At 44.5% G+C, this 60948-nt stretch overlaps 2 protein-coding genes across 9 annotated transcripts; both read right to left on the bottom strand.

The window, feature by feature from the left end:
• Positions 1-1792: 1792 nt before the first annotated feature.
• On the bottom strand, positions 1793-44404 carry cep152 (centrosomal protein 152). Of its 4 annotated transcripts, XR_003878004.1 has the most exons (31): positions 44045-44404; positions 43719-43834; positions 34167-34276; positions 30136-30208; positions 29836-29985; positions 29074-29277; positions 28687-28843; positions 28330-28470; positions 27827-27966; positions 26083-26283; positions 25616-25763; positions 24693-24784; positions 24166-24335; positions 23551-23719; positions 23205-23351; positions 22314-22444; positions 20288-20416; positions 19454-19589; positions 16842-17027; positions 13459-13637; positions 12918-13044; positions 9942-10073; positions 8917-9618; positions 8643-8718; positions 7827-7994; positions 5817-5907; positions 5624-5706; positions 4038-4194; positions 3807-3910; positions 2378-3633; positions 1793-2210 (listed from the first exon to the last, which is right to left on the bottom strand). XR_003878004.1 is itself a non-coding variant. In XM_029751795.1 (30 exons), the coding sequence occupies exons 3-30, from the start codon at positions 34241-34243 to the stop codon at positions 2666-2668; spliced, it is 5238 nt and encodes a 1745-aa protein (XP_029607655.1). In that variant the 5' UTR covers positions 34244-34556; positions 43719-43834; positions 44045-44404; the 3' UTR covers positions 1793-2665. The 4 variants fall into 4 exon arrangements, 3 of the variants coding, with proteins under 3 accessions (XP_029607655.1, XP_029607653.1, XP_029607654.1); XM_029751795.1 differs by having other exon boundaries at positions 1793-3633; positions 34167-34556; XM_029751793.1 differs by having other exon boundaries at positions 1793-3633.
• Positions 44405-44692: 288 nt separating this feature from the next.
• Positions 44693-50006, bottom strand: LOC115192873 (COP9 signalosome complex subunit 2). 5 transcript variants are annotated; one of them, XM_029751788.1, is made up of 13 exons: positions 49689-50006; positions 49175-49288; positions 49014-49091; positions 48566-48691; positions 48329-48418; positions 48006-48128; positions 47451-47625; positions 46852-47030; positions 46586-46638; positions 46303-46400; positions 46033-46115; positions 45869-45927; positions 44693-45540 (listed from the first exon to the last, which is right to left on the bottom strand). In XM_029751788.1, the coding sequence occupies exons 1-13, from the start codon at positions 49755-49757 to the stop codon at positions 45396-45398; spliced, it is 1392 nt and encodes a 463-aa protein (XP_029607648.1). In that variant the 5' UTR covers positions 49758-50006; the 3' UTR covers positions 44693-45395. The 5 variants fall into 5 exon arrangements, with proteins under 5 accessions (XP_029607648.1, XP_029607649.1, XP_029607651.1 ...); XM_029751789.1 differs by having other exon boundaries at positions 48329-48415; XM_029751791.1 differs by having other exon boundaries at positions 48051-48128; positions 49689-50005.
• Positions 50007-60948: the final 10942 nt, after the last annotated feature.

The following is a 60948-nucleotide window of genomic DNA, read 5'->3' as shown; positions in this document are numbered from 1 at the left end:
GGACCCTCAGGATGACAAATCAGAGCAAGATTACTGAATGTAAGTACATTATTTTTACCTTCAGAGGTGCATGTATCAAACCAGTTGCCGTGATAAGTGTTTTGTTGTTGTGCACTATCCTCAAACAATAGCATGGTATTTTTTTTCTGTAATAGCTACTGTAAATTGGACACTGCAGTTAGATTTACAATAATTTAAGCTTTCTGCCCATATAAGACATGTCTATGTCCCGGAAAGTTGGCTGTTTACGACATCATTCTAGTCACATTGTCGCATATTGAGCAACAACTGTCCTGGTTTAGGGACACTGATCCCGTACAGCAGGGGTGGGCAACTCCAGTCCTCGAGGGCCTGATAGGTGTCACACTTCCCCAGCCCTAGCAAACACACCTGATTTAAACTAATTGCATTTTTAACTAAAGATCATGATTAGTTGATTATTGGAGTCAGGTGTGTTAGCTGGAGCTGGGGAAAAACTGACACCAATCAGGCTCCCGAGGACTGGAATAGCCGACCCTTGCTGTAGAGGTTAAGTCGTTTTTTGGGGGGTATTTCTTTTTTTTTTTAAATTAACTTTTACTTTAATACATACCTAAAGAAAATGTACTTTTTACTCCATATATTTTCCCGACACCCAAAAGTACATTTTGAATGCGTAGCAGGACAAGAAAATTGTCTAATTCACACACTTATCAAGAGAACATCCCTGGTCATCCCTACTGCCTCTGATCTGGCAGACTCACTAAACACACATGCTTTGTTTGTTAATTATGTCTGAGTTCTGGAATTTTGAATTTGTCTCGAAATGCGCTCGCGCGTTACCCTTTGGATAGTGACCTGAACGCACGAACAAAACGGAGGTATTTGGACATAACTATGGATTATTTGGAACAAAAACAACATTTCTTGTGGAAGTAGCAGTCCTGGGAGTGCATTCTGACGAAGATCAGCAAAGGTAATACAATTTTTCTAATAATAATTCTGAGTTTAGTGTGCCCCGAACTTGGCGGGTGTCAAAATAGCTCACCGTGATAGCTGAGCTATGTACTCAGAATATTGCAAAATATGCTTTCGCCGAAAAGCTATTTTAAAATCTGACATAGCGATTGCATAAAGGAGTTCTGTATCTATAATTGTTATGTATTTTGTCAACGTTTATGATGAGTAATTTAGTAAATTCACCGGAAGTTTTCGGTGGGAATACATTTTCTGAACATCACACGCCAATGTAAAAAGCTGTTTTTTGATATAAATATGAACTTGATTGAACAAAACATGCATGTATTGTATAACATAATGTCCTAGGAGTGTCATCTGATGATGATCATCAAAGGTTAGTGCTTCATTTAGCTGTGTTTTGGGTTTTTGTGACATATATGCTTGCTTGGAAAATGGCTGTGTGTTTATTTTTGGCTATGTACTCTAACATAATCTAATGTTTTGCATTCGCTGTAAAGCCTTTTTGAAATCCGACAATGTGGTTAGATTAACGAGAGTCTTATCTTTAAAATGGTGTAAAATAGTCATATGTTTGAAAAATTGAAATTATTGGATTTTTGAGGTTTTTGTATTTCGCGCCACGCTCTGTCATTGGATATTGGCGAGGCGTTCCGCTAGCGGAACCCCTAGATGTTTAAGGTATCTTTATATTTTTACTCAAGTATGAGAATCGAGTATTTTTTTCCCCCCACCACTGATAGTAGGCGTGGGAGGTGGAATGTCGAAGACACTAGGATGTGCAATACGCCTTTCATTGGCATTTTTTTCTGGGAAATACAGACTGCACTGTTGATGAGTTAATAGAACCCTTTTTATTATAGTCCACATCAGTAAGATCTAAACAAACAAGATAAAAAAGTTAGTATTATAAATTATTATAAACAAGTGTATTTTGTTACATGCACAGCATATCTCACAACCTTGATATAAAAATAGTTTAATTTAGAAAAATAAAAAATCCTTCAGTACAGATAAAAATCCATTAAAAAAAACAGACAGAAGAAGTGTAGCGTTTTAGAAATGTGGAAATCATTGACTAGAAAGAAACCAGGTCACACAAGGCTTGTATCCTACTACGTATTCATCTGTTCTTGAAGGCACATTCACTGCACACCACAACCTAAGATAGCTATTGGTCCTAACACACATGAACACGAGGTTTACTTGTACACGTTTGTGGCAATTTAGAATTACCTCGGCGTAACGATTACCTCGGCGTAACGATTACCTCGGCGTAACGATTACCTCGGCGTAACGATTACCTCGGCCCTCGGCGTAACGATTACCTCGGCCCTCGGCGTAACGATTACCTCGGCGTAACGATTACCTCGGCGTAACGATTACCTCGGCGTAACGATTACCTCGGCGTAACGATTACCTCTGTCATTTCCCACATCATATCATGTTGGGCGGTAGGTAGCCTAGCGGTTAAGACCATTCAAATCGCCGAGCCTACGAGGTGAAAAACCTGTCGATGTGCCCTTGAGCAAGTCACTTAACCCTAATTGCTCCTGTAAGTCACTCTGGATAAGAACGTCTGCTAAATGACTCAAATATTAATGTAAATGTAAAGCTGAACCAAAATACAAAATTCAAGACTCACTCAAATCTCTACTTGCTCTATTTATAAGAACAGTGCCATACAGAGTCTTAGGACTGTGAGCAATTATTTCTGATGAGAGAATGGACCGTCAAAACCACTGTCCTGCTGTTGACTCCGCTTCAGCTCAGAGAACAGACTCTTAGAACACAAGCTGTTCTGGAACTGGTTCTGATTCTGCCAGTCCCCCTCAGAGCCAGGGACAGGCTCTCTGTGACTTGATCTACTACTACCAGTCTTCATACTGGGGACAGACTGAGTTAAAGCTTTGGTCTGAGGCGGGACACTGGGGAAAGTCAAGGCTTTGGCGCAAGACTGAACATTGACAAAATCTTTGTAAACTGTCATGTCAGAGTTGTCAGTGGTGAGGTTACTGAAATCACCCAGGTCATCAGCTGAAGAAGGTCCACGCAAAGGGAACGGTTTCACAGTTTCCATTTTTCTGCCTGGTTGAGAGGAAACTGCGAGGACGTGGTGGCCATCTTGGGACCCATTACTGGATAAACTCCAATCGCTCGATCCTCCTTCGTCTCTAACGGGAAGCTCCTCCTGGACCAGGAAGGGTTTAGCGTTACTACGGTGACACAGGAAGTTGTCGTCGTCTGATCTCCCCGACTCCGCCCCCTGCAGGTACAGCTCCCTGCTGGTCTGGGTCCTCAGAGTAACATTAGTAAAATCACCACGGTAACAGTCGAGGGAGGTTTGACTCATTTGATGAGAGGATTTGTGAGGAGGAAGTGAGAGGAAGAGTCCTGAAGAGACATGGGTTTTCCCAAGCATGTTTGCAGGGGCTCCTTTCTCCTTTCCATTGGTCAGGAGGTTCAGGTGGGTGGGTTTACTCACAGGCCCGGTATTCCAGGTGGTTTTGGAGTCAGGGTCAGAGTACGTCTTGGCCTTGAGGATCCTCCCCTCATCACCGCTGGACATGGTGATCCCAGGGAAGTGGCTAGCTGGACGTTGGGTTTTATTAGAAGGAGAACCTGAAGCGTTGCCTGGATGGTTGTCAGTAGCGGCCTCTGTCTTTGATGACGAGCCTGTTGATACAAGAGATCATTTGGAACAATCAATCAGATTCATTTTTAAAGCACGTGTTTGTTTTTGTTTTTTAACATCAACAGTTGTCACAAACTCCCTAGAAGGACGATTCCATTTGATGATCCTGTACCCTATTTATTTTAATCTTATATTAAAATCAACACGGTCTTACCCGGTAAGCTGTGGCTCTTTCCCGTTTTCCTCTTGGTAGGGGTCTCCAACACCTTGGCCATGGCTGCCAGCTTACTCGCAGCGTGAATTATTTTCTTCTCAGCCCTGAAGGGGAAGGAAAGAAAAGGGAGGATTAAATTGAGCCTTACTATAACCCTTAATGCCAAAACAACCGCTACCTCCTGGGCACCAGTAGAGATCTGAGAGGATTGGACAGGTGTGTGCAGCATACCCTGTGGCCTGCCCCCCGTCCTCTAGAAGTTCCTGTAGACAGGTCAGATAGTAGTGTCTCATCTTCCTGGCTGTGTCCTGCCTCTCTCTCAGCACCTCGACACGGATCATCTCCGCTGCTCGCTCCTTACTCTCCTTGAGGTAACGTAGCATGTCACCTGGACAAATGAAACATCATGGTACATAAGGAGAGACCTGCAGCATGTCACCTGGAGAATGAAACATCATGGTACATAAGGAGAGACCTGCAGCATGTCACCTGGTCAAATGAAACATCATGGTACATAAGGAGAGACCTGCAGCATGTCACCTGGACAAATGAAACATCATGGTACATAAGGAGAGACCTGCAGCATGTCACCTGGACAAGGAGAGACCTGCAGCATGTCACCTGGACAAATGAAACATCATCGTACATAAGGAGAGACCTGCAGCATGTCACCTGGACAACGAGAGACCTGCAGTATGTCACCTGGACAAATGAAACATCATGGTACATAAGGAGAAACCTGCACTATGTCACCTGGACAAATGAAACATCATCGTACATAAGGAGAGACCTGCAGCATGTCACCTGGACAAATGAAACATCATGGTACATAAGGAGAGACCTGCAGCATGTCACCTGGACAAGGAGAGACCTGCAGTATGTCACCTGGAGAATGAAACATCATGGTACATAAGGAGAGACCTGCAGCATGTCACCTGGTCAAATGAAACATCATGGTACATAAGGAGAAACCTGCACTATGTCACCTGGACAAATGAAACATCATGGTACATAAGGAGAGACCTGCAGCATGTCACCTGGAGAATGAAACATCATGGTACATAAGGAGAGACCTGCAGCATGTCACCTGGTCAAATGAAACATCATGGTACATAAGGAGAAACCTGCACTATGTCACCTGGACAAATGAAACATCATGGTACATAAGGAGAGACCTGAAGCATGTCACCTGGAGAATGAAACATCATGGTACATAAGGAGAGACCTGCAGCATGTCACCTGGACAAGGAGAGACCTGCAGTATGTCACCTGGAGAATGAAACATCATGGTACATAAGGAGAGACCTGCAGCATGTCACCTGGACAAGGAGAGACCTGCAGTATGTCACCTGGAGAATGAAACATCATGGTACATAAGGAGAGACCTGCAGCATGTCACCTGGTCAAATGAAACATCATGGTACATAAGGAGAAACCTGCACTATGTCACCTGGACAAATGAAACATCATGGTACATAAGGAGAGACCTGCAGCATGTCACCTGGTCAAATGAAACATCATGGTACATAAGGAGAGACCTGCAGCATGTCACCTGGTCAAATGAAACATCATGGTACATAAGGAGAGACCTGCAGCATGTCACCTGGACAACGAGAGACCTGCAGCATGTCACCTGGTCAAATGAAACATCATGGTACATAAGGAGAGACCTGCAGTATGTCACCTGGAGAATGAAACATCATGGTACATAAGGAGAGACCTGCAGCATGTCCATCGTCTAAGAACATTCACACTTGAACTGGGGTGGGTTTCGTTACAGCCTTTTGTAGCTAAAGTAGTACGTTTATTTCACTCACCTCTGATTTTCTCAACAGCCTTCATGTACTGCTCCCTCATCTCTTCAAGGCCAGCATGGAGACTCTGCTCCATGTCTGAACCCCTGCAGTGGATATTTATTCATTTAGAACATTCCTTTGGTTACCAGTGACTTCGCACCCGACTAGAGATATTCAATATGGATGAGTCAAAAAATATATATTGTTTACGTACCCAGAGGATTCTTTGGCTGCAGAGCTTTTCAATTCTTCAAGTTTCTGCAGGTTGTCCTCTTTCTCTTTCCGTAGGGCCACCTCATGCTCATCTACAAATAGAGGGAGGGAGGTGGGTGGGGGGGGCAAGGAAGTACACGGAATTAGACTCACACTCAGGCAATCGATGATCAATTTATCACTTGATGCAATCCTTTTTGTGAGCCTCAACACTAGAATCGCCAAAACGGTCAATTTGACAGTTTTCAATAAAAACCTTGAACCCATCCGTCCCTGGCCTTTTCTAAATATGTAGAATAGCCGGGTCTCGACGAGTACAAATAGCCGCCAGTCTAATAAATCCATTTAATAATATACACAATCACGTAGTAATCCATTTAATATACACAATCACATAGTAATCCATTTAATATACACAATAACATAGTAATTCATTTAATATACACAATCACATAGTAATCCATTTAATATACACAATCACGTAGTAATCCATTTAATATACACAATCACATAGTAATTCATTTAATATACACAATCACGTAGAAATCCATTTAATATACACAATCACGTAGTAATCCATTAATATACACAATCACATAGTAATCCATTTAATATACACAATCACATAGTAAACCATTAATATACACAATCACGTAGAAATCCATTAATATTTTGTTTAGGAAGGTCATAAAAAACATTAACACAATACAATTTATTTCAAAAGAACCAAATAGCATGTTTTGGTTGTATTCATCTGTGCTAAATATCAGAGGCTATGGCTGCTCCATGCTAATGAACTTACTGATTTAGCAGTCATCACAGGCTTATATACCCCTGCCCTACCACAGTAAACGTGTGTGTGTGTGTGTGTGTGTGTGTGTGTGTGTGTGTGTGTGTGTGTGTGTATATGGAATATAACAGAAGAAAATAGAAAGGATATTTTTGGCTATTGCCGATTGTCGCCAGTACAGACTCCGTTATTTTAACAACGAGATATTTGACAGAGACCATCCAAGCAATTTGTAGAGTAGTTTGGTAATTATTATTTTTTTAAATGGGTTCATTAGAAACCTTGGAATCGGCTCTTTCAGATAGGGTATATCAATCCGAATGTCTGGCCTGCATGGACCTCTGTAGGACGATATGGAAGAAGTGCTGTTTACTTAACGCCGTTCCCATCTTTGTTCATCAGTCTCTTCATTCTCGATTTGATTATATTGTCTCCCATCACACCAGTGTCAATTTAATGTTGTCGTTAGACCACAATTAATATTAGTATTATTAGTTTCAATATAGTTTAGTACGAGCATCTGTCATCTTACAGCCCGAAAATACACTACCGTCTTATTTTAATAGTTAGTCTACGCGCTTCTGGATCAAATTTGGAAGTCGCTCTGGATAAGAGCGTCTGCTAAATGACGTAAATGTAAATCAATACATTTTCTGACTGATTAGAATACACATTTAGTTTCCAGGTGTTTCTTAGGACCTATTTTAACATAATCAATGTATTCATTTAGCAACTTATGGAATATCAATGGAAATATCAAAAATGGTCAGAATGACCGTCGCGGCCATTCTAGTAGTTTACCCCCTAGCTGCTACCAGCTGGGCACGTCTAACCTATTCTTTCAGATCTGAATGATGTAAGCAATATGGTCATATTTCTCCTTTTCTCTTCGACAGGCTCGGTGAAAGATTTTCCAAATAGTGTACACCTATCGAGTCCCGTTAGATCTGTAGACGCCTCCTAAGTACCCAAGGCAGCGTTTCCCAAACGTGGCCCTGAGGCCCTCTAGGGGTGCACCTTTCGGTTTTTACCCATAAGCCCTACAGAGCTGATTCAAATATTCAAAAGTTGATAATAAGTTGATCATTTGAATCAGCTGTGTAGCGCTAGGGCAAAAACAAAATGTACACCCCTTTTAGTCCCCAAGTCCAGGATGAAGAACCACTGGCCTAAGGAATAGGAGCCAAGGGTTGATTTGGGATTCAACAGGGAGTTTGTTACCTTTGAGGCACTGCACTGAGGCCTTGTGGTCCTTGACGGTCATCTGTAGCTGTCTGCAGGCCTTCTCTAGATGCCTCTGGAGGTCCCGACTCTTCTTCTGCAGCTCGGACACGGTCTCAGCACACTGCTTCCCACAACCACCCTCTTCCGTCTTCTGAGCAGTGGAGCCTGAATAAGTGGAACAACAACATATTAAATCAGACTTTTAAAAAAAAATTCTCTCTCACTCAAATTGGGAGTTCAATTCAGCATGGAATCATATACACACTGTACGGTGGGTTTCTGTGGATAACAGCGGGTTTCTGTGGATAACAGTGGGTTTCTGTGGATAGCAGCGGGTTTCTGTGGATAGCAGCGGGTTTCTGTGGATAACAGCGGGTTTCTGTGGATAACAGCGGGTTTCTGTGGATAACAGCGGGTTTCTGTGGATAACAGCGGGTTTCTGTGGATAGCAGCGGGTTTCTGTGGATAACAGCGGGTTTCTGTGGATAACAGCGGGTTTCTGTGGATAGCAGCGGGTTTCTGTGGATAGCAGCGGGTTTCTGTGGATAGCAGCGGGTTTCTGTGGATAACAGTGGGTTTCTGTGGATAACAGTGGGTTTCTGTGGATAACAGCGGGTTTCTGTGGATAACAGTGGGTTTCTGTGGATAACAGCGGGTTTCTGTGGATAACAGCGGGTTTCTGTGGATAACAGTGGGTTTCTGTGGATAACAGTGGGTTTCTGTGGATAACAGTGGGTTTCTGTGGATAACAGTGTCTGCCACATTCCATTCACAGTACATCAGTGAATAGAAAAGACTTGAGAAGAAACATACTATGAATCTGGTTGAGTTCTTTCTCCTGACGCTCCTGAGTTTCCTTCAGCGCCCGGCCAAGCCTCTCCTCATTGATCTGGAGAACAACATGAAACGAGTATTAGTCAGACCGGGTCAGAGAGTCACCTCGAGATTAAACTATCAATGTCTTACACAATGCAGAACCCCTGCTTCCGTGTCACGGCTCTCAAGTCTAACGATACTAGTTATCACACTGTCGGTAGAATGTGAGAGAGAGAAGGAGAGAGAGAAGGAGAAAGAGAGAGACAGCCACCTTCTTCCACTCCTTCTTGGCCTGGGCTACAGCTTTAAGGAGGAGGTCTTTACAGGTAGACATGAGGAGTTCCCTGACGCTCCCGCTGGCTCTCCTCCTCCCCTCCACCTCTCCTCCGTTCTCCTTCTCTTTGTGGGCTCCTCCTCTGAGGAGCACAGACTGCACCTCCTTCAGCCCAGCCTTAAGCTCCTGGAGCACCTCCTCCCGTTCCTCTGCTCTGCCCTGCCTCCTCTCCTCCTTGCCCCTCCTATCCTCCTGCCTCTTCCAGTCCTCCTCTCGGTCCCTCAGAGCCTGTTGCAGCTCAGCCTCCTTCTGCAAAAGGAGCTCTTTCCTCTGGCGCTCCGCCTCCCCATTCGCCTCCTTCCGCACATCCTTCTGCGCCTGTTTCAGCTGCTCCTCCTGGAAGGCCTGCAGGGAGGAGATCTCCTGCTGTTTCTCTCTGTTCCAGGAGGCTCTGGCTGCAAGTAGCTCGGCTTTCAGCAGGGCAGCCTTCTCCTCTCTCTCATGGTCTAGCTGGCTTTGCAGATCATCCACCTGGCTCTGCAGATGTGCCACCTCCTCCACCTCGGTCTTCAGGTCCTCCTCCAGCTGCCTCCAACGCCGCACCTCCTCTTGGAGCTCCTCAACTCTCTGGTCTCCTCCCTGCTCCTCCTCTTCCGAACTCCTCAGCCTCTCCTCTGCTTCCCTCAGGGCTAGGGACACCTGACACAATCAGAGAGAAACTTGAACTACAAGATGCTTTGGAGTGAAGCAGAAGAAGTGCTACGTTTTGTTACCATCTGACTACTGGGATTAAGTTAGTTAAAAGGACCATTTCACCGCTAATCTTTCAATTCATTCATTGTTTAGATGTTAAATACTGTATAACTTAGCGACAAAGATGAGATGTATTTTATCCAGGGATGATGTTAAATACTGTATAACTTAGCGACAAAGATGAATATTATCCCCAATATAAGCAACATTCAAACTGAGTCAGACAAGAACACAGTAAAACACAGTGAAACAGTGACAGTCAATTGTACCCGTTGTTGAACATGTTGCTCCTGTACTTTCTCCCAGTTCTCTCGTTCTCTCTGGAGCGCTGCCTTGTACTCCGGCAGGGAGGGGAGGTCCTGGAGCCAGAGGCTGTAGGCTCTGCTTACTGCCCCTTCAACCTGTAGGAGACAATCAGAGAGACATTCACAAAGCGTCTTAGAGTAGAGGAGTGCTGATTTAGGATCAGTTTTGCCTTTTAGATCAGAATGAATAAGGGAGCTGGTCCTAGATCAGTACTCCTACTGTAGACACATTCATAAAGTGTCTTAGAGTAAAAGAGTGCTGATCTAGGATCAGTTTAGCATTTTAGATCAGAATGAATAAGATGACATGGACAGGAGGGAGCTGATCCTAGATCAGTACTCCTACTGTAGACACATTCACAAAGCGTCTTAGAGTAGAGGAGTGCTGATCCTAGATCAGTACTCCTACTGTAGACACATTCATAAAGTGTCTTAGAGTAAAAGAGTGCTGATCCTAGATCAGGGGGTGTTTTCACTAGGATCCAAAAAGGAAGCAAACAGGGAGGGAAAATACACTACATGAACAAAAGTATGTGGACACCTGCTCGTCGAACATATCATTCCAGAATCGTGGGCATTAATATGGAGTTGGTCCCCCCCTCTTTGCTGCTGTAACAGTCTCCACTCTTCTGGGAAGGCTTTCCACTAGATGTTGGAACATTGCTGAGGGGACTTGCGTCCATTCAGCCACAAGAGCATTAGTGAGGTCGGGCCATGATGTTGGGCGAGTAGGCCTGGCTCGCATTCAGCGTTCCAATTCATCCCAAAGGTGTTCGATGGGGTTGAGGTCAGGGCTCTGTGCAGGCCAGTCAAGTTCTTCCACATTGATCGACAAACCATTTCTGTATGGACCTCACTTTGTCCATGGGGCCATTGTCATGCTGAAACAGGAAAGGGCCTTCCCTAAACTGTTGCCGCAAAGTTGGAAGCACAGAATCGTCTAGAATGTCATTGTATGCTGTAGCGTTAAGATTTCTCTTCACTTGAACTAAAGGGCCTAGCCCTAACCATGAAAAACTGCCCCCAACACTCTGCTTAAAATCATTAGGAGCTATAAGTAGTCAGTTAACTAACTGGTAAGTCAAGTCATATAGGGAGGGATTTCATTGCCACCTTCTGGATCAGAAGTAATGTTGCCAACACCGGGCTTAAATTTATTAGGAGCTATAAGGAATAAGTTAACTCATCATTCTTCATTTTAGAATAAGGCTGTAACGTAACAAAATGGAGGAAAAAGTCAAGCGGTCTGAATACTTTCCGAATGCACTGTTTTTACTGTGTAAGTCTATGGAAGGGGGTGAGAACCATGAGCCTCCTAGGTTTTGTATTGAAGTCAATGTACCCAGAGGAGGACGGAAGCTAGCTGTCCTCCCAGACCATTATTCCTCCTCCATCAAACTTTTCAGTTGGCACTATGCATTCAGGCAAGTAGCGCACTCCTGGCTTCCGCCAAACACAGATTGGTCCGTCAGACTGCCAGATGGTGAAGCGTGATTCATCACTCCAGAGAACACGTTTCCACTGCTCCAGAGTCCAATGGTGACGAACAGTTCTTGTGCTGACGTTGCTTCCAGAGGCAGTTTAGAACTCAGTAGTGTGTTGCAACCGAGGACAGATAATTTTTACGCGCTGAGCCGTTGTTGCTCTTAGACGTTAACCACTTCACAATAACAGCACTTACAGTTGACCGGGGCAGATCTAGCAGGGCAGACATTTGACGAACTGACTTGTTGGAAAGGTTGCATCCTATGACAGTGCCACGTTGAATGTCACTGAGCTCTTCAGTAAGGCCATTCTACTGCCAATGTTTGTCTATGGAGGATTGCATGGCTGTGTGCTTGATTTTACACATCTGTCAGCAACGGGTGTGGCTGAAATAGCCGAATCCACTAATTTGAAGGGGTGTCCACATACTTTTGTATCTATAGCGTACCTGAATGTGTCCGATAGAAACTTGTTTTCAGTTTGAAGTTAAACGGTTTCCATAGCAAAAGGTTTTGGACTAATGATTACGCTGTAGCACTACTTCCCTGAGACACTATGAATATGGAGCCAACTCTGTTATAGTCAGTTAGGGCCAATGTCCCTCCCTGTCCCGACCTGAGCTCCAATGTTACAGAGTAGATCCCTACCTGTCCCGACCTGGGCTCCAATGTTACAGAGTAGATCCCTACCCCCTGTCCCGACCTGGGCTCCAATGTTACAGAGTAGATCCCTCCCCCCTGTCCCGACCTGGGCTCCAATGTTACAGAGTAGATCCCTACCCCCTGTCCCGACCTGGGCTCCAATGTTACAGAGTAGATCCCTACCCCCTGTCCCGACCTGGGCTCCAATGTTACAGAGTAGATCCCTACCTGTCCCGACCTGGGCTCCAATGTTACAGAGTAGATCCCTACCCCCTGTCCCGACCTGGGCTCCAATGTTACAGAGTAGATCCCTCCCTGTCCTGACCTGGGCGCCAATGTTACAGAGTAGATCCCTCCCCCCTGTCCCGACCTGGGCTCCAATGTTACAGAGTAGATCCCTCCCCCCTGTCCCGACCTGGGCTCCAATGTTACAGAGTAGATCCCTCCCCCCTGTCCCGACCTGGGCTCCAATGTTACAGAGTAGATCCCTCCCCCCTCCCCCGACCTGGGCTCCAATGTTACAGAGTAGATCCCTCCTACCTGTCCCGACCTGGGCTCCAATGTTACAGAGTAGATCCCTCCCTGTCCCAGGCTTCAACCAGGGATCATTCTACAACACCTCATACTCAAGAAGCACCATCAATACTACTGACCCAGAAAAGCCACATCACAGGCATTTGATTTCACATTAACACACCTCACAAGTGGATAGGTCTGGCATGCAAAACCATGGCGATGTGATCCCCTGTATAACTAAATGATGAATACATATGATTCAGATACAAGACTTGATTGAATGGTCTTTCCCTCTGACCTGTTTAGACATGTCCTCCAGGTGTTTCTCCTGTAGTTCTTTCTGGACTCGTTTCCCAGCATCCTCCACTGCTCTGCGTCGTGTCGTGTCTGCCTCTCGCTGCAGCTGGAGCCTCTGTTCCCGGAGCCTGTGGTAGTAGTAGTGGTAGTAGTGGTGGTAGCGGTAGTAGTAATGGTAGTAGTGGTAATAGTAGTAGTGGTAGCGGTAGTAGTAGTGGTAGTAGTGGTAATAGTAGTAGTGGTAGTAGTGGTGGTAATAGTAGTAGTAGTAGTGGTAGTAGTGGTGGTAATAGTAGTAGTAGTAGTGGTAGTAGTGGTAATAGTAGTAGTGGTAGCAGTAGTAGTAGTAGTGGTAGTAGTAGTAGTAGTAGTAGTGTTTATTGGTTGTTCACAGTCATATACAGCCTATGCTTCTCATTGGAGCCAAGGGTTTAAGTCAAGCAAGTCAATCATACTGATTTGTAGACAATTTACAACCATAGATTGTCATGAAGAAATTAAATCCTACAATAAATCACAACAGTATAGAATGTGTAAAATACCTAGTGTCCAGCTCCTCCATAGTGCAGCCTGGAGCAGCCTTGGTCCTCTCAGGACTGGATGTCTGACAGACCTTCTCCTCATCAGTTAGGTCCGTCTGAGACTCCTGGGTATCTGTGGGTCTCTGTCTTCTGGTGTCTGCTACGGCTGCCTCCAGCCTCTGAGTCCAGGACCTGTCCATCTTCACAGGACAGAGGGGGAAACCATAGAGATATATTATCCAGGATGTGATCGGGACAATGAGTATGTTTACATGAACACTAATAATTCGTTATAAAACTGATTACGGCAGAAGGCAGAGTATGCCATTAGTCACGTAAACAGCTTACTCAGCTTATCTGCGTAAAGGTCATAATTGGAAGTAAACATACACTGATCAAAAATACCTGGTTTTCTGAGCAATCTTTCAAATTCTTAGGATATGTAAACCGTTTACTAGGTGTTCGAGCGGATTATTTCATCGGCGCATGTGTTCACATCAGCAGTACAAGCCTCCCGCTTACGTACAAGTGAAGTGAGTTCGGGAAAAATCTGAAAGTATCTTAGAAATAGTTCACATACAAAACTTTATACGTCCGAACTCAGAATCAAATCCGCTTCCCAAAAAAAAATAACATGGTCGCTGTGCTAGAACGGTTATTTAGATCGCCGATTTTCTACATTTATCAATGTCCCATAATGTAGCTTGATTTCAGATGTGTCCATGTAAACAGGATTATTAGGTTAAAAATCGTTTTTCTTGAAATGCATGTAAATATTTCAAATCAAACTATTATATTAATCTGACTATTCACAATAACTGTATTATTGTGTGCATGTAACCATACTAAATAATAGATCATCAAGAAAAGTAGCATAATGTATTGGTTTAGGAGGGGAAGGTCAAATGCAGGAATAAAACATAACCCTGATTATCACAGATCTGCACCTCTAGTCCACCATTAAATCTGTACTATGAAATATAGTATGTCAATCTGTATATATTTTAATAAATCTTAAATTACAGGTTAGTCTTATTCTAAAATGGATTAAATTATTCCCCCCCCCCACTTAATTTACACATAATACCCCATAATGAAAAAGCAAAAACAGGTTTAGAAATGTTTGCTAATTTATTACAAATAAAAACCGGAAATTTCACATTTACATAAGTATTCATACCCTTTGCTCAGTACTTTGTTGAAGCACCTTTGGCAGCGATTACAGCCTTGAGTCTTCTTGGGTATGATGCTACAAGCTTGGCACACCTGTATTTGGGGAGTTTCTCCCATTCTTCTCTGCAGAAGAATGGTATTTATGTTTTTTATTTTTAATACATTTGCAAAAATTACTAAAATTACTAAAAACCTGTTTTCGCTTTGTCACAGGGTTTGTCATGTGTATATTAATGAGGATTTTTATTTTATCAATTTTAGAATAAAGCTGTAACGTAACAAAATGTGGAAAAGGTCAAGAAGTCTGAATACTTCGCGAAAGCATTGTGTGTGTGTGTCACACACACACACACACACACACACACACACACACACATACATACATACATATATACATATATATATATATATATATACACACACACAACACAAATATAAACAACATGTAAAGGTGTTGGTCCCATGTTTCATGAGCTGAAATAAAAGATCCCAGAAATGTTCCATACGCACAGAAATCTTATTTCTATCAAATGTTTTGTGCACAAATTTGTTTACATCCCTGTTAGTAAACAATTCTCCTTTGTCAAGATAATCCATCCACCTGACAGGTGTGGCATATCAATAAACTGATTAAACAGCATGATCATTACACAGGTGCACCTTGTGCTGGGGGCAATAAAAGGCCACTCTAAAATGTGCAGTTTTGTCACACAACACAATGTCTCAAGTTGAAGGAGCGGGCAATTGACCTGCTGACTGCAGGAATGTCCACCAGAGAAGGTTGCCAGATAATTGAATGTTAATTTCTCTACCATAAGCCGCCTCCAATGTCATTTTAGAGAATTTGGTAGTACATCCAACTGGCCTCACAACCGTAGACCACGTGTATCCATGCCAGCCCAGGACCTCTACATCCGAGATCGTCTGAAACCAGCCACCCGGACAGCTAAGGGGAGTATTTCTGTCTGTAATAAAGACCTTTTCTGGGGGGAGCCCAACCACGCCCAACCATGGCTAAGCCCCTGCCCAGTCATGTGAAATCCATAGATTAGGGCAAATTACTTTATTTCAATTGACTGATTTCCTTATATGAACTGTAACTCAGTAAAACCGTTGAAATTGTTGCATGTTGCGTTTATATTTTTGTTCAGTACACACACACACACACACACTTCACAGCACTGTTGTTGAGAGCTCGCAAGTCAGCATTTCATTTTACCTTTTACACCCCGCTGGGTCAGCGTTTCCAAACCCAGAGGTGCTACCTCACGATACCTCTGGGAACGGTTCGCGAAGCAGACTCGACAGACAAGACCGAGGTTTAGGGTTTGGCAAGTCAACGGGAGAAGTCAAATATTATTCTTTAGGTTGTACATTTTAAAGGCACGCCCTACAGATTAAAGAAAGGCCCGCCCTACAGATTAAAGAAAGGCCCGCCCTACAGATTAAAGAAAGGCCCGCCCTACAGATTAAAGAAAGGCCCGCCCTACAGATTAAAGAAAGGCCCGCCCTACAGATTAAAGAAAGGCCCGCCCTACAGATTAAAGAAAGGCCCGCCCTACAGATTAAAGAAAGGCCCGCCCTACAGATTAAAGAAAGGCCCGCCCTACAGATTAAAAGGCACGCCCTACAGATTAAAAGGCACGCCCTACAGATTAAAAGGCACGCCCTACAGATTAAAAGGCACGCCCTACAGATTAAAAGGCACGCCCTACAGATTAAAAGGCACGCCCTACAGATTAAAAGGCACGCCCTACAGATTAAAAGGCACGCCCTACAGATTAAAAGGCATGCCCTACAGATTAAAAGGCACGCCCTACAGATTAAAAGGCACGCCCTACAGATTAAAAGGCACGCCCTACAGATTAAAAGGCACGCCCTACAGATTAAAAGGCATGCCCTATAGATTGGAACCAATGTCTAAATAGCTGAACCTGTTATTACTCCAACCTCGTGAAAGTGGCAAGCCGACACGTTTTCGCGACATGACCGCCAGACCAGATGACGTGTTTCTGCACATGAGTTTAGCTAGCTAACGTCGCCTAGAAAAGGTGATTGGGGATTTATATTGGAGAAGCAGTTTCTGCCCATCTTCATACTGTACTGTCTTTGGCTGTATCCTATGCATATGACAAATAAACTTTGATTTAATTTTTTGGTCCATGGGGCGGCAGTACTGATCCATTCATAAAGCACGACGAGCTACAGATGGAACACAAGACAACTCCTACCTCCTCCTTCTCCTCCCTCCATATAGCCTTGGCCTTGGTCAGCTGGGTTTGGACCTCTTGTCTGAGCTCCTTGTCCTTCTCTTCGGACCACTGGACTCTGAGCTTGGTGACATTCTCCTGATGCTGGCTCTCCAGGTCTGATCTCAGCTTCTCCAGAGCAGCTCTGCTCTCCTCTAGAGTTTTCAGCTGAGAAAAGGACACAAATCCAAAATACATTTTTCAATTAATTATTCGCTTGAGGTGGGAACTTTTCACAGAGATCAGAAAACAGCCCTTATTCCCCGTCTAAAAATGGGTAAAGATCCTTTGGGAACGCTCCAGCTGCAGGTCCTTGTCAATTTTGAATCAGGATTTCAAGCTGCATGTGAAGGTCCAATCAAGAAGATTGGACACTTGTATTTCATCCCTAACGATCCGGACCAGGCGGGCTTCGTAAAGGGCCGCCCGGCTTCGTACAATGTCCGTCACTGACTACATATTGACGCTGTTAAGCAGCAGCCCGGTGCAGCCTACTATTTGGATGCAGTCAGAGAAGGCTGTGTGGAGTCGGACTATCTATTATCAGTTTGGCTTCAGACCCTCAGTTATACAGTTATTACGCTGGTCCCACTGCACGAGTTCAAACGTGCCAGGGGTCCGCTTGAGTTTGAGTCTCATAGGAGTACAAAACAGGGTTGCCCTGGGGTCTCACTAGAACCTCTTGCGCAGACTGTTGGGAAACATCAGTATATACAGTACCAGTCAAAAGTCTGGACACACCTACTCATTCCAGGGTTCAAATAAGCAAAGAGAAAGGACATCATTATTTTAAGACAAATGTGCAGTCAATCCAGAATATTTCAAGAACTGAACAGTGCAGTTGCAAAAACCATCAAGCACTATGATGAAGCTGGCTCTCATGAGGACCGCCACAGGAAAGAAAGACCCAGAGTTACCTCTGCTGCATAGGATAAATTCATTAGAGTTAACTGAACCTCAGACTGCAGCCCAAATAAATGCTTCACAGAGTTCAAGTGACAGACACATCTCAACATCAACTGTTCAGAGGAGACTGCGTGAGTCAGGCCATCATGGTCAAATTGCTGCAAAGAAACCACTACTAAAGGACACCAATAAGAAGAAGAGACTTGCTTGGGCCAAGAAACAAGAACAATGGACATTAGACCGGTGGAAATCTGTCCTGAGATTTTTGGTTCCAACCGCCGTGTCTTTGTGAGACGCAGAGTAGGTGAACGGATGATTTCCGCATGTGTGGTTCCCCCCGCGAAGCATGGAGGAGGAGGTGTGATGGTGTGGGGGTGCTTTGCTGGTGACATGGTCAGTGATTTATTGAGCCACTCTTTTGTTGCCTTGGCCGTGTGTTTTGGGTCATTGTCATGCTGGAATACCCATCCACGACCCATTTTCAATGCCCTGGCTGAGGGAAGGAGGTTCTCACCCAAGATTTGACGGTACATGGCCCTGTCCATCGTCCCTTTGATGCGGTGAAGTTGTCCTGTCCCCTTAGCAGAAAAACACCCCCAAAGCATAATGTTTCTACCTCCATGTTTGACGGTGGAGATGGTGTTCTTGGGGTCATAGGCAGCATTCTTCCTCCTCCAAACACGGCGAGTTGAGTTGATGTCAAAGAGATCCATTTTGGTCTCATCTGACCACAACACTTTCACCAGTTGTCCTCTGAATCATTCAGATGTTCATTGGTAGACTTCAGACGAGCCTGTATATGTATTCTTGAGCAGGGGGACCTTGCGGGCGCTGCAGAATTTCAGTCCTTCACAGCGTAGTGTGTTACCAATTGTTTTCTTGGTGACTATGGTCCCAGCTGCCTTGAGATCATTGACAAGATCCTCCCGTGTAGTTCTGGGCTGATTCCTCACCGTTCTCATGATCATTGCATCTCCACGAGGTGAGATCTTGCATGGAGCCCCAGGCCGAGGGATATTGACAGTTCTTTTGTGTTTCTTCCATTTGCGAATAATCGCACCAAATGTTGTCACCTTCTCACCAAGCTGCTTGGCGATGGTCTTGTAGCCCATTCCAGCCTTGTGGAGGTCTACAATCTTGTCCCTGACATCCTTGGAGAGCTCTTTGGTCTTGGCCATGGTGGAGAGTTTGGAATCTGATTGATTGATTGCTTCTGTGGACAGGTGCCTTTTTTACAGGTAACAAGCTGCGGTTAGGAGCACTCCCTTTAAGAGTGTGCTCCTAATCTCAGCTCGTTACCTGTATAAAAGACACCTGGGAGCCAGAAATCTTTCTGATTGAGAGGGGGTCAAATACTTATTTCCCTCTTTAAAATGCAAATCAATGTATAAAATTTTTGACATGCGTTTTTCTGGATTTTTTTGTTGTTATTCTGTCTCTCACTGTTCAAATAAACCTACCATTAAAATTATAGACTGATCATTTCTTTGTCAGTGGGCAAACGTACACAATCAGCAGGGGATCAAATACTTTTTCCCCCCACTGTAAATCCACATGACAACAAGCAAACAAGACAACACAAACAGATCTGGGAACAGGCTATTGTTCATATAGCATCTTCATAAAATGTGTGTGTGTGTGTGTGTGTGTGTGTGTGTGTGTGTGTGTGTGTGTACTAGACTATATACCTCATTCTCCCTCTTCTTCTCCTCCTCCTCCATTCTGCCCTGCAGGTTTTCCTCCAGCCTGTCTTTGTCCTTGCAGAGTGAGATGTAACACTCCTGTACTGCCACCATCTCTCCATTCACCTCACACAGCTTGGCTCTATCCAGAGAAGAACGGATTGTCATTGTAGACGAGGTTATACAGGAGACCTCTTAAAAACTGTTACTGACTGAGATGGCAGAATATGGTATATATGTTGCCTAGCAGACACTTTTACTCAAAGCGACCTACAGGCGGGCGGCAGGCAGCGACCTACAGGCGGGCGGCAGGCAGCGGCCTACAGGCGGGCGGCAGGCAGCGGCCTACAGGCGGGCGGCAGGCAGCGGCCTACAGGCGGGCGGCAGGCAGCGGGCGGCAGGCAGCGGCCTACAGGCGGGCGGCAGGCAGCGGCCTACAGGCGGGCGGCAGGCAGCGGCCTACAGGCGGGCGGCAGGCAGCGGCCTACAGGCGGGAGGCAGGCAGCGGCCTACAGGCGGGAGGCAGGCAGCGGCCTACAGGCGGGAGGCAGGCAGCGGCCTACAGGCGGGAGGCAGGTAGCGGCCTACAGGCGGGAGGCAGGTAGCGGCCTACAGGCGGGAGGCAGGTAGCGGCCTACAGGCGGGCGGCAGGTAGCGTAGTGATTAAGAACGAGAAGGTCGCTGGTGTTCGAATCCCCAAGCTGACTAGGTCAGAAATGTGTCGATGTGCCCTTAAGCAAGGCACTTAACCTCAATTGCTCCTGTAAGTCGTATGTGATCACAGCAGGAATTATTGACCCCAGGGCCAAGCCGTCGCCGGAGCCACACAGGAGCTCTTACTGTAGCTGTTGTATCTGCAGCTGGTGGTCTGCCGTGATGTCATCGATCTGAGCTGTGTGTTCCAGGGTGAGTTCTGAACGAACGCGGTTCACTACGTCGTCTCTGAACTGCTGCTGGGTCCGCTCATACCTGGACCACACACACACACACACACACACACACACACACACACACACACACACACACACACACACACACACACACAGTAGTAGTCCAATGAGTCATTACACACCTGCACAGTCACTCATTTTCCCATATGATGACTAGTATCCATTAGGATATTATGTGTTACACAGTACACCAGCTATATAGAGATACAACTATTCTCTGTGTTATACAGTACACCAGCTACAGTTGGGGAAAAAAGTATTTGATCCCCTGCTAATTTTGTACGTTTGCCCACTTAAAGAAATGATCAGTCTATAATTTTAATGGTAGGTTTATTTGAACAGTGAGAGACAGAATAACAACAAAAAAATCCAGAAAAACGCATGTCAAAAATGTTATAAAATGATTTGCATTTTAAATGAGGGAAATAAGTATTTGACCCCTCTGCAAAACATGACTTAGTACTTGGTGGCAAAACCCTTGTTGGCAATCACAGAGGTCAGGCGTTTCTTGTAGTTGGCCACCAGGTTTGCACACATCTCAGGAGGGATTTTGTCCCACTCCTCTTTGCAGATCTTCTCCAAGTCATTAAGGTTTCGAGGCTGACGTTTGGCAACTCGAACCTTCAGCTCCCTTCACAGATTTTCTATGGGATTAAGGTCTGGAGACTGGCTAGGCCACTCCAGGACCTTAATGTGCTTCTTCTTGAGCCACTCCTTTGTTGCCTTGGCCGTGTGTTTTGAGTCATTGTCATGCTGGAATACCCATCCACGACCCATTTTCAATGCCCTGGCTGAGGGAAGGAGGTTCTCACCCAAGATTTGACGATACATGGCCCCGTCCATCGTCCCTTTGATGCGGTGAAGTTGTCCTGTCCCCTTAGCAGAAAAACACCCCCAAAGCATAATGTTTCTACCTCCATGTTTGACAGTGGAGATGGTGTTCTTGGGGTCATAGGCAGCATTCTTCCTCCTCCAAACACGGTGAGTTGAGTTGATGCCAAAGAGCTCCATTTTGGTCTCATCTGACCACAACACTTTCACCAGTTGTCCTCTGAATCATTCAGATGTTCATTGGCAAACTTCAGACGGGCATGTATATGTATTCTTGAGCAGGGGGACCTTGTGGGCGCTGCAGGATTTCAGTACTTCACGGCGTAGTGTGTTACCAATTGTTTTCTTGGTGACTATGTCCCAGCTGCCTTGAGATCATTGACAAGATCCTCCCGTGTAGTTCTGGGCTGATTCCTCACCGTTCTCATGATCATTGCAACCCCACGAGGTGAGATCTTGCATGGAGCCCCAGGCCGAGGGATATTGACAGTTCTTTTGTGTTTCTTCCATTTTCGAATAATCGCACCAAATGTTGTCACCTTCTCATCAAGCTGCTTGGCGATGGTCTTGTAGCCCATTCCAGCCTTGTGGAGGTCTACAATCTTGTCCCTGACATCCTTGGAGAGCTCTTTGGTCTTGGCCATGGTGGAGAGTTTGGAATCTGATTGATTGATTGCGTCTGTGGACAGGTGTCTTTTTTTACAGGTAACAAGCTGCGGTTAGGAGCACTCCCTTTAAGAGTGTGCTCCTAATCTCAGCTCGTTACCTGTATAAAAGACACCTGGGAGCCAGAAATCTTTCTGATTGAGAGGGGTCAAATACTTATTTCCCTCATTAAAATGCAAATCAATTTTGTTGGTATTCTGTCTCTCACTGTTCAAATAAACCTACCATTAAAATTATAGACTGATCCTTTCTTCATCAGTGGGCAAACGTACAAAATCAGCAGGGGATCAAATACTTTTTTCCCCCACTGTATATAGAGATACAACTATTCTCTGTGTTACACAGTACACCAGCTATATAGAGATACAACTATTCTCTCTCTAGGGATGCCAGGACACAGACATTCACCCCAGACTAACCTCTGAGCAGCCTCCTGCTTCTCCTGGTCCAGCTCCTGAATCATCTCTCTCATCTTGGTACACAGCTCTGAGTTAGCCCCCTTCACTTTCTCCTCCCTCTGCTTCAGCTCCACGTTCTTCTTCTCCAGCGCCTGGGAGGGGGACAGACAGACAGACAGACAGACAGACAGACAGACAGACAGACAGACAGACAGACAGATAACTGTGAGAATGTAACACTGAGGTGGGTGCTGGAAAATGCTATTGATAGATCATAATAATAACACCACCATTTAGAAGACACTTTTATCCAAAGCAACTCAACTCAAATACATACATTATTTTTATACATATGGCTGGTCCCGGGAATCGAACCCACTAAATCAAACCAAATTTTATTGGTCACATACACATGGTTAGCAGATGTTAATGCGAGTGTAGCGAAATGCTTGTGCTTCTAGTTCCGACCGTGCAGTAATATCTAACAAGTAATCTAACAATTTCACAACAACTACCTAATACACACAAGTGTAAAGGAATGAATAAGAATATATACATATAAATATATGGATGAGCGATGGCCGAACAGCGTAGTCAAGATGCAGTAGATGGTATAGAGTACAGAATATACATATGAGATGAGTAATGTAGGGTATGTAAACATTATATAAAGTGACTAGTGATACATTAATAACAGCCAATGTTTTATATCCTGGCGTTGCAAAAGCCCCATGCTCTACCAACTGAGTTGTGATGTATTGGGACTTTAGTTCAAACAGAGATACCATCTTCACACGACCGTGTCAAACCAGAACTACACTTTCTGGGCTCGTCACAGATTGGTAGAGCTCAGCTTGGTGCAGCTCAATAGTGTGAAAAGTCTTCTAGTATCTTTATCAAATGATGAATAACCTCGAGGCGTTCTTGCAGGCGCTGCCTGTTCTCCTGCAGCCTGGACAGCTCTTTCTGGGAAGCTACATCTGGATGTGTGTCCACTGGTCTGGTTTCTGCTGTGTTGCTGGTCTGTTCCTGGTCTAGCTGGGTCTGGAGCTGGTCCACCTGCAGGGATGGGAAAATAGGAACTTTGACTATGGGGTATGTGGGTTTTAATTATACACTCGAGGATGAATCAGAAGAGGGAATTATTTTCATTTCACGTTTATTTAACCAGGAAAGAGCCTTGAGTTTAGAAACCTCTTTTGCAAGGGCGGCCTGAAATTCCTCAGGAAAAAAACCGAAATAAAATCCCATCACTAACCTGTCCCTGTGAGTCCCGTAGCTGGTCCTGCAGCTGACTGATCCTTTGCCTCTTCCCCTTCAGACTGGCCAGACAGCGCTGTAACTCTGCCCGGAGCTCCTTCACAGCCCCGTCCTCCTTCTCTCTGGGCAGCTTTGGGTTGGGCTCAGACACTTCCACCAGAGGAGTGCTACGGGACAGAAGGAGAACATCATACACGTGAAATTATACAATTATACACGTGCCACGTAGCAGACGCTTTAAATCCAAATACATTTACAGACAGTGCAGACGTTTGTATTATGTTTGTGGTCCTTGCGGGATTTGAACCAACGACCCTGGCGTTACACGCACCATACTCTACCAACTGAGCCATTCAGGACCACTAACAATACACCTGTAAAACATCTCTTAATAGACAAGACTGGCAGTCTGGAGCTTATAAAACTGAACAGGGTTGGGGCCTCAAATCCTTTTCAATTCAGGAAAATAAACTGACATTTTAACTTCTCATTTAGTTAACTTCCTGAATGTGACTGAAGTGAAATGGAATTGACCTCAACCCTGAAACTGAAACAAAATAGATACATGAAGTTCATGTCTAAGGGTACAACAGTCAATTGTTACATTGCGTACCTGTGAAGTCGTCCGTTCTTACAGTTTGTCTTCTTGATCCCCAGGTCTACATAGGAGTCAGACAGCTGGTTCTGCCAGATATCTCCTCCGTTCACCTCAACAGAGAGGACTCCATGTTTCACAGCAGACTCATACAGACAGATCTGCTCCTTCAGCTCAGACAACTCCTCCTGAGATGGAGAAAAAAAGGGGACATAACATATTAGAACTGCTATAATAAGGCATTATAAAGCCTTATATATAAACAGGTATTAAAGGGTTGATCTGCCCCGTCAGCTCCGGTAGAAACCAAGAGGTGAGAGACACGTGTTATAACCACTAAAGTAGGCATTATAAAGTCTCTTGAATGCTTATTACAGGTATTAAAGGTTGATCTGCTGTAGAAACCAAGGAGAGCAGTTTTACATGATACGTTTACATTATTTACTTACATTTAACTCAACAAGTGAAATAGAAACAAGTAAAGTGTTTGCGTGATACACATTTTCTTTATATTCTACATTTCTGGATATAAACCACAGGAATACCTGCAAGGCTTTGTTCATGTTGTCACTCATGGTCTTGGCTGACTGAGTCTGTTGTAGTTTCATTTGCAGCTGGCCCATCTCCTGGACTGAACCTGAACGACAAACAGGTGATGGATAGAGGGGGCTTGGACAAACAACAGGTGATGGACAGAGGGGGCTTGGACAAACAGGTGATGGACAGAGGGGGCTTGGACAAACAGGTGATGGACAGAGGGGGCTTGGACAAACAGGTGATGGACAAACAACAGGTGATGGACAGAGGGGGCTTGGACAAACAGGTGATGGACAGAGGGGGCGTGGACAAACAACAGGTGATGGACAGAGGGGGCGTGGACAAACAACAGGTGATGGACAGAGGGGGCTTGGACAAACAACAGGTGATGGACAGAGGGGGCTTGGACAAACAACAGGTGATGGACAGAGGGGGCGTGGACAAACAACAGGTGATGGACAGAGGGGGCGTGGACAAACAACAGGTGATGGACAGAGGGGGCGTGGACAAACAGCAGGTGATGGACAGAGGGGGCGTGGACAAACAGCAGGTGATGGACAGAGGGGGCGTGGACAAACAACAGGTGATGGACAGAGGGGGCGTGGACAAACAGCAGGTGATGGACAGAGGGGGCGTGGACAAACAGCAGGTGATGGACAGAGGGGGCGTGGACAAACAACAGGTGATGGACAGAGGGGGCGTGGACAAACAACAGGTGATGGACAGAGGGGGCTTGGACAAACAACAGGTGATGGACAGAGGAGGCTTGGACAAACAGGTGATGGACAGAGGGGGCTTGGACAAAGAGGTGATGGACAGAGGGGGCTTGGACAAACAGGTGATGACAGAGGGGGCTTGGACAAACAGGTGATGGATATCAACAAGCATTTCCCAAGGTGGTGACACAGACACGACACACACGGACACACACCAGTCTGTAGCAGTTTGGCACACTGCTGTTGGCTCTCCTGTAGGCGCTGTGTGAGAATGTTGATGACTCCTGCTCTCTCCACCTGCTCCTCCTCTCTCCGTCTCTCCTGCTGTCTTCCCTGATCACGCAGACCCTGGACCACCTCCGCCTGGATGATACCACAGCCACTGAAGTGGTTAGTCTGGGATTCACTGACCACAATGTGACAACTCTTAGGTTCACAGTCTATCGTGACCAGAGATTACCCAGGACCAACACAGCAAACTTCACCACGGATTCATTTAAAGCCTTTATAAAGCTGGTTATAATACATTCATTACATTGTCATAAGCATGTATGAACCTCTTACAATGTCTCATTAGCTCAAGATAATCAAAATAATGAAGTGTGATACCAAAGAACAAACGCTAAGTGATCACGTTTACTGGTTAATATGGAGGTCAACATCAATTCCACTGGGTCCTGACCTGTTCTTCCAGGGCCTGATTGCAGGTGTCCAGTCTCTGCTGTAACACCAAGAGCTTGGCGTCGTGCTGCTCTCTGACCACTGTTAGGTCTCTGTCGTGTTGCTCTCGGAGTCTAGACAGACTGTCTGACCGACACAGTTCTGTCATCTGCTGCTGCATGCTGTCCACCGCCGCCTCCGCCACACGCTGCCTCTTGGTGTTCTAGAGGGAGACACACACACACACACTTGTATTCCGCAGGCTTATTCTCACCTCCTCTCTCAAAGTGTGCACTGCACACTCCCCATCGTGGCTCTACAAGCGTTGGCGAAAGCGTGAGTTGAGGTAGGTTCCCAACATTGTTAAAACCATGAAAAGGAGCACATTTTGGGAGAAGGGTAGAGAATTGGGGGGCAACCATAGTGTCTATAACAGGGCTCTCCAACCCTGTTCCTGGAGAGATACCCTCCTGTAGGTTTTAACTCCAACCCTGTTCCTGGAGATATACCCTCCTGTAGGTTTTAACTCCAACCCTGTTCCTGGAGAGATACCCTCCTGTAGGTTTTAACTCCAACCCTGTTCCTGGAGAGATACCCTCCTGTAGGTTTTAACTCCAACCCTGTTCCTGGAGAGATACCCTCCTGTAGGTTTACACTCCAACCCTGTTCCTGGAGAGCTACACTCCTGGAGGTTTTAACTCCAACCCTGTTCCTGGAGAGCTACCCTCCTGTAGGTTTACACTCCTACCCTGTTCCTGGAGAGATACCCTCCTGTAGGTTCGGAGTCAAAACCTACAGGAGTGTGTCTCTACTGTAAGTGACTCTGGATAAGAGCGTCTGCTAAATGACTCTGGATAAGAGCGTCTGCTAAATGACTCAAATGTAAATAAAACACGGTAGGCCGACTCATTAGGTTCTTTCCAAATAAATGTTTATTCATATCATGTTTCTTTTGACCTGCCTAAAATGAATAAAGGATTTATTGTGATGGTGTCAGCTATATTACATGGATTTATTAGACTTTTTAAACTGTAGATGTTCCAAAGGTCTGCATCAGTGGCTTGTAGGCTGTGTGGAAGCCATGAAGCTAAATGTGTTTATGTTAACGGTCAGTTACCGTGAGACCAGGACAATAACCGGCTGACAAAATGTCATGACAACCACTGATAAGAGAATTATCTAGAGGTAAATTAATGAATAATCCATCATTAATTAGTAGTTATGTAGCATGAAAAATCAATGTACTGAATGGTTAGTCCCATAAGGTCTAGTAGAAGGCCGGGACAAAATGTGTGTGTGTTTAAGCAGGGAGGTATCTCCAAGGTTTCTCTAATCTCGGGGGGGGGAAGGAACGGGCAGCGCTGGATAGTGATTAACGGTAGTGAGAAATACAGGGAGTGAAACATACATCTAATGTTTGTGTGTGTATGTATGTGCATAAGTAAGGAGGGAACTAGAAAATAAAGGTCTTTGTTATTGGGACTTCAGAACGTTCTCATGAATAAAGCCGAATGAACCTTTTGCAGAAAGCTGAGTCCTTGCCTAATTATTTAACCCATTGTCTTACAAACCTTGGGAATTAGTCAAGGCTTATTGATTATTATCATTAAGATATAAAATTCCTTTATCAACCACAGCCCTAAATACAACTTTCTAATCCAACTGACTAGAATCTGAATACAGGTCTCCCATCCAAGTGCAGGGTGTAATGCAACCAAGGTGTAATCCATTATCGTCATGGTAACATCAACAGACATAAACCGTACCTCATGATCTTGGTCAGTAAGAGCCTGAACCTGCAGTTCCAGAGTCTTAACGCTAGTCTGCAGCAGCACCTCTCTCTCCTTGGCCTCCTCCATCCCTCTGCAGGACTCCTTCAGACTCCCAGCCAGACCCTCCTTCTCATCTGGGAGGAGAGGGGGGGGGGGGGGGGGGGGGACAGGAGAGAGAAACATCTAGGTATTCAGGTGTAACAGAGTGCATTCAGTTCTGCCATGAGACGGCCTGGAACTCACAACCTTCTGCACCATAACACACCGCTCAAAGCCAACCCCTCTTAGCCAACAGAGCAAGAGACTAGTCCGTCACTCCGTTGAGTGTCAGTTGTCTTTTACATTTCAGATCAAAGGGAAACATGTTACGGGCGAGTTTTCACTTCCACTACACATGCTGGTGACAGTTCATGAAGTGGGTCAGTAGACTGAGCTAGCTAGCTAGCGGAACGGCTAGCTAGCTAGCTAGCTAGCATCTGGTTTCAGTGTCCACACACCTCTCACGATGGCAAACTGATGCTCCAGGTATCTCATATTGCGTCTTGAATCCTCCAGTTTCTGCTCCAGGTCTTCGATCTGTCTCAGCTGGGCCTTGTTGAGGATCTGGAGCTGGGCTAGTTGCTGAGTGTCTGCAGTAGCTGGAACACACGCAACAACAATTCAAATTAAATCTCCTATCTTATCAATAAACAACTGTAACAACAACAACAGAACCAGTCAAATTTTCCATACATCCAAGTAAAATATCAGAAAAACTTTTTAAAAATATAAAAAATGTAATTCTTTGGCCAACTTTGTCAAAAGATCCTGAACATCCAACCAAGACAATGTGCCGAGTCCAGGAAGTCTCTTACTCTGTGCCGAGTCCAGGAAGTCTCTCTGCAGCTGGTCATAGTGGTCGTCGAGGTGCTGGTGGGGGACCTCTGAGTTGAACATCTTGGGCTGGATGGCAGGCTGGTAGGGGTTGTAGTTGGCCTTGTAATGGTCTCCTGATCCCCTACTGTCAAACTTCTACAGGAAGACAACATAACAACAGTGAGACAATAAATCAGTTTGATGAGCCCAGAGACTAACGAATTTCAATGCATTAACACTGGTAACAAGATTCTCATTTTGTTAAATGCCACATTTCATACAGTCACATTACTGTCCATAAAAAAAATTAAAAAAATGTTTTTATCTACTCTCATTGGAATCTTGTTGAAGTAAAAAAAATACAAATCAAATATGACCCCACTCACTTGGACATGTTTCCTGGTGCTGCTCTGCTCGTCCCCATGGTCCCCCACTACTCTCTGGTAGTCCACCCCAGGGAGAACAGCTCCACGTGGGTACAGCTCATCTCTATACCCCCCTTCCTCCGTGGAGAAGTCAGGGCCGGCTGCTGCAGACTGCTCAGTACCCACGCTGGTGTATGTGTAACTCTCACCATACTGCTGCTCCTCCTGTTTGGAGGGGACATGAAGGTGTTTTATTAACCCCGCGTGACTCCTCCTGTTTGGAGGGGACATGAAGGTGTTTTATTAACCCCGCGTGACTCCTCCTGTTTGGACATGAAGGTGTTTTTTAACTCCGCGTGACTCCTCCTGTTTGGACATGAAGGTGTTAATTAACCCCGCGTGACTCCTCCTGTTTGGACATGAAGGTGTTTTATTAACCCCATGTGACTCCTCCTGTTTGGAGATGAATGTGTTTTATTAACCCCGCGTGACTCCTCCTGTTTGGAGATGAATGTGTTTTATTAACCCCGCGTGACTCCTCCTGTTTGGAGGGGACATGAAGGTGTTTTTTTAACCCCGCGTAACTTCAGTTGCAACTAAAATATCATAAAGGGCTACATTTGAAGAGAATAGACATGTCTCTGGCTCATAATTAAAAACCTTGGGACTGGTTTCCCAGACACAGATTAAGCCTCAGAAGCTCTTCCACTTCAAAACATCCTTTTAGTTCAGGACTCGTCTTGATGATTTATTAGGGCATTTCAAGTTAAAAACGTGACGTACATGCTGGTACTCAGTCAGACCTGGCTGGTTCCAGGGCTGGGGGTGGCCCTGTTGGGGGAGACTGGCATGGTTGGCATGGCCGTTGATCTGCCCAACCACAGCAGCCTCCTCGTAGGGGTACTCTTCATGGTAGGAGCCGTGGTCATAGTCCTGCAAAGGGCAAAGACAATATTGGTTTCCCTTTAAAATATGTTGGAAATACCACGTCCCCGGATACTACACTTATCACAAGACCTCGATATGAACCCATATCACACAATCAACACTGACAAGGAATGTATTGTTTGTTGAAATGCTTACTTCTTCATGTGAGGCGGGTGTTTGGTGATCGGACCATTCAGTTTGTTGGCGATTCCACGTAGGCTGTTGTGATCTGAGAAATCAATACAAAAGCAAGTCCTACTAAGGTGTATGGAATGATCATCAATACAAACGTACAACTCATCTGATTGAACTATTTATTGTTTGAGAAAGGTAGAACATTTCAATAATTTTATTTTACAATGTCCATGAATGAACAAATGGAAATTTGTGTTCTGCATTATCCCATGTTGGCTATTAGCCTAAATGTACCAACATTCAAAAGTGTCTTGTGCCACAGGCTGGCCTACTGGGCAACGCCACCTAGCGGGCAACGCCACAGGCTGGCCTACTGGGCAACGCCACCTAGCGGGCAACGCCACAGGCTGGCCTACTGGGCAACGCCACCTAGCGGGCAACGCCACAGGCTGGCCTACTGGGCAACACCACCTAGCGGGCAACGCCACAGGCTGGCCTAGCGGGCAACGCCACCTAGCGGGCAACGCCACAGGCTGGCCTACTGGGCAACGCCACCTAGCGGGCAACGCCACAGGCTGGCCTAGCGGGCAACGCCACCTAGCGGGCAACGCCACAGGCTGGCCTACTGGGCAACGCCACCTAGCGGGCAACGCCACCTAGCGGGCAACGCCACCTAGCGGGCAACGCCACAGGCTGGCCTACTGGGCAACGCCACCTAGCGGGCAACGCCACAGGCTGGCCTACTGGGCAACGCCACCTAGCGGGCAACGCCACAGGCTGGCCTAGCGGGCAACGCCACCTAGCGGGCAACGCCACAGGCTGGCCTACTGGGCAACGCCACCTAGCGGGCAACGCCACCTAGCGGGCAACGCCACAGGCTTGCCTACTGGGCAACGCCACCTAGCGGGCAACGCCACAGGCTGGCCTAGCGGGCAACGCCACCTAGCGGGCAACGCCACAGGCTGGCCTACTGGGCAACGCCACCTAGCGGGCAATGCCACAGGCTGGCCTAGCGGGCAACGCCACCTAGCGGGCAATGCCACAGGCTGGCCTACTGGGCAACGCCACCTAGCGGGCAACGCCACCTAGCGGGCAACGCCACCTAGCGGGCAACGCCACCTAGCGGGCAACGCCACCTAGCGGGCAACGCCACCTAGCGGGCAACGCCACAGGCTGGCCTACTGGGCAACGCCACCTAGCTGGCAACGCCACAGGCTGGCCTACTGGGCAACGCCACCTAGCGGGCAATGCCACAGGCTGGCCTAGCGGGCAACGCCACCTAGCGGGCAATGCCACAGGCTGGCCTAGCGGGCAACGCCACTTAGTGGGCAATGCCACAGGCTGGCCTACTGGGCAACGCCACCTAGCGGGCAACGCCACAGGCTGGCCTACTGGGCAACGCCACCTAGCGGGCAACGCCACAGGCTGGTCTACTGGGCAACGCCACCTAGCGGGCAACGCCACAGGCTGGTCTACTGGGCAACGCCATCTAGCGGGCAACGCCACAGGCTGGTCTACATATACTGCACCATCTGTGTGAGTACAAATCCAGACCCCACCTCCACTCCCCCTCTGCTGCGGCTGCTATTCTCCCTCTGCTGCGGCTGCTATTCTCCCGCAGCTGCGGCTGCTATTCTCCCGCAGCTGCAGCTGCTATTGTCCCTCTGCTGCAGCTGCTATTGTCCCTCTGCTGCAGCTGCTATTGTCCCTCTGCTGCAGCTGCGGCTGCTATTGTCCCTCTGCTGCGGCTGCTATTGTCCCTCTGCTGCACCTGCGGCTGCCATTGTCCCTCTGCTGCAGCTGCGGCTGCCATTGTCCCTCTGCTGCAGCTGCGGCTGCTGCTATTCTCCCTCTGCTGCAGCTGCGGCTGATATTCTCCCTCTGCTGCAGCTGCGGCTGATATTCTCCCTCTGCTGCAGCTGCGGCTGATATTCTCCCTCTGCTGCAGCTGCGGCTGATATTCTCCCTCTGCTGCCATCCATTCTCCCTCTGCTGCCATCCATTCTCCCTCTGCTGCCATCCATTCTCCCTCTGCTGCCATCCATGCTCCCTCTGCTGCCATCCATTCTCCCTCTGCTGTTACTGCTGCGGCTGCAATTCTCCCTCTGCTGTTACTGATGCGGCTGCTATTCTCCCTCTGCTGTTACTGATGCGGCTGCTATTGTCCCTCTGCTGCAGCTGCTGCTGTGACTACTATTCTCCCTCTGCTGCAGCTGCAGCTACTAGCTGCAGCTACTATTCTCCCTCTGCTGCAGCTGCGGCTGCAGCTACTACTCTCCCTCTGCTGCAGCTGCGGCTGCAGCTACTACTCTCCCTCTGCTGCAGCTGCGGCTGCAGCTACTACTCTCCCTCTGCTGCAGCTGCAGCTACTACTCTCCCTCTGCTGCAGCTGCGGCTGCTATTCTCCCTCTGCTGCAGCTGCTGCAGCTGCTGCTGCTGCTGCTGCTGCTGCTGCTGCTGCTATCTATTCTCCCTCTGCTGCAGCTGCTGCTATCTATTCTCCCTCTGCTGCAGCTGCTGCTGCTGCTGCTATCTATTCTCCCTCTGCTGCAGCTGCTGCTATCTATTTTCCCTCTGCTGCTACTCTCCCTCTGCTGCAGCTACTATTCTCCCTCTGCTGCTGCTGCAGCTACTATTCTCCCTCTGCTGCTGCTGCAGCTACTATTCTCCCTCTGCTGCTGCTGCAGCTACTATTCTCCCTCTGCTGCTGCTGCAGCTACTATTCTCCCTCTGCTGCTATCTACTCTCCCTCTGCTGCAGCTACTATGCTGCAACTGCAACTACTATGCTCCCTCTGCTGCAGCTGCAACTACTATTCTCCCTCTGCTGCAACTACTATTCTCCCTCTGCTGCAACGACTATTTTCCCTCTGCTGCAAATATTATTCTCCCTCTGCTGCAGCTGCAACTACTATTCTCCCTCAGCAGCAGCTGCAGCAGAGGGAGAATCGTCGTTACAACAGCAGCAACTATTCTCCCTCTGCTGCAACTACTATTCTCCCTCTGCTGCAGCTGCTGCTGTAGCTACTATTCTCCCCCTGCTGCTATCTACTCTCCCTCTGCTGCAGCTGCAACTACTATGCTGCAGCTGCAACTACTATTCACCCTCTGCTGCTACTACTACTATTCACCCTCTGCTGCTACTACTACTATTCACCCTCTGCTGCTACTACTACTATTCACCCTCTGCTGCTACTACTACTACTACTATTCTCCCTCTGCTGCTACTACTACTACTATTCTCCCTCTGCTGCTGCTACTACTACTACTACTATTCTCCCTCTGCTGCTACTACTACTACTACTATTCTCCCTCTGCTGCTACTACTACTACTCCTACTATTCTCCCTCTGCTGCTACTACTACTACTATTCTCCCTCTGCTGCTGCTACTACTATTCTCCCTCTGCTGCTGCTACTACTACTACTACTATTCTCCCTCTGCTGCTGCTGCTGCTACTACTACTATTCTCCCTCTGCTGCTGCTACTACTACTATTCTCCCTCTGCTGCTGCTACTACTACTACTATTCTCCCTCTGCTGCTGCTACTACTACTACTACTATTCTCCCTCTGCTGCTGCTGCTGCTACTACTATTCTCCCTCTGCTGCTGCTACTACTACTATTCTCCCTCTGCTGCTGCTACTACTACTATTCTCCCTCTGCTGCTGCTACTACTACTATTCTCCCTCTGCTGCTGCTACTACTATTCTCCCTCTGCTACTACTACTACTATTCTCCCTCTACTACTACTACTACTATACTACTATTCTCCCTCTGCTGCTACTACTACCATTCTCCCTCTGCTGCTGCTACTACTATTCACCCTCTACTACTACACTACTATACTCCCTCTGCTACTACTATACTACTACTACTATTCTCCCTCTGCTGCTCTGCTGCTACTACTACTACTACTACTACACTCCCTCTGCTACTACTATACTACTACTACTCTCCCTCTGCTGCTACTACTACTACTACTACTACTACTACTACTACTATTCTCCCTCTCTATTTCATCTCTGTCTCTGGCTGAAAATAAACAACCTTACCTGTCCCGTGTGTCTGTGTTGCTGCAGGCAGAGCAGTCCAGCTCAGGAGAGGAGGAGTCTCTGCTGTCCTCCAGCATGTCATCAGGCAGGTCAGTGAGCAGCTTGTGGAGCTAGAGAAGAAGAAACAACACGTCATATCAGGCAGGTCAGTGAGCAGCTTGTGGAGCTAGAGAAGAAGAAACAACACGTCATATCAGGCAGGTCAGTGAGCAGCTTGTGGAGCTAGAGAAGAAGAAACAACACGTCATATCAGGCAGGTCAGTGAGCAGCTTGTGGAGCTAGAGAAGAAGAAACAACACGTCATATCAGGCAGGTCAGTGAGCAGCTTGTGGAGCTAGAGAAGAAGAAACAACACGTCATATCAGGCAGGTCAGTGAGCAGCTTGTGGAGCTAGAGAAGAAGAAACAAAGGGATATGATTCACTGTTCTGTAGTTACCTTGGTTACAGAGTTATACAGTGACAGTCTAGGAAAACAGTGGGTGCAACCGCTCAAATAGTTCAACGAATTCCCTCAGCCAGGAGTCTCAGGAGTTATAGAAAACCTGGAGAATGTTCACAGGACTGCTTAAAAGATAAGTATGTATTTCTAAACAAACAAATACCAATTTTTAAAGTGCATCTCTCCTTCGAAAATCCAACATGTTAAAAAGCATTTTTCCATTTTCACTGTAGTCATTTCTGATTTGACACTAACTGTAAGGTGGAGATAAACAAGCCAGCGTGGAGAAAAAGCTTAGCTCCTCCTCACCTAATGTCAAACAGAAAGACAGCAACTCTTCACTACGTCAGGCGTCATGCCCAGGCGAACAGACTCCCACGACAGGTTTCCCTGACAGCCATCAACATAAATACACGTGCTCTACACGACCCAGAGCCCTGAGTGAAGAGTAAGGCTGAAAACGCACCCTTTTCCCTTTAGTTGACTTACTTTCTGACCAGCCATGCTCAAAGTAATGCACTTACTATACAGGAAATAGGGTGCCATTTCAGTATGGAGCCTGAGTAGACTGTAGCCTGGAGTAGCCCGAGTAGACTGTAGCCTGGAGTAGACCGAGTAGACTGTAGCCTGGAGTAGACTGTAGACTGGAGTAGACTGTAGACTGGAGTAGACTGTAGCCTGGAGTAGACTGTAGCCTGGAGTAGACTGTAGCCTGGAGTAGCCCGAGTAGACTGTAGCCTGGAGTAGACTGTAGCCTGGAGTAGACTGTAGCCTGGAGTAGACTGTAGCCTGGAGTAGACTGTAGCCTGGAGTAGCCCGAGTAGACTGTAGCCTGGAGTAGCCCGAGTAGACTGTAGCCTGGAGTAGCCCGAGTAGACTGTAGCCTGGAGTAGCCCGAGTAGACTGTAGCCTGGAGTAGACTGTAGCCTGGAGTAGACTGTAGCCTGGAGTAGACTGTAGCCTGGAGTAGCCCGAGTAGACTGTAGCCTGGAGTAGCCCGAGTAGACTGTAGCCTGGAGTAGCCCGAGTAGACTGTAGCCTGGAGTAGACTGTAGCCTGGAGTAGACTGTAGTCTGGAGTAGACTGTAGTCCGAGTAGACTGTAGCCTGGAGTAGACTGTAGCCCGAGTAGACTGTAGCCTGGAGTAGACTGTAGCCTGAAGTAGACTGTAGCCTGAAGTAGACTGTAGCCTGAAGTAGACTGTAGCCTGAAGTAGACTGTAGCCTGAAGAAGCCCGAGTAGACTGTAGCCTGAAGTAGACTGTAGCCTGAAGTAGACTGTAGCCTGAAGTAGACTGTAGCCTGTAGCATAAAGTAGACTGTAGCCTGTAGCATAAAGTAGACTGTAGCATAAAGTAGACTGTAGCATAAAGTAGACTGTAGCATAAAGTAGACTGTAACCTGAGTTGACTGTAGCCTGAGTAGACTGAAGCATAAAGTAGACTGTAGCATAAAGTAGACTGTAGCATAAAGTAGACTGTAGCATAAAGTAGACTGTAACCTGAGTTGACTGTAGCCTGAGTAGACTGAAGTAGACTGTAGCCTGGAGTAGACTGTAGCCTGGAGTAGACTGTAACCTGGAGTAGACTGTAGCATGAAGAAGCCCGAGTAGACTGTAGCCTGGAGTAGACTGTAGCCTGGAGTAGACTGTAGCCTGAAGTAGACTGTAGCCTGTAGCATAAAGTAGACTGTAGCATAAAGTAGACTGTAGCATAAAGTAGACTGTAACCTGAGTTGACTGTAGCCTGAGTAGACTGAAGTAGACTGTAGCCTGAAGTAGACTGTAGCCTGAGTAGACTGTAACCTGAGTAGACTGTAGCATAAAGTAGACTGTAGCATAAAGTAGACTGTAGCATAAAGTAGACTGTAACCTGAGTTGACTGTAGCCTGAGTAGACTGAAGTAGACTGTAGCCTGAAGTAGACTGTAGCCTGAGTAGACTGTAGCCTGAGTAGCCTGAGTAGACTGTAACCTGAGTAGACTGTAGCATAAAGTAGACTGTAGCCTGAAGTAGACTGTAGCATGAAGTAGACTGTAGCCTGAAGTAGACTGAAGTAGACTGTAGCATGAAGTAGACTGTAGCCTGAGTAGCCTGAGTAGACTGTAGCCTGAGTAGACTGTAGCCTGAAGTAGACTGTAGCCTGAGTAGCCTGAGTAGACTGTAACCTGAGTAGACTGTAGCATAAAGTAGACTGTAGCATAAAGTAGACTGTAGCCTGAGTAGACTGAAGTAGACTGTAGCATGAAGTAGACTGTAGCCTGAAGTAGACTGAAGTAGACTGTAGCATGAAGTAGACTGTAGCCTGAGTAGACTGAAGTAGACTGTAGCCTGAGTAGACTGTAGCCTGAGTAGACTGTAGCCTGAGTAGACTGTAGCCTGAGTAGACTGTAACCTGAGTAGACCGTAGCATAAAGTAGACCGTAGCCTGAGTAGACCGTAGCCTGAGTAGACCGTAGCCTGAGTAGACCGTAGCAGGAAAAGGCAGAGACAGCTACTTACTTCCCATAAGGACTGTTGGATGTTCCTCACATTTTCCACTGTGTCCTCAATCATAGGACGCATATCCCCAACCAGAGCAGGACTCACTAAAATGTCCCACTCAGGGAGTTATCAACAGAAGTGAGGAAACACATCTACTTCAGCTCCTGAGCCACATCATTCCAGTCTGGTCTCGTCACACAGAGGATCATTCTTGTGCGACGATGAAACATTCGAAGGCGAAGCGGCCAGACATGTTCTAGGCTAGCCTTGTGTTCCCAGTCAGATGACTCTATTGTTGGTTCTCACACACACATCATACAGCCTGGTTAAGTGGAGCAGACAAACAGTTTTCACATGACTGACTTGTTGCGCATAACAGCCTCCTGTACGTACAGCATAGAAGCAAAAATGTAGTCAGTTCTCTGTAGAATAAATCCAGTTTTTTAACGCAATGTTAATCCAATGATAATCCAGTCCAGTCAGGGCTTCAATAATCCATCCAAGCTTGATCTAGTCTAGTAAAATGCAACTCTGCTGTTTTATAATCCATAGAGTGAGCGGTCTGGTCTAGTCAAATCTAGTTGAATGCAACTCTGCTCTAGCTTCACACTACAGAGAGTATGAGACAGACAGAGAGAGACATTATGAAGTTTCACTTTTTAACAAAAGAGAAAATACAGAGCAGAGCTAGCTTCAGTATGACAACAGGCTGCCTGCCTGGGTCAATAATATCCCAGAACAGGTAACAGGTTCAGGGTTGAACAGAGCAGATGGCTGAGAGGTGAGTAACACACTGACATCTGATTGGAGCAGGCGGTGTCTTAGAAACACAAAAACGTCAGGCTACATCCTAAGGGCTTACCTTCCTCAAGATTCCCACTGACACGCTGTACTGAAGAGATTCCCATTGACCCACTGACCAGATACACTACTGAAGAGATTCCCATTGACCCACTGTACAGATACACTACTGAAGAGATTCCCACTGACCCACTGTACAGATACACTACTGAAGAGATTCCCACTGACCCACTGTACAGATACACTACTGAAGAGATTCCCACTGACCCACTGTACAGATACACTACTGAAGAGATTCCCATTGACCCACTGTACAGATACACTACTGAAGAGATTCCCGCTGTACAGATACACTACTGAAGAGATTCCCACTGACCCACTGTACAGATACACTACTGAAGAGATTCCCACTGACACGCTGTACAGATACACTACTGAAGAGATTCCCACTGACCCACTGTACAGATACACTACTGAAGAGTGGGGCAGTGTGACCATTCAGATCACATAGATGATTTCTGCCTAAAAATACCACAATATTAGAGATGATGTCATGACACATTTGCCGGATGACAAGACCGACCCAGACCCTCTTCAGTAAATCTGAAGAACATGTCTATCTACGTTCGACAATCATAAAAAATTAAAATAAAACTTAAAAATCAGACATTTCACTGTCTATGCTCAACCTTGGCAAAGCCCATGCATTCTAAAGAGGAGTTCATTAACATCACTTCAAAGAAGCCCTGACTAACGTGGTTACTAAATATGCTGATTAAGTGCGTTGGCATAGCTACTGTTTTTCGGCGTCCACATCACTAAGGCTCTATCATGGTCCACAGCACACACACCAACACAGTCCTGAAGAGGGCACGACAACTAGAGGTCGACCGATTATGATTTTTCAACGCCGATACCGATTATTGGAGGCCCCAAAAAAAACCGGTACCGATTAAAATCGGCCAATTTTTTCTTTTTATTTGTTATAATGACAATTACAACAATACTGAATGAACACTTATTTTAACTTAATATAATACATCAATAAAATCAATTTAGCCTCAAATAAATAATGAAACATGTTCAATTTGGTTTAAATAATGCAAAAACAAAAATGTTGGAGAAGAAAGTAAATGTGCAATATGTGTCATGTGAAAAAGCTAATGTTTAAGTTCCTTGCTCAGAACATATGAAAGCTGGTTGTTCCTTTTAACATGAGTCTTCAATATTCCCAGGTAAGAAAGTTTTAAGTTGTAGTTATTATAGGACTATTTCTCTCTATACCATTTGTATTTCATATACCTTTGACTATTGGATGTTCTAATAGGTACTTTAGTATTGCCAGCCTAATCTTTGGAGTTGATAGGCTTGAAGTCATAAACAGCGCAATGCTTGAAGCATTGCGAAGAGCTGCTGGCAAAACGCACGAAAGTGCTGTTTGAATGAATGCTTACGAGCCTGCTGATGCCTACCACCGCTCAGTCAGACTGCTCTATCAAATCATAGACTTAATTATAATATGATAAAACAAACAGAAATACGAGCCTTAGGTCATTAATATGGTCGAATCCAGAAACTATCATCTCGAAAACAAAATCTTTTTTCTTTCAGTGAAATACGGAACCATTCCGTATTTTATCTAACGGGTGGCATCCCTAAGTCTAAATATTCCTGTTACATTGCACAACCTTCAATGTTATGGTCATAATTACGTAAAATTCTGGCAAATTAGTTCGCAACGAGCAAGGCGGGCCAGACTGTTGCATATACCCTGACTCTGCGTGCAATGAACGCAAGAGAAGTGACACAATTTCACCTGGTTAATATTGCCTGCTAACCTGGATTTCTTTTAGCTAAATATGCAGGTTTAAAAATATATACTTGTGTATTGATTTTAAGAAAGACATTGATGTTTATGGTTAGGTACATGTTGGAGCAATGACAGTCCTTTTTCGCGAATGCGCACCGCATCGATTATATGCAACGCAGGACAGGCTAGATAAACTAGTAATATCATCAACCATGTGTAGTTAACTAGTGATTATGATTGATTGATTGGTTTTTTATAAGATAAGTTTAATGCTTGCTAGCAACTTACCTTGACTTCTTGCTGCCCTCGCGTAACAGGAGGGCTCCTCGTGGAGTGCAATGTAAAGCAGGTGGTTAGAGTGTTGGACTAGTTAACCGTAAGGGTTGCAAGATTGAATCCCCAAGCTGACAAGGTAAAAATCTGTCGTTCTGCCCCTGAACAAGGCAGTTAACCCACCGTTCCTAGGCCGTCATTGAAACTAAGAATGTGTTCTTAACTGACTTGCCTAGTTAAATAAAGGTGTTAAATAAATAAATAAATAAATATATATATATACACACACACACACACACACACACACACACACACACACACACACACACACAGATTATTATGAAAACTTGAAATCGGCCCTAATTAAATCGGCCATTCCGATTAATCGGTCGACCTCTAACGACAACACCTCTTCCACACTCAGGATGGTGAAAAGATTTGGCATGGGCACTCAGATCCTGAAAAAAGTTCTACAGCTGCCCCATTGAAAGCATCTTGAATGGCTGCATCATCACCGCCTGGTACGGCAACTGCTTGGCATCCAACCGCAAGGCGATATAGAGGGTTGTAGAGCGTACGGCCCAGCACATCACTTGGGGCCAAGCTCCCTGCCATCCAGGACCTCTATACCAGGCGGTGTCAGAGGAAGGCCCAAAAAATTGTCAAAGACAATCCAATTCATAAAATGTTCTCTTTGCTACCGCATGGCAAGCGGTACCAATGCACCAAGTCTGGAACCAACAAGACCCTGAACAGCTTCTACACACAAGCTAGCTAAGCCAGATATAGATATAGATATAGATATATAGATATATATAGAGAGATATATATATATAGAGAGATATATATATCTCTATATCAGTACCAGTCAAAAGTTTGGACACACCTAGTCATTGAAGGGTTTTTATTTGTACTATTTTCTACATTGTAAAACAATAGTGAAGACATCAAAACTATGAAATAACACATATGGAATCACGTAGTAACCAAAAAGGAATTTAAAAAATCTAAATATATTTTAGATTTTTGATTCTTCAAAGTAGCCACCCTTTGCCTTGATGACAGCTTTGCACGCTCTTGGCATACTCTCAACCAGCTTCACCTGGAATTATTTTCCAACAGTCTTGAAGGACTTCCCACATATGCTGAGCACTTGTTGGCTGCTTTCCCTTCACTCCAACTCATCCGAAACCTTCTCAATTGGGTCAAGGTCAGGTGATTGTGGAGACCAGGTCATCTGATGCAGCACTCCATCACACTCCTTGGTCAAATAGCCCTTACACAGCCTGGAGGCATGTTGGGTCCTGTTGAAAAACCTGATAGTCCCACTAAGTGGAAACCAGATGGGATGGCGTATTGCTGCAGAATACCTGTGGTAGCCATGCTGGTTAAGTGTGCCTTGAATTCTAAATGAATCACTGACAGTGTCACCAGCAAAGCACCCCCACACCTCCTCCTCCATGCTTCACGGTGGGAAACACATGTGGAGATCATCCGTTCACCTACTCTGCCTCTCAAACACACAGCGGTTGGAACCAAAAATCTTAAATATGGACTCAAACGACAGATTTCCACCAATCTAATGTCCATAGCTTGTGTTTCATGGCCCAAGCAAGTCTCTTCTTATTATTGGTGTCCTTTAGTAGTAGTTGCTTTGCAGCAATTCGACTATGAAGGCCTTATTCACACAGTCTCCTCTGAACAGTTGATGTATCTGTTACTTGTAGAGGTCGACCGATTATGATTTTTCAACGCCGATACCGATTATTGGAGGACCCCAAAAAACGATACCGATTAAATTGGCCGACACACACACACACACACACACACACACACACACACACACACACATTTGTAATAATGACAATTACAACAATACTGAATGAACACTTATTTTAAGTTAATATAATACATCAATAAAATCAATTTAGTCTCATAAATAATGAAACATGTTCAATTTGGTTTAAATAACGCAAAAACACAGTGTTGGAGAAGTAAAAGTGCAATATGTGCCATGTAAAAAAAAAATCGAACGTTTAAGTTCCTTGCTCAGAACATGAGAACATATGAAAGCTGGTGGTTCCTTTTAACATGAGTCTTCAATATTCCCAGGTAAGAAGTTTTAGGTTGTAGTTATTATAGGAATATTTCTCCCTATACCATTTGTATTTCATATACCTTTGACTATTGGATGTTCTTATAGGCACTATAGTATTGCCGGCCTAATCTCGGGAGTTGATAGGCTTGAAGTCATAAAGAGCACTGTGCTTCAAGTATTGTGAAGAGCTGCTGGCAAATGCAGGAAAGTGCTGTTTGAATGAATGCTTACGAGCTTGCTGCTGCCTACCACCGCGCAGTCAGACTGCTCTATCAAATATCAAATCAGAGACTTAATTATAATATAATAAACACACAGAAATACGAGCCTTAGGTCATTAATATGGTCAAATCCGAAAACAAAACGTTTATTCTTTCAGTGAAATACGGAACCGTTACGTATTTTATTGAACGGGTGGCATCCCTAAGTCTAATATTGCAGTTACATTGCACAACCTTCAATGTTATGTCACAATTATGTAAAATTCTCCTCGTGGAGTGCAATGTAATCGGCATCCAAAAATGCTGATTACCGATCGTTATGAAAACTTCAAAATTGGCCCTGCCGATTAATCGGTCGACCTCTAACTACTTGAACTGTGTGGAGCATTTATTTGGGCTGCAATTCCTGACGTGCCGTTAACTCTAATGAACTTATTCTCTGCAGCAGAGGTAACTCTGGGTCTTCCTTTCCTGTGGCGGTTCTCATGAGAGCCAGTTTCATCAGAGCGCTTGATGGTTTTTGCAACTGCACTTGAAGAAACTTTCAAAGTTCTTGAAATTTTCCAGATTGAACATGATTGAACTCTTTGCTTATTTGAGCTGTTCGTGCCATAATATGAACTTGGTCTTTTACCAAATAGCGTTATCTTCTGTATACCAACCCTACCTTGTCACAACACAACTGATTGGCTCAAGCGCATTAAGTAAAGAAATTCCACAAATTAACAAGGCACGCCTGTTAATTGAAATGCAGTCCAGGTGATTACCTCATGAAGCTGGTTGAAAGTATGCCAAGAGTGTGCAAAGCTGTCGTCAAGGCAAAAGGTAGCTACTTAGAAGAATCTCAAATAAACAAATCTAAATATATTTCCTAACACTTTTTTGGTTACTACATGATTCCATATGTGTCATTTCATAGCTTTGTCTACACTATTATTCTACAATGTAGTAAAAATAGAATAAGAGTAGGTGTCCAAACTTTTGACTGGTACTGTATACAATACCATTCAAAGGTTTGGACACACCTACTCATTCCAAGGTTTCAGAGTAGTAGCAACTACACTTCGATAAATAAGAACACCATGATCAAGAACAGATAAAAAAAGGTTGACTGAATTATCTGCTTCCTACTCCAAGGATTCAATAATCTTAGCTAGACAAGGAAGCCTTGAAATGGGCCGATAATTATAAATATCACCACTATCCCCGCCCTTACGGAGTGGCAGCATATGTCTACTATCTGAGAAAAAACACTGAATTGAGGTCACAATGAAACCATTGCCAGAAAACATAGTAGCAACACTGTTTCATAGGCACATGATACATTTCTGATCCACTGGTACGTTACTACCCTAGCAACAAGCAAGTTTATCAACAAAAATAGCATAGTCTGTGTGTGTTAGAGAGAGAATGACAGAGTATTTCGTACCTCTTGCTCTCGGGCATAGTCCTCTGGGTCGTATTCCTCCTCCTCATGTTGAGTTTGCAGAGCAGCACTATCAAAGTCGATGGACATGATGATCAGTACTAATACTGGTCGAAGAGCTGAGAAAGCACAAAAGAGCGCAGATGTTCATGACGTGGCTGTGTATTTGATTGACAGTGAGAGCGGAGGGCTCATACAATCCACACACACCTCGTATCCGGAACATTGTCATTATGCCCTTAGTACGACTCAAAACAACGCCGAACTAGCTAACGTTAGTCAATTCGTTTTAAGAGTGATCAAAACAGTCCACTCACTGATCACCTTACCTTTTGATTTGAAGTACAAGTGGATATCCGATGATAAATGGTTGTCAGCGAGGACAAAAAAAAAATCAAATGTAAAACGTTACAAAACAGCAGATACACATGATGCTGGGCAATAAATGATCGGACTGGTTAGCTAACATTAGCTAGCTAACATAGCAACCATTTACCAGAAAACAAACAAAGCATCGAACGACTGGCATGACGGGCACAGTTACCTAATAACGTACTAGCCTGACAAGAGTACAGTTTTGTTAACAGTTGCCAATCAGAACAAAACGTTTGCGTATATATCATGAACAACAAAAGTTAGCTATCAATCTGGCAGGCTAATAATAGTAATGAACTTCCTGTGTTTCGACTCGCGCGCCCAAACAGCGGCATAAACTCTCCGTCGCTGATTGGTGAATTCAACAAGCGTCATCAAACGACCCCCACCAATGGCCATGCTCAAACACAGATGGGGGGGGGGGGGGGGGGGGGTTTGTTGTTGCCAACAGCCAAATCTCCAACCTGGAAGTGAAAGAAAATAGAGCTTTGGGACGATTTGTAGAGATGTTTGCTGAAGTATGATATTTACAGAAGATGAGTTTCCTCCACATGATTTGAAAAAAAATGTTAAAAAAAAAATATTTCAGAAGTGACACCATAGGAAGGTACAATTTATTGTTTATTATTCATTAATAAAACAGAAAAGCTGAAATTGTTTGACAACAGTGTCAAAACAATGTACCATATGAAACATGGACCTACATTAATGAAATACTGTATAGAGCGCTGGATATTTTACAGAAAAGGGCATGCTGATTTTGACATGGAACATGCTCAACCTTAATATTAGAAATAATTTGGTGTTTTCACATTTCCATGGAAGGCGGAGAACAGACATGTCCTTTCACTATAAGAAATGTACATAAGTGGGATTTTACAATCCTCTATCTGTACAATGGCCATTGTTTTCTAATAGAAATTATAAATCGGTTGGTTTTAGGCCGCAAGGGCCGATTTCCCAGACACAGATTACGCCTAGTCCAACTCCTAAACCCAATAAAGCATTCTCATTGAGCATGCTTCTAAATCCTGGACTAGGATTTATCTGTGCCCGGGAAACTGGCCCAAGGCCATGAAACACAAGCTGGCACCTCTGATCTCCATTTTAAATGATCAGTCACATAATAAGTGACAGTACGTTTGCCAATGGAAGCTTCGAATATCATCAATCCTATAGATGAAAATACTGAATGTAGCCTACTGCTACTGTAACCGAGATGAATTGGGTTAACTCGCTCCTTCAAGTTGAAATACCCCCAACATCGAATTGTTAACTTTTCAGTTACACTACTGACTACTCTGATTAGGCCAGTTTGCTGACGATTGCCTGGTTGAGAGTATTCAGCTGATTCGTCCATTTATCTAAAGCCATGTATCGGGCTCCGTTCCTCTTCTGGTGATCCAGCTCCAACAGTTGGTTGACTTGGTCGATGCGGCCGTTGATCGTGCTGACAGGTATAAGAAGAAAAGTTCAATAGAAGGTCAATGATGGTAAATTCACAAAACTGTGGTGCATTATTGTTTTATTTAACCTTTATTGAAACTTTATTTAACTAGGCAAGTCAGTTAAGAACAAATTGTTATTTACAATGACGGCCTACTCCGGCCAAGCCCTAACGACGCTGGGCCAATTGTGTGCCGCCCTATGGGACTCCCAATCACGGCCGGATGTGATACAGCCTGGAATCGAACCAGGGTCTGTAGTGACACCTCTAGCACTGAGATGCAGTGCCTATAGACCGCTAAGCCACAATGATGTAACAACATGCAATTTACCTGTCTAGAATGCACTGAACAAGAAGGCTTTCCACGTCGCAGACATCAATGTTCAATTCCTGAAAAGAGACAAACATTTTATAATGACCTTCAAATTTAGAGAAAATATTAGCTTTTTCAACAACAACAAAAATGCCAGAGACAGATCTTTGTAGTGATCTTACCTTGGAAATAAAAGGTATGTGTATTCTCGTGTAAGGCTTAATTAATTTGACGAGCACTTGTGTTCTTATGTTTCGTAATAACTCTGAAAGACAAAAGCAAGGAAATAAATTATTAAATAGAAGGAATTTTCAGTAACACTTTACATGCCACCAGGCATAAGGATTTTTAACTTGCTTATAAGCTTGTTACTACTTACTAATATGTTTGTGTTTTGTGATGAAGTAACATTAACCAAATACATCAGTCTGAAAATGATGTCTAGACCATACCTTCTATATGTTCCCTTATGAACGGATCATCCATTATGTTACTGTGATTGGTCTTCAGAATCTTCTCAAACTCTGTGATGTCATTGTTCTGGTAGGAACTAGAGGGGGAGTGGGGGGGAGGGGGGGGGGGCAGAATAGAGCATTGGTTTCCATTCAGTAATCAGACAGTGTTCATACAACACAATGTAGACAGTGTGTAGACAAACGGTGTGTAGACAAACAGCCAAAGCAAAACTCTTCCCAGAAAGGTTAGATTGTAATAGTGAATGAGATGCAGTCTTACCTGACCAAGTTTGTCATTGCAAGAATGTCTGGATCATTTTTATAGGGTTTAGCCTAAGAGAAACAAATGTCAGCATGAGTAAAGATACTCAAACATTATGAAAGATGCACCAATACAACGCACATCACCATGTTCACTAAAATATTAATGAATTTGCTTAATTAGCAGGTTATAATATTGTGACAGGGCCCTCCGTTTTAAATCTGGGTCTGGGAAACCATCCCTAAGAGAGAATCATCTCTTATCACTAATGAGACCTTTCATACCTCCTGGGAGTCGAAGGGGTTGATTCCAGACTTCATCAGCATGTTGGCCAACACCAGGTACTTCAGACAGGTGGTCCGTCGAGGACTTCCTGATTCATCGTAGTTCTTAAACGCCTCGAAGAAGTCTGTGTGAGCCTTTTCAAACTCCCCTTCTCTCAAATGCATTTTCCCTCCACACTCTTCAGAATACAAAACAAGAGAGATTTATTTTATTTAAACTAGGCAAGTCAGTTAAGAACAAATTCTTATTTTACAATGACGGCCTACCGCGGCCAAACCCTCCCCTAACCCGGACAACGCTGGGCCAATTGTGCGCCGCCCTATGGGACTCCCGATCACGGCCAGTTGTGATACAGCCCGGGATCGAACCAGGGTCTGTAGTGACGCCTCTGGCACTGAGATGCAGTACCTTAGACCGCTGCACCAGTCAGGAGCCTAAGTTATATAGTTAAGGTGTAGGTAGAGACGTGGTTATATAGTTAAGGTGTAGGTAGAGACGTGGTTATATAGTTAAGGTGTAGGTAGAGACGTGGTTATATAGTTAAGGTGTAGGTAGAGACGTGGTTATATAGTTAAGGTGTAGGTAGAGATGTGTCTACCTCTGATGACTCCCATGATGAGAGGGTGAGGGATGGCAGACTTGATGTGTAGAGACTGTTCATACAGGGCCTTCAGCTTCTTGTTGTTCTTCTGGGCCGTATACATCTGGATCTCCAGAGCATAGATCTCCAAGAGCTGGGTGCCTTTCTTCAGGTCATCCTCACCGTCATCCGTCTATACACCAAGACAGAACATGGGACAAATACTAATCATCCGTCTATACACCTAGACAGAACATGGGACAAATACTAATCATCCGTCTATACACCTAGACAGAACAAATACTAGAGATTCCACAGACACTTGAGGAGAAACAGGGAATTCTAGATTTCCACAATGGTTCCACAGCCATACTAGCCCGGCCCCAGATCTGTTTGTGCTGTCTTGACTCCTGTGGTCATGACAACAGCTATAGAAGTTGTCTATACAGCGCAAACAGAACTCAGACCAGGCTACAATGATACAATACAGTTCCAATCTACTGTCACTAAGAACACACAAGAATGTTTTTTCATTATGATGTTATAATGCTGAATTAGATTTGGTGGTAAAACCTCTGTGAAAACCTCTGATTGCATTGATGAGGAGTGTTTCTTCACCTGACAGGACTGGTGCAGCTGTCTCAGGATCTTCTGAAGCTTACCATACTCTTCTCTCTCTAGGTATAACTTCCCAAGCTAAACAACAGACAGGACAAACCGAGGAGGAAACCAAATCACACAAGTATCAAAGTCACTGTCTCCATATAAATGATATGCCACTTGCCACATATGTTTTTTGCATTGTATAAAATGTTAATTATGATGATATTGTGGATGGAATTAATGACATAAGAAAAATATATAACTTTACGTATTATCTTTAAAATGAATCATACCTTAGTGTTGGTTTTAAACCAAAGCCTGTCATTTTTGGCATCCTTTAATGCATCCAATGTGGTTTCATAAAACTCTTGCAGCAAGTCCATCTTAAAAAAATTTAAAAAAATGTAAAAAGTATTTGCCTTCTCTTCAAACATTCAGTTTGTTTGGACTATTTTCCAAAATTGTAAAGCTCAGATGATCACAGAATCAATATTGTTTATTGATTGATAATTTGATGTTGCAAACGATACCTGTTTAGACGTAGAGATATAATCAAGGATGGAGTTGATGGATTTCTCAGAGTAGTTTCGTGTTACTGCACTCCGAATATATGTTAAAAGCTGCTTGTACCTGTTCATCATTTCAGGGAAATTCATCTGTGTGTGTGTGTGTGTGTGTGTGTGTGTGTGTGTGTGTGTGTGTGTGTGTGTGTGTGTGTGTGTGTGTGTGTGTGTGTGGGGGGGGGGGGCAAATTAAAGAAATGTAATTCAAAATACAATTTTATGCTCCCATAATATGGCATTTCTTTACAAAATAGTATCACATTTGATCAGAGATGTCGCATAAAGTAGGCTGTTCATATTTATGAATACCTTGGCTACTCCTACAGTATGCCTGTCAGACAATAGTTGTAGGTAGCCTACATGTAATATTTCAGAGACTATTTTTGGAGACTTGTGAGTAATGTCTAATGCTTACCAGTTTGAAATTCATCTTTATCATCTGTTTCAGAGCTTTGAACCCCCATTCTCCTTTCTCGCCCTCTAGCTCCAAGACCTGGGGTTCAGAAAGAAGCATTTAATAAATGGACAGACATTGACATGGTGTGTGTGTGTGTGTGTGTGTGTGTGATAACTAACTTTCTGGAAGCTGCTGAGAGCTGCTTTGGGGTCATCCTCCTTCAGGGCCTTTGAATTGTAGTACTGATTCTCCAAATCAACATTGGGCTCAGAGTTGCTGTCCTCTGAGTATTCCTGAAATCACACAATTCATCATCAATGCAGTTTACAAGATCAACACCCACTGTTGTGTTGACATTCAGCTAGCCAGCTCATGATGATGTGTGTTGTTTTGTCATGGTGATTTGTAAAGCAAACAGCTGGATCATGTAACGGTGCAAACGGTATAGCAACCATTAGTTGCAGTATGTGAACAAATCATTGCAAACAAAGCTAGCTAACTAACTACGCAATTTAGCTGTCAATGATATGAGCACCAACAACAGCTACAGTAACGTAGCTGAGAGTAATAGGTTAGCTAGCTAAAGTTAGCGGAGTGGAGTGCAACGTGGAATGTTTACGCTGGTTATCTAGCTAGCTAGCTAGCTAAATACGCTGTATATGGTAATCAGCTACAATATCCATATATATTTACTTCGGAGGAGTTTACCAGATCATAATCCTCTTCATCATCGCACATGAAGTCATCTTCCATATCAGACATCTTGACTACGAAGCTAGCTAGCTAGCTAACTCGACAGCAAACTTGCTAATGGTACAAGCGTAGGTGCATCGCTGGAGTGACTCTTTTAAATAGGAGTGTGGAGAGAAGTAAGGAGCACTGGTGAGAGGATCATGCTAGCCTAGCTAGCTAGCGGTAGGCAGCAGAGAGTCGCAGTTTGTTCAAGCTCCAACGTTATCCGCCACCAATGCCTTTCTGCGCAACGTGAACATCAGCCTGAATCATGATTCCTATGAACTGGAACCTTTTTTTCTTCTTCTACTCTTCCGTGTTGTTACGTTTCGTTACAATGAATATGTTAACACCTGGTCTAGAAACAGTTTTTTGTTTAACTGAAAGTGTTTGAGGTTGTGGTTTTGGTAGGAAGAGCTGGTCGTAGATCAGCAGTTCAAAAATATCCAGGGACCCGCGTATAAAAGTCAGCAGATAAACACAGCAAAAAAAGAAACGTCCCTTTTTCAGGACCCTGTCTTTTAAAGATAAGTCGTAAAAATCCAAATAACTTCACAGATCTTCATTGTAAAGGGTTTAAACACTGTTTCCCATGCTTGAACCATAAACAATTAATGAACATGCACCTGTGGAACGGTCGTTAAGACACTAACAGCTTACAGATGGTAGGCAATTAAGGTCACAGTTATGAAAACTTAGGACACTAAAGAGGCCTTTCTACTGACTCTGAAAAACACCAAAACAAAGATGCCCAGAGTCTCTACTCATCTGCGTGAACGTGCCTTAGGCTGCAGATGAGGACTGCAGATGTGGCCAGGTCAATACATTGCAATGTCCATTACTGTGTGACGCCTAAGACTGCGCTACAGGGAGACAGGACGGACAGCTGATCGTCCTCACAGTGGCAGACCACGTGTAACAACACCTGCACAGGATCGGTACATCCGAACATCACACCTGCGGGACAGGTACAGGATGGCAACAACCGGAACGCACAATCCCTTAATCAGTGCTCAGACTGTCCGCAATAGGCTGAGAGAGGCTGGACTGAGGGCTTGTAGGCTTGTTTTAAGACAGGTCCTCACCAGACATCACCGGCAACAACGTCGCCTATGGGCACAAACCCACCATCGCTGGACCAGACAGGACTGGCAAAAAGTGCTCTTCACTGACGAGTCACGGTTTTGTCTCAACAGGGGTGATGGTCGGATTCGCGTTTATCGTCGAAGGAATGAGCGTTACACCGAGGCCTGTACTCTGGAGCGGGATCGATTTGGAGGTGGAGGGCCCGTCATGGTCTGGGGCAGTGTGTCACAGCATCATCGGACTGAGCTTGTTGTCATTGTAGGCAATCTCAATGCTGTGCATTACAGGGAAGACATCCTTCTCCTTCATGTGGTACCCTTCCTGCAGGCTCATCCTGACATGACCCTCCAGCAAGACAATGCCACCAGCTATACTGCTCATTCTGTGCATGAATTCCTACAAGACAGGAATGTCAGTGTTCGGCCATGGCCAGCGAAGAGTCCAGATCTCAATCCCATTGAGCTCGTCTGGGACCTGTTGGATCGGAGGGTGAGGGCTAGGGCCATTCCCCCCAGAAGTGTCTGGGAACTTGCAGGTACCTTGGTGGAAGAGTTGGGTAACATCTCACAGCAAGAACTGGCAAATCTGGTGCAATCCATGAGGAGGAAATGCACTGCAGTACTTAATGCATCTGGTGGCCACACCAGATACTGACTGTTACTTTTGATTTTGACCCCCCCCCCCCCTCATGTCTGTGGAACTTGAGTTTATGTCTCATTTGTTGAATCTTGCTATGTTCATACAAATATTTACACATGTTAAGTTTGCTGCAAATAAACTCAGTTGACAGTGAGAGGATGTTTATTTGTTTTTGCTAAGTTTAGTATTGGTGTGTTTCAATCTTTATCTTCAGTATAGTAGGCTACCCTGGCTAGATTTGGGGATTTACCACTAGTCTAAAAACAACCGGTTAGCACTGGTATTTGGTTTGAAAACAATGGCAGCGGACCCGCCAAAGACAAACATTCTGATAAGTGCAAATGAAAGGTGAGTTATGATAGTGATAATTGTCTACATAATATATTGGTCATTACAGTTGCTAAAACTATCAATGCATGTATTATACATGTATAGTAAGCAACACTAAGACAGTTTTGTACTCAACTCACTCCCTGAATTGTTCATTCATTTTCATTTTCCCGATGTATTGTATTCCTAGGTTGCAAAATCTGAAAGATGCCTTTGAGAAAAAGTATGAAAAGTTAGGTGAATCTCCTCTTTTATGCACGAGCTTGTGGAAGAGTCAATCTAATAGGTATGTAAACAAAGTTCATATGTATAGATGCTGCTATAAGCAGAAATGCATAAATACAATATAAAGACACATGATGATTGATTAATGCATTGTTGGGTTTAGAGCTGGCAAGAAAGGCATTTCACCGTGACATTAACTTGAAACTTGATGTACAGTAAAACATAAATCAATGTTATCCCTTATAAGGGCTATAAACCGTAACTGTATGTCATTCATTGTCTTCATTTCAATAAGCATTTTTCTACAGCTGGCCATGCTTTCCACCTGGCTACCCCTACCGCGGTCAACAGCACTGCACCCTCCACAGCAACTCGCCCAAGCCTTCCCCATGTCTCCTTCTCCCAAATCCAGTCAGCTGATGTTCTGAAAGAGCTGCAAAATCTGGACCCATATAAATCAGCCGGGCTAGACAATCTGGACCCTTTCTTTCGAAAATGATCTGCCGAAATTGTTGCAACCCCTATTACTAGCCTGTTCAACCTCTCTTTCGTGTCGTCTGAGATTCCCAAAGATTGGAAAGCAGCTGCGGTCATCCCCCTCTTCAAAGGGGGGACACTCTTGACCCAAACTGCTACAGACATATATCTATCCTACCCTGCCTTTCTAAGGTCTTCGAAAACCAAGTCAACAAACAGATTAACAACCATTTCGAATCCCACCCGACCATCTCCGCTATGCAATCTGGTTTCCGAGCTGGTCATGGGTGCACCTCAGCCACGCTCAAGGTCTTAAACGATATCGTAACCGCCATCGATAAGAAACAATATTGTGCAGCCGTATTCATTGACCTGGTCAAGGCTTTCGACTCTGTCAATCACCACATCCTCATCGGCAGACTCAATAGTCTTGGTTTCTCAAATGATTGCCTTGCCTGGTTCACCAACTACTTCTCTGATAGAGTTCAATGTGTAAAATCGGAGGGCCTGTCTCTATGGAGGTGCCACAGGGTTCAATTCTTGGGCCAACTCTCTTCTCTGTATACATCAATGATGTCGCTCTTGCTGCTGGTGAGTCTCTGATCCACCTCTACGCAGACGACACCATTCTGTATACTTCTGGCCCTTCTTTGGACACTGTGTTAACAACCCTCCAGACGAGATTCAATGCCATACAACTCTCCTTCCGTGGCCTCCAACTGCTCTTAAATACAAGTCAAACTAAATGCACGCTTTTCAACCGATCGCTGCCTGCACCTGCCCGCCCGTCCAGCATCACTACTCTGGACGGTTCTGACTTAGAATATGTGGACAACTACAAATACCTAGGTGTCTGGTTAGACTGTAAACTCTCCTTCCAGACTCACATCAAACATCTCCAATCCAAAGTTAAATCTAGAATTGGCTTCCTATTTCGCAACAAAGCATCCTTCACTCATGCTACCAAACATACCCTCGTAAAACTGACCATCCTACCAATCCTCGACTCCGGCGATGTCATTTAAAAAATAGCCTCCAATACCCTACTCAATAAATTAGATGCAGTCTATCACAGTGCCATCCGTTTTGTCACCAAAGCCCCATATACTACCCACCACTGCGACCTGTACGCTCTCGTTGGCTGGCCCTCGCTTCATACTCGTCGCCAAACCCACTGGCTCCAGGTCATCTACAAGACCCTGCTAGGTAAAGTCCCCCCTTATCTCAGCTCGCTGGTCACCATAGCAGCACCCACCTTTGGCACGCGCTCCAGCAGGTATATCTCACTGGTCACCCCCAAAGCCAATTCCTCCTTCGACCGCCTCTCCTTCCAGTTCTCTGCTGCCAATGACTGGAACGAACTACAAAAATCTCTGAAACTGGAAACACTTATCTCCCTCACTAGCTTTAAGCACCAGCTGTCAGAGCAGCTCACAAATTACTGCACCTGTACATAGCCCTTCTATAATTTAGCACAAACAACTACCTCTTCCCCTACTGTATTTATTTATTGATTTTGCTCCTTTGCACCCCATTATTTATATTTCTACTTTTCACTTTCTTCTACTGCAAATCTACCATTCCAGTGTTTTACTTGCTATATTTTATTTACTTCGCCACCATGGACTTTTTTTACCTTTACCTCCCTTATCTCACCTCATTTGCTCACATTGTATATAGACTTATTTTTCTACTGTATTATTGACTGTATGTTTGTTTTACTCCATGTGTAACACTGTGTTGTTGTATGTGTCAAACTGCTTTGCTTTATCTTGGCCAGGTCGTAAATGAGAACTTGTTCTCAACTTGCCTACCTGGTTAAATAAAGGACTTGTTCTCAACTTGCCTACCTGGTTAAATAAAGGACTTGTTCTCAACTTGCCTACCTGGTTAAATGAAGGACTTGTTCTCAACTTGCCTACCTGGTTAAATGAAGGACTTGTTCTCAACTTGCCTACCTGGTTAAATGAAGGTGAAATAAATCAAATCAATCATTACTGCTAGGAGAACACATTGACTACTGTGGTTATGCTCCCAATGGCTATTGAGCAGAGTATTCTGGCTGCTGTCACTGTCAATGATTCCAAGAAAATCCACCTGGCCAACACAGAGCCTAAAACACAAGTAAGAGCTGACGGTTAATCTCCACACAATCCTTCCTCCTGCTTTTTATGCCCGTGCAATTCACCTATAATCTGCATCTTCTTGAATCCGTCTTGAATTGCTGCCCTAGATGCATTGGCGACTGCATAGGATCACCAATCTAATTGTATTTACCTGGAGACAGCCCCCTCAGAATAACAACATTGTATTTTCTTTTATAGGGATTTCACACTGTCTTCAGAAGTCATTGAGAAAGACAGAGACAATTCTCAGTGGTATTTTTACTTTCTCTGTGAAGTGAAAGGGATTCAGGTGAGTCATGTAGACTCTGGTTATTACTTTCTCTGTGGAGTGAAAGGGATTCAAATCAAATCAATAAAAATTATGTATACTTTTACTTTTGATACTTACAGTTGAAGTCGGAAGTTTACATACACTTAGGTTAGTCATTAAAGCAAATGTTTCAACCACTCCACAAATTTCTTGTTAACAAACTATAGTTTTGGCAAGTCGGTTAGGACATCTACTAAGTACAAAAAAAAAAGAAAAATGTATGAAATGTATGCATTCACTACTGTAAGTCGCTCTGGATAAGAGCGTCTGCTAAATGACTAAAATGTAAATGTAAAATGCATGACACAAGTAATTTTTCCAACTGTTGTTTACAGTCAGGTTATTTCACTTATTATTCATTGTATCACAATTCCAGTGGGTCAGAAGTTTACATACACTAAGTTGACTGTGCCTTTAAACAGCTTGGAACATTCCAGAAAATGATGTCATGGCTTTAGAAGCTTCTGATAGGCTAATTGACATCATTTGAGTCAATTGGAGGCGTACCTGTGGATGTATTTCAAGGCCTACCTTCAAACTCAGTGCTTCTTTGCTTGACATGGGAAAATCAAAAGAAATCAGCCAAGACCTCAGAAAAAAAATTGTAGACCTCCACAAGTCTGGTTCATCCTTGGGAGCAATTTCCAAACACCTGAAAGTATCAAGTTCATCTGCACAAACAATAGTACACAACTATAAACACCATGGGACCACGCAGCCGTCATACCGCTCAGGAAGGAGACGCATTCTGTCTCCTAGAGATGAACGTACTTTAGTGCGAAAAGTGCAAATCAATCCCAGAACAACAGCAAAGGACCTTGCTGTTACTTTTGATACTTAAGTATATTTTAGCAATTATATTTACTTTTGGTACTTAAATATATTTAAAACCAAATACTTTTAGACTTTTACTTAAGCAGTATTTCACTGGGTGACTTTCACTTTTACTTGAGTCATTTTCTTTTAAGGCATCTTTACTTTTACTCAAGTACGACAATTAGATACTTTTTCCACCGCTGACGTAACCGCTGTGAAATGGCTAGCTAGTTTTTATTTTGTATTTATTATGGATCCCCATTAGCTGCTGCCAAAGCAGCAGCTACTCTTCCTGGGGTCCAGCAAAATTAAGGGAATTTATACCTTTATACACATATTCTTTACTTTTACTCAAGTATGACAATTTAGTACTTTTTCCACCACTGGCTGTTCTACAGAAGGCTATATTGATCCTCAAATACAGGACTAGTAAAGGCTCAGTGCATTACTTTTGTGGGGGAAAAAAAGTGTACTTTTTTTTTCTATTCTGATTTTTCCAGGGGGTGCTGCAGAACCCTCAGCACCTCTACTTCCCGCAGCTATGATAGCTTCTACTGATGAATACTATAACAGTAAATTAATAAATGACATTCACTGCGATAAAGCTGTCTCTAATAATCACATAGCTTACACTGACCTACCGTGGACCTTTGACAAATAAATATCTGTGTGAAAAAGGCATCCCATGGTCTGTTTTGTCAACGAGCTTAATCTATTTCAAACACTAACGATAACAAGATGATCCCAATAATTTAGGTCGTCTAGTAAACGATTTTTTTGTGTTATCTGTAATCATTTTGTTTGTCTTGTGTAGTGTCTTAATCATTGTACCTAAACTGTATGTGTAAACATGTATACGCAGGGCCCAGCTGTAAAAGAGACCTTGGTCTCAGTCTGTGTTCCTTGTTGAAATAAAGGTATAATAATAATATATTTGGCTCTATTTACTCTCAGATTCGAAAATTATTATTAGCATAAAAGAAGACATCATGCAAGACTACAAATCCCTGCAAGCTCCTGCACGTCATCTCTAACTGACACCTTTGCTAACGTGTTCTTTATGATAGCCACATTAGCATCTAATTAGCATTTCATTTTGTTTGGGGGGGGGGTAAATACAGGCAAATATATTGATAAGTCACCTTGTCCTAGAGAGTTTTACACGGTTATCAAAACGTCACACCAGGGTTAGCCTACACGAAACACAGCCCTTATTTAATGTATTTCTAAAATGCCCTATGGGTAAAATGGTGGAAAAACTATTGGAACCATTTCCTTGTTTGACCGTTAGGTTTTATGGGTATTATTACTCATACTGTGGTACTCTATACATTGATCTCAAATATATTAGCATAACTAGGCCACACATAACCATGACGGACCCATTGTAAAATGAGAGGCTTTTTTCACTGTATTAAAACGTGTCCCAGTGCAACATGCCTTGTTCTTGTGTTGCTGGCTTTTTAATTAATTTTCCCATTCACTGTGTTGTTGTTGGTGGTGGTGTTGGCGGTGCTCATAAAATAGATCATAACTTCAAAATGAATAAGAAAGCCCTCTCTGGAAATATGTAGTGCTTGTACAGTATATTGTTCCAGACGTATACACTTGTAAGAAAATGAAGGACAGCAACAACATCTTGATTTGAGGAATCTTTACTTTAGTATCCGTCTGCCAGCAGAGCAGAAGACAACAGCATAAATAAGGAGGGTAGAATAACCATGTTCTTATTTCTGGCTCCAGCGGAGGACACTGAACCAAGAGCTGAGTTTACCCTCAGCTCTGGGTAGTGTTTTAACTCGTTGATCTCTACCCCAACCTGAAGAACCATTCTAATCATTGGCATGTGCATGTCCTACTTGTATGTTAATTGCTTTGATAGTTCCTGTTCTTGTTGATTCCTCGCCGTCACTGGGTATGGTGAGATGTTCTCCAAATGAAATACCTGATAAAACAAACTGAATATTACTTACACAGTAACGGCTTCATGAGCTTAGTTCAACTGTCGATAGCCCATCAAAACCCAACATATAAGCTTGTTTTACTCCAACTTTTTGTAAACAAAGTAAATATAAACAAATACTGTAAAGACCCCCAAAAAAACATGGTTAAAACTATGATTTTGATATCATGGATGGTCAGTCCTTGCATCCATAGCTCTGTCTATGAATTTGAAAGTGATATGTTTTTCCAAGTCCAAAACCCAAGTCCTAGAGGCAAATATTGTATTTTTCGTATTTGTATTTATTAACATTTTTGGCACATGTCAAGGCTGGTCTAGGGACAATTTAAATGTGTAAAGCTAAGGCACGGCCAGCTCATCAGCATGAGGTTAATTTTGGTTATTGTGAGATATGCCAGTCAATCATCGTTTACATTGAAGCAATTTGCTTCTCAACTAAACAGCTACTTGTAGGCCCACTTGGTAACTCCATTAGGGCAAGAGTAATGCATTTACAGTGTAACCCTTGGGTTGTGCCGTGGCGGAGATCTTTGTGAGCTATACTCGGCCTTGTCTCAGGATGGTAAGTTGGTGATTGAAGATATCCCTCTAGTGGTGTGGGGGCTGTGCTTTGGCAAAGTGGGTGGGGTTATATCCTGCCTGTTTGGCCCTGTCCGGGGGTATCATCAGATGGGGCCACAGTGTCTCCTGACCCCTCCTGTCTCAGCCTCCAGTATTTATGCTGCAGTAGTTTATGTGTCAGGGGGGCTAGGGTCAGTCTGTTATATCTGGAGTATTTCTCCAGTGTCCTGTGTGTATTTAAGTATGCTCTCTCTAATTCTTTCTCTCTCTCTCTTTCTTTCTTTCTTTCTTTCTTTCTTTCTCTCTCTTGGGGGACCTGAGCCCTAGGACCATGCCTCATGACTACCTGGCATGATGACTCCTTGCTGTCCCCAGGCCACCTGGCCGTGCTGCTGCTCCAGTTTCAACTGTTCTGCCTGCGGCTATGGAACCCTGACCTGTTCACCGGACGTGCTACCTGTCCCAGACCTGCTGTTTTCAACTCTCTAGAGACAGCAGGAGCGGTAGAGATACTCTCAATGATCGGCTATGAAAAGCCAACTGACATTTACTCCTGAGGTGCTGACCTGTTGCACCCTCGACAACTACTGTGATTATTATTATTTGACCATGCTGGTCATTTATGAACATTTGAGCATCTTGGCCATGTTCTGTTATAATCTCCACCCAACACAGCCAGAAGAGGACTGGCCACCCCTCATAGCCTGGTTCCTCTCTAGGTTTCTTCCTAGGTTTTGGCCTTTCTAGGGAGTTTTTCCTAGCCACCGTGCTTCTACACCTGCATTGCTTGCTGTTTGGTGTTTTAAGCTGGGTTTCTGTACAGCACTTTGAGATATCAGCTGATGTAAGAAGGGCTATATTTTCTTCTCTTTTTTTCACCTTTATTTAACCAGGTAGGCTAGTTGAGAACAAGTTCTCATTTACAACTGTGACCTGGCCAAGATAAAGCAAAGCAGTGCGACAGAAACAACAACACAGAGTTACATGGAATAAACAAGCGTACAGTCAACACAATAGAAAAAAGAAAGTCTATATACAGTTTGTGCAAATGGCTTGAGGAGGTATGGCAATAAATAGGCCATAGTAACAAAGTAATTACAATTTAGCAGATTAACACTGGCGTGATAGATGAGCAGATGATGGTGTGTAAGTAGTGATACTGGTGTGCAAAAGAGCAGCAAAGTAAAGAAAAACAATATGGGGATGAGGTAGGTAGATTGGGTGGGCTATTTACAGATGGACTATGTACAGCTGCAGCGATCGGTTAGCTGCTCAGATAGTTGATGTTTAAAGTTAGTGAGGGAAATGTAAGTCTCCAGCTTCAGCGATTTTTGCAATTCGTTCCAGTCACTGGCAGCAGAGAACTGTAAGGAAAGGCGGCCAAAGGAGGTGCTGGCTTTGGGGATGACCAGTGAGATATACCTGCTGGAGCACGTGCTACAGGTGGGTGTTGTTATGGTGACCAGTGAGCTGAGATAAGGCGGAGCTTTACCTAGCATAGACTTGTAGATGACCTGGAGCCAGTGGGTCTGGCGACGAATATGTAGCGAGGGCCAGCCAACTAGAGCATACAGGTCGCAGTGGTGGGTGATATAAGGCCCTTTGGTAACAAAACGGATGGCACTGTGATAGACTGCATTCAATTTGCTGAGTAGAGTATTGGAAGCTATTTTGTAGATGACATTGCCAAAGTCGAGGATCGGTAGGATAGTCAGTTTTACTAGGGTAAGTTTGGCGGCATGAGTGAAGGAGGCTTTGTTGCGAAATAGAAAGCAGATTCTAGATTTGATTTTGGATTGAAGATGTTTGATATGAGTCTGGAAGGAGAGTTTACAGTCTAGCCAGACACCTAGGTATTTGTAGTTGTCCACGTATTCTAGGTCAGAACCGTCCAGAGTAGTGATGCTAGTCGGGCGGGCGGGTGCGGGCAGCAAACGGTTGAAAAGCATGCATTTGCTAGCGTTTAAGAGCAGTTGGAGGCCACGGAAGGAGTGTTGTATGGCATTGAAGCTAGTTTGGAGGTTAGTTAACACAGTGTCCAAAGAAGGGCCAGATGTATACAGAATGGTGTCGTCTGCGTAGAGGTGGATCAGGGAATCACCCGCAGCATTTACATTTACGTCATTTAGCAGACGCTCTTATCCAGAGCGACTTACAGTAGTGAATGCATACATTTCATACATGTTTTTTTCTCCGTACTGGTCCCCCGTGGGAATCGAACCCACAACCCTAGCGTTGCAAACATGGCTCAGTTGGTAGCAAGAGCGAGAGCGACATTGTTGATATATACAGAGAAAAGAGTCAGCCCAATAATTATTTCTAAACAACAGCTGATGCACGAAATCTAAGGAAGTCTCTAGATTTTTCTCGCCTTAAGTAGAGTATCTTGTGATAAAATGTAGACCACACTATTTGCCAAGAGAGTTTTCAGCTATACTTTTCGTGGCTGTTTATTTACCACCACAAACAGATGCTGGCACTAAGACCGCACTCAGACAGCTGTATAAGGAAATAAGCAAACTGGAAACCACTAACCCAGAGGCGGCACTCCTAGTGGCCAGAGACTTTAATGCAGGGAAACTTAAATCGGTTTTACCTCATTTCTATCAACATGTTAAATGTGCAACCAGAGGGAAAACAATTCTAGATCACCTGTACTGTACACTGTGTACCCTGTACACACAGAGA

This window comes from Salmo trutta, chromosome 4 (genome assembly GCF_901001165.1).
Source record: "Salmo trutta chromosome 4, fSalTru1.1, whole genome shotgun sequence".
Classification (NCBI taxonomy): Eukaryota; Metazoa; Chordata; class Actinopteri; order Salmoniformes; family Salmonidae; genus Salmo; species Salmo trutta.
The sequence above is the reverse complement of the archived record's forward strand: the minus strand, read 5'-3'. Positions and strand labels throughout refer to the sequence as shown.

Excerpts from the sequence above, each read along its gene's own strand:
- cep152 (XM_029751793.1), bottom strand. The coding sequence starts at position 43,805 with ATGTCCATCGACTTTGATAGTGCTGCTCTGCAAACTCAACATGAGGAG. Across the intron at positions 17,028-19,453 it reads AGAAGAAGAGGGAGAATGAG|CTGAAAACTCTAGAGGAGAG; the intron begins GTATATAGTCTA and ends TCCTTTTCTCAG. Across the intron at positions 10,074-12,917 it reads TGGAGGACATGTCTAAACAG|GTTGAAGGGGCAGTAAGCAG; the intron begins GTCAGAGGGAAA and ends TGTCTCCTACAG.
- LOC115192873 (XM_029751788.1), bottom strand. The coding sequence starts at position 49,757 with ATGTCTGATATGGAAGATGACTTCATGTGCGATGATGAAGAGGATTAT. Across the intron at positions 46,639-46,851 it reads ACCCCTTCGACTCCCAGGAG|GCTAAACCCTATAAAAATGA; the intron begins GTATGAAAGGTC and ends TGTTTCTCTTAG. Across the intron at positions 45,541-45,868 it reads GTTCAGTGCATTCTAGACAG|CACGATCAACGGCCGCATCG; the intron begins GTAAATTGCATG and ends TATACCTGTCAG.